This window comes from Megascapheus bottae, unplaced genomic scaffold, assembly GCF_031878675.1.
Source record: "Megascapheus bottae isolate mThoBot1 unplaced genomic scaffold, mThoBot2.hap1 HAP1_SCAFFOLD_162, whole genome shotgun sequence".
Lineage (NCBI taxonomy): Eukaryota > Metazoa > Chordata > Mammalia > Rodentia > Geomyidae > Megascapheus > Megascapheus bottae.
In genome coordinates this window covers 186324-258412 of record NW_028327429.1, presented here as the reverse complement: position 1 = coordinate 258412, position 72089 = coordinate 186324, and the positions used below count along the sequence as shown (strand labels likewise).

The 72089-nt window shown below is 41.0% G+C and overlaps 1 protein-coding gene and 1 pseudogene across 1 annotated transcript; one reads left to right on the top strand and one right to left on the bottom strand.

Annotated features, from left to right (window-relative positions):
* Window positions 1–22137: 22137 nt before the first annotated feature.
* LOC150039873 (uncharacterized) lies at window positions 22138–25086 on the top strand. Its single transcript, XM_090327547.1, has 4 exons — window positions 22138–22468; window positions 23290–23416; window positions 23614–23671; window positions 23961–25086. Exons 1-4 carry the CDS (start codon window positions 22409–22411, stop codon window positions 25084–25086), a joined length of 1371 nt encoding a protein of 456 aa, XP_090183673.1. The 5' UTR covers window positions 22138–22408.
* A 12220-nt stretch (window positions 25087–37306) lies between these two features.
* Window positions 37307–39366, bottom strand: LOC150039872 (stromal interaction molecule 2 pseudogene; annotated as a pseudogene).
* Between the last annotated feature and the right edge of the window lie 32723 nt (window positions 39367–72089).

Below are 72089 nucleotides of genomic sequence, written 5' to 3'. Positions count from 1 at the left end.
TGAGGAGATGGATTCTTCTTCTACTGAGCAGAGAACTAGAACTCTTAAAAAAATCCTCATCAAACTACCTGTGTATGAAACCCAATTCAAAGAGATTGTACGCATTTTCTAAAGTACAAGAACAAATAATCATCAAGTAAGAGCCTCTGCACTAACAATTTACATGACAGCACTGGGAGATAGAGGTCTCAAAGGAGTAATGTCCTCAGTGCCTGTCTGGACCTAAGCACCTGCTGAGTCCATGTCCTTGTCATCTGAATGCTTTAGAATATTGAGACAATACCAGTATACAAGACAGAGTATTGGTATCACTATGTCCTCGTGTTGGGTTTTGAAACTAAATTGGAAAGTTCAAGGCTCTGAGTTCATATCTCACCACCGGAGAGAAGTGGCAGAGGGAAAACCTAAGCTGGAGATGTCGCTCAACTGGCAAACCACATGCCTAGCATGCACAAGGCCATGCTTTCAATACCTATCACTGTAGATAAAAAGTATGATTTCTCTGATATTGTCCAAATTAACATTTTGTGTACTTGCAATGTTGAAAATGATGACAATATACTAACAAATATTATCATACTTGAACTTCCTAGCCAAATACCTGGCATATACATGTACTAGTCCTCTGACTGTTAAGCCATTCTGGAGTATAACAATACATAGTATACTCGAAAGCCTGTCCATATCTTGCTCAGGGATGCAATTATGTTCAATTTTGAAATGAAACAGAAAGAGTAGACAAAGTCAAAGACATTTTCCGTTGTGAGGTCAAGTACTTGCAACCACAATGCTTAGTCAGATGATCTCAGTCTGTGTATGCTGCTCACAATAAGTCCCAGGGTATGACAGAGATTTTAGATAAGGAAGAGCTTTTGACCTTGCATCAGTCCCTCATAACCCAGGACTCTGCAGCTTGAAATGCTAAGCATCACTTTGGATGGAGTCCTGCGTTCCACCTGCAGATGCTTTTATCCATCAGAGCGGCAGGACAGACAGCCAACACTAGAGCAAAGAAGAAATAGTGAAGACATAGAAGTAGAAAGTTAGATGTTATATCATATTGAACTCCTATTAGCACATGAAATGCAAAATACATAAAGCAACAAAAGCACAATGGACACTGAGTTAGGTTAACTAGGAAAGTAATATGTCTCAATCTTGCATAAAAGCTTTGTTTTGGAGAGTTTACATTTTAACTTTTGCTAGAAGAAGCTTCATTTCTAGACAAAAGCAGGAAATACCCTTTGCATTTACAGTATGTAAAGTTGGTATTAGGTGAACTATTGCTAACATCAATGAAAAACTAAGTCTATGAATTCACATGGTCCTTGACTGTGTATAGTTTAATCATTTAGCACAGACGAAAATGAACAGCCGGGCACTGATGGCTCATGACTGCACTCCTATCTACTCAGGAGCCTAAGCTCTGAGGATCAGAGTTCAAAGCAACCCAGGCAAGAAATCTGAGAGACTCTTTTCTCCATTAAACCATCAGAAAACTTAAAATGATGCTGAGGTTCAAAGCAATAGAGTACTATCCTTGAGCTGATGAACTAAGACAACACCCAGGCCATGAGTTCAAGGCCCATGACTAAATCAAAATAAAAAAAGTCTTCCATCAAAGTCTAGATATCTGCATATAAATACACGTGTATAAAGATATGTAGAGACCAAGGAACTATTTTCAAAGTCATCGCAGTGTAGCTGTTGTCTGTACCATTCCTTTCTTTTCCAAATTAGGTGAATGAATGAGAAACAGTGAGCAGACACTCCTCAGAGGAAGAGGTAAGAATGACAAAAACACAGAGGATGTGCAATCCACCATCCCTAGCCATAAGAAAATGCAAATCAAAATGGCTCTGAGATTCCATCTTATTCCAGTTACATTGCCCAACATTAGGAGTTAGAACAACAAATGCTGGTGGGGATTTGAGGGAAAAGGAATCCTATTTCACTCTAAACTAATACAACCACTTTGCACAGCAGTCTAGAGGTTCCTCAAAAAATCCCTTAACTGTGAACTAGCCATAACATTCCAGGACTTCTAAACAGACAAACACAAGCCAGAACACTGTAAATACAGTTGTGCCTCTATGTTCATTTCTGTAATATTCAAAATAGCCCAGTCTTGGGAACAGTCCAGGTGTCCTACAATGGTGAGTGGATTCAAATAATATATGATACTGATACACAATGTAGTTTTACACTGCCATTAAAAATTATGTAATTTGGGGTCGGGGGTTTGGCCTAGTGGTAGAATGCTTGTCCAGGATGCACAAAGACCTGGGTTCAATTTCTTGATACTACATACATACAAAAGCGGGAAGTGGTGCTGTGGCTCAAGTGGTAGACCACTATCTTTGAGGAAAATCCAAAGGACAATGCTCAGGCCCTGAGTTCAAACCCAGGACTGACCAAAAAATAAAATAAAATAAAATTATGTAATTTGGGAGCCTGGAGTGTGGCCTAGTGGTAGAGTGTTCACCTACCATGTAAGAAGCCCTGAGTTCAATTCCTTAGTACCTTATATAGACAAAAGCTGGAAGTGGTACTGTGGCTCTAGTGGTAGAGTACTAGCCTCAGAAATCACTGCCCAGGCTCTGAACTAAAGCTCCAGGAATGGCAAAAAAAATCTGTCTTTTGGGGGTTAATGAATGGGCCCAGAACAAATCATATTAAGTGAAGATAAGTCAAATTCAGAAAGACAAATGACACATAGGCAGAGAGTAAATCTAAAATACATGGTGACAGGAAAAGTCATAGAGGACTGTGGTCATTCATATATAGTGAGACCAAAGCAGGTACTCTTAGAGGAGGAATTAAGAGGTATAATGCCTCTCTGCTTCTGTCTATGGGGAGGATGAGGGAGGTACACAAAAGTGGAAGGACAGAGAGTGAACAAATAAAGTAGTGATACTCAGTAGAAATCATGTTGAAAATGAACTATATAACTTGTGGAAGGAACAGAGGTGAAAAATGGGAGAGTATAAAGGAGGGAATGTCATTATCTAAAGACAAATATATTCATTACCTGACTTGTGATATGGTAACCCATCTGTATATCACCTATGTAATAACAAGAAAAGTACAAAAGAAGCAAGAAAGCACAACACAAAAAGCTGCCACTCTAAACACTTAAACAGAAAGGTTCCATTGTTGAACTGATGTTGCAAAACTTTTGGGGGAAGGATAGCAGTGGGGAGTGAGGACATGACATGAGAAGGTATGGCACAAGTATAAAATGCTCTTCAATATATTATCTGATCAACATTAATAAAGTCAGAGCAACTGTTGAAATTATTCCGAGAGTGGGGAGCACATGTATGGAGGATACTGGAAGCACCACTGTAAACAAAAAAGGTATTCCAATAAAAAAAACCCAAATATGTAGAGATTCAGAATGAGAGCTTGAAGTTTAAAAAAAATACCCAGATATTCAATTCTTCTATGAACACTGAATAATAGCAATATTAACTGAACAAAAGGCAGTCAAACAAGTCAGGACGTCAAAACTGAAGCGTAATCATTCAAACTTTGCAAACCAGTGGAACATATTGAAATGCAACTGACCCTGCTCAGGTACTGGTCCAGGCTCTTAACTAAAGTGTATGCATTAGACGAAGAAGTCACATGGTTTTCTCTAGGAGGGAAACTTTCCTTCAATTCTGCATCATGTGGAAGTCTTTTCATAGAAGAGCCCTTGATGCTAGGCCTTGTGACAGGAGTATGTGCAAGAGACTAAGAGTGTGCAATCACCAAGGAAATTCCTTCAATGGCCTCCTTCATTCTGTCCACAGTCCTGTGAAGTTTGCCAAGGACAAATACCAGCATTTCATTAGTCAATAAAGAATGCCTAAGGAACTTGAATTTCTGAGGACCAGGACAAAAGAATAAATGAAAAACGCCTTTGCATGCATTTACTGTCAGCAATAATGGAAAAGTATGACAACATGGCTGAATGCTGAGGAATTGTGAACAAATTTTTATGAGTATTTTGCAGGTATTGATCAAAAAATTTGTTAACTACGCATGGTAAATTTTATAATACTTTACACAGAAGTAGTTATTGAAAGTAAGTGAATAGGAATATATAAAATTATCAAATACAAAATATTATTCCTGGCAGCATCAACAAATACTATATTCAAAAATTTTGCCTTGCAATAAGATCTCAGTATATTGTAATTTTAGGAAGTCATTATAATTGTGATTTACGAAATTTGCCTTTAATTATTACATGTAACATTGGTGAAATAACTTATCCCAAACTGTGAACACTACAAAAACACACCTTTAAGCACCTGAGAGGGGAGTCAGAAAGCTACGAAGTTGTATGCATAGATCTAAATGCTGTTCAAGAATTTCCATATAGACTGGCACATACCTCAAAATGACAAAATTCTCCTTCTAGCTCTTCACACTGTAATTGTGATAATACATTCTTTGCTTTTTTCTTGTTCCTTTTCTTGGCATTTGCACGTATTTTCCAAATATATTCTCATATGTATTTTACATTGTCTTTTTTTAAAGTTGTGAAGATCATTACATAAATGAAGTGCATTCTGGGTGAAATAGACAACCTGAAAAAAAAACAGTAAAAAGGCTATCTCAGTTTTTTAACCATAAAGGAACACATGTATCCATATTTTCTCATTCACTCATCTGTCAAAGTGCATAAAAAGACTCTACTCCATGAATCCACTGCATGAAGCTTTGCAGATAAATGAGTTACATCCCTGTTCTGGGTTAGCTTAGAGCCTAGGGCAGTGGAAAGGCAGAAAAATGACCACTGTCGCTTCAGTAGATATTGAGATAAGATGCATTTTCTCCTTGCACTAGGAATTGACCTTCACTAGGCACAGAAGTACTTTCCAGAAGAAACTAGCTTTCCTAAAAAGGAAACAGGAAGAGAGACTATGAGCTGATATGTATCCAATCAATCTACAACATTCACTGATGTTTCATAGCAGTCTGTTTCTACCTAAGGTGCAGTAAGCTGTACTGAGCTGTGGTTCTCTATGAAGCCAATCCAAAAGTATTCAAGCAAACCACACTAAAGCACTTTGAAGACAACATATTTGAGAGAATGAAGTCAGTGAATGCACTGCTAAACTATTACAGATGGTGTCTTAAAGAGACAGTGAAGAAAATGTTCCCAGTACCCAGGCCCTTCTGTGAGAGGGGTACAGACCAAGGCACAAAAAGAAGAAAGCTAGGTGGTGCATACTCCAAGTTCCCAAGATGCAATGGTGAGGAAAATAGGCTGAAGGAAGCTAGGAGCTTGACTGTCACATGACAGCGCACTGGAGAGTACAGAGAGGTATGAGGGAAATCCAGGAGAGCTACACAGGACCCCCTTGCATATGTAACAGAGCAATGGATCACGTGTGTTCAGAAAGGGGCCTGACATTGAGGAATAAAACACATGAAGAGATGACAGGAAACTACCTATTGTTCACACTCTGCCAGGAATTGATGTCATTACAGAGCAGAGGACATCAGAAATGCCTTCCTTCAGCAGCGTAAAATTAACCCTCAATAAATCCTGTCCTGAAATATCCTACAATTTATAAAACCAAGAGAGAAGAACCAACTTTTTTGTAAGTGACCTAATTATTGCCAAAACAGGGCTCAAGAAATCTAATTGCTCATTACAGATATAAAAGATTGAAATCATACAGAAGGTTGATGAGCAAAGCGAATGTTAACCCATGTGTTAAACATCAGTGATTTATCAGAGTAATCCTAATGATGTCATTTGATTTCCTCTGACATTTCTTATAAGTGAATAAAGATCAAAGTCATATGCCAATAGATATGGATGCCAGTAGTTGATCTCTAATAATCCTATTTACTCAGAAGGCTCAGAGGATGTTGGTTTATAGCTACCAGGGGCAGGCAAATATAGGAGACCTTTACCTTCAATGGGCCATCCAAAACCCAGAAAGTGGAGGCTCAAGTGGAACAGAGCCTGCCATAAGTAAAAAACAAGCAAGATTTGTGTATTGGATTTCAAGCCTTACTACACACATCTACACACACACACACACACACACACACACACACACACACACACACACACACACACACACACTGATCATATTAATGCCAGAAAATATCCACTCTAAAAAGAAAGTTATTAGATTTATGGTAATCTGAACTCTTGTAGATGGAAAGTATGGAAAGGCAGATCTCCAAAGAATGTACACAATCACAAATCACCCCTTGAAGGACAGCAAACATCAGCAGTCTTCAGTTATATAGTAAAAGGACACCAATGTGCACTCAAGGCATGGACAGACTAGAATGCTAAAACACACAACAAATCTTACCCTACAGTGTGCTTGTGAAAACAGAAAGGAAGCTTCAGTTAATGGCTAAAGGCAATGAGAAGTTACAAAGCTTTTTGAACTTCCCTTCTTTGTACCTTTCCTTTCTTCCACTCCTGCCCACGCCTGCTAATTTTTGACAGAGGTTCCCACTATGTAGTCCCAGCTGGTCTGGAACTTCAAATCTGGTCCTAGCCACAGACACACTGAGATAACAGATATGGGTTACCATGCCTGGCTTTTGCAAAGTTCACAAGAAAGCCACATAAATGAGCAGTAAGAGACTTTTTTGACTGATGTGTGTTCACGTGTTTAGCAGCCATGATTAAACATACACAGAATTCAGAGGTGAAAGCATTAAATTATAAATTTCACGCCAATTATAGTTCATCATGCATTAGTAACACCTAAAAAACCTTGAGAATACTGAAAGCTCTGCTACAAGAATCCCCCTGTGAGGATATGAGAAGATGTATGAGAAATCTAGAGAAGTGAGAGCTATAACATTGTGGCCATGTTGCTTGAAAAGATCTGGTGTACCCTAAATATGGGATTAGCATTTACAAAACTGACCATGGTCTCTGGAGTTGTCGCGAATGTGAAAGGCACCTATGGTTCTTGCGGTATTGTAGGTGGAAGCGGTATGATTCTCAGTGAGAATGGGAGAGCACAGAGGAGAAGGGTGCTGCTGCAGGAAGGTCCATAAGACTCTCATATCCTGTAAAATACTCAGAGAAAGACAGCTATGGGCTGTGCCTCAAGGGGTAGATCCCTATCTTTGAGCAAAGAAGGCTCAGGGTCACAGTTTGAGTCTCAGTTCAAGCCCCAGAACTGGGGGAAGACAAAAAGAACTTAGAGGTATTCAGTGGTATTTTACATGGAGAAATGCTCATAATGAGGCAAGGCAGACTCTTCTGAGACCAATGCAGACAACTGAGAGAAGACTTTAGAATCATCTGCTCCATTTATTTGGTGTGTGATCTATAAATTAAATAACAGTATTTGAAAATGTATATGTATTTCAGAAAATACATTCAATCCTATATATCAAATATACAAATGAGATAATTATTCATTACCACACCTGGAGTTCTTTCTTCTTCTTAAAGGTTAGAGGAAAAATTAAAAAGCATAAGATAAAGATGTAAAGATCCTATTTCATCTATAATTCATGGCTACCATTCCTTAATTGGTATTCAAAATTAATTAAGTAAAAATGTTTGAATTCATAAAAAATTAACTTTGTTGTTTTCAGTGTCTTTATCACTGAGCTCTTTTCTTCTGATTTTCATGTGAAACCACTGTTGTTGCAGCCATGGTTGTTGTCAGGTCATTGTTCATGTCATTCAAGCATGTGACTATAGAAAAACCTTACAGATATACAGAAGTATGGCTGGTGGGAATATTTCAGCAAGCAATTAACTCAAGAACACAGAAAGCAACCTTGCACATCCCATAAGCTATGGAGGATGGGGAATCAAATACATATTTTTAAAGTACTAATATTTTCACTAGAATAGTAATAGAATACAGAAACACTTTCCAGGAGAGAATTTGCTTATGTATCAAAAGATGATATTTGTATGATAAGAAGGATCCTAATACTGAATTAAGCAAAAGAAAAGGTAATGGTCAGCTGGGCTCTACTAGCTTGCATCTGTAATCTTAACTTCTCAGGTGGCTGAGATCTCAGAATCCATATTTGAAATCTGCTTAGGAATCAAAGTCTAACAGACTTAACTTTAATAAACCTTCAAATATTCACTAGTAGAGCTGTGGCTCAAATGGGTGAGTTGTAACCAAGAGTAAAAACACCTCAGTGGGCCGGAAGCATGGCCTAGTGGTAGAGTGTTTGCCTAGCATGCACGAAACTCTGGGTTCAATTCCTAGGTACCATATACATAGAAAAAGCTGAAAGTGGTGCTGTGCCTTAAGTGGTAGAGCACTAGCCTGTGAAAACGCAGGGACAATGCCTCTTTCTTTTGTTCTTTCTTTTGTTCTTTCTTTCTTTTTTTTTTTGTAAGTCCTGGGGGCTGAGCTCGGGGCCCCAGTTATGAGTACAAGCCTTGGAACTGGCACAGAAAAAAGAAAGAAGAAAAAAAAGAAAAACATCTCAGTGCCCAGGCCCTCAATTAAAGGCCTAGGATCAACAGCAATAGAAAAAGAAAGAGTATTTTCTTAGATGCACAAGGACACAAGAGCATATTGATCTATGCATTAAGAAGAAGCTTTCACTGACAAGAAAACTCAATGGAATTTTATTCAGTGTGTTAGTTTTAAATACTGAAAGTTTTACCACAATGTAAACTTTCCCTTAGGACGAAAAAAGGTATAATAAGCTTAAAGAAATTAAAAGGACAATTTCTTACTGCTTGTGCGCTCCCCCACCACTCTCTCTCTCTCTCTCTCTCTCTCTCTCTCTCTCTCTCTCTCTCTCTCTCTCTCTCTCTCTCTCTCTCTCTCTCCCCCTCTCTCTCTCGATTTCAGATTCTGACCATGTCAACTTTTAAACTTAGGGCTTCTCTTAACTCTTGCTCAACTTTCTACACCATGTCTGGCTTCGACCTCATCTCATAAGGCACACTGCCTGCCTCCTTTGATGCTATTTATTATGAACAGGGAGTCTCCCAGACTTTCGTGATGGGTTGGATTTAACATGGACCTACCAAATCCCAGGTTCTTGATTATCTAAAGGAGAAGTATCTGGTAAGAAGAGCTATTTCTTTTTTTCATATATTTTTATTGTAATTATTAGAAATGTTACATTATATTCACCAGATAGAAGGTGCATTACTTCACAAACATTGATACCCTTTCTTATGTCTTGGTCCCCATTTCCCTCCCTCCGCTCCGCCCCTCATCTTGTTTTTCCCCCTTCCCTACCCTATTTCAAATAACTAAATAAGCATATGTACAATATATCAGACAACAAGCTGAAAAACCATAACAATATGAGATAAGCCTGGAACAGCATAAGAGATGAGAGATAACATAGCACGTTAAGGATATCAATCACTCATTATATGGCTTTTGTTTCTATATCCAGGAGGTCCTTTCATTTAGTATCATACCATATGGCCTTATGTATCTCGGTTTGTTCTGTTGTAAATCTCTGCTAGGGGAGCCCAAGGTTTCTACTGATTATAACAAATGAGGAAAACCTTGAGCCTATGTTCCTTTGAGTCTGACTTAAGAACAGTTATTTGTTAAGTGTGAAAAATGAGTCTTGGACTTTTGCCAAAATTTCTTTCCAATTGATTACAATGTAAACACCAGGATAATGGGTATCTTTCTAGCTGACAACTGCTCAACCCCTGACTGTCAGGGTAAAATGATGAACCTAGGCATGCTCTGCTCGTCCCCCCGGACAATGATCCTCCTAGAGATTCACTTCTCTCTCAGCTTTCTTTCCATGGAGGATCAAGGTCTCATTAGGAAATCCGTTGTCTGAATAGGGACTTTTCCTCCTTCTGGCTTCCATCTCAGGAACAAAGGAAATTTAAATCTTTCTCAACATCTTCATTGGAAGGGGTGCTAGAGCTAAAATTCTTTGCTGACAGATACCTTGTCCATTATGTCAATACAATGCAAACATGCGTAGTTTGTTCACCGATGGTGTCTCCATAGGTTAATATTCAGAAAGGGAAACTGATTCAGTTTTGAATATATAACACAAGTTTAACATGGCATGAAGCCATGATTCCTAAGTTCCTATTGTATATATGGGTTCCTGGGCTTTCTTCCATTTGGTTATCATGCATATTGGTTCTTTAATCTGTGTGTATTCACAACAAAATATCCAATGTGAATCTATGCTGAGCTATATTTAAATTAGCCAATAAACATTTGATTTTATTTTCTGATCCAATTCATTAAAATGAAATATTCTGTTTTTTGTGATATTAAACACCCTTATCAAACACCTCTCAGACACAACTAGTTAGATTATGTCAGATTCTTCACTCACTCAATGCACATACTGAAGTTCACAGCACAGTACACGATATATTTCTGTCCAAATCTTTGGCACTAATGATTTTAATATGAAATTATGAATTTGAAACCTCTGAGAATTATCGAATTCAAAGAAGCTAAGAGTTAGTAACAAAATAAGATTCACAATTCAGAATGCTTAGTCTTCGATTGGGATTTAAACTTTTATCACATGAGGCATATTTACTTATTTTTTTTATTTTTCTTGAATGTAGGACCTGAATTCTGGGCCTGGGTATTTCCTTGAGCTCCTCAGCCCAAGGCTACTTCCCTACCCCTTGAACCACAGCACCACCTCCATTTTTCTGGTGGTTAATTGGATATAAGTGTTTTATGGACATTAGGGCCAGGGCTGGCTTTGAATCCTGATCCTCAGATCTCAGCCTCCTGACTGGGTACAATTATAGGCATGAGACACCGTGCCCATCTACATGAGGCATATTTATTATCAGAAGCACAAATCATAATCATCCATTTTGAGTGTAACTCTAAGTATCATATTGAATGTAAGATATTGACATTTCTAAGGAGTGTCCCAATATTCATACTTATGAAATGAATTATAGAGCACTTAATGCTTTGTCCCACTGATTGTTTAGAGTAACCTGGGATATAAATTCCTTTGGCTATATTATTGAAAATACAAAGACCCCTTATAGGAGAAGATAGAATGTAAATAATGAACATACCAAAGGTTATGTTCTCTCATACATGTCTTGCCCTTCTGCTGCATTAGACTGAGTCATGTCCTGCCGAGAAAACCATTATCTTTTATCAGTCTCACCTACTAAAATCAGATAAATCATGGTATTTAGAGCAAAAGAAAATTTGATCCTTAAAGAAGCAAAAGTGCAAATCCTCAAGTATTCAAAGTAACCAAGAGCAAATTTTTTTTTGCCAGTCCTGGGACTTGAATTCAGGGCCTGAACACTGACCTTTGGCTTTCTCAAGGCTAGAGCAATACCACTTGTGCCACAGCACCACTTCCAGCATTTTTTGTGTATGGGGTCCTGAGGAATCGAACCCAAGACCTCATGCAAGCAAGGCAAGAGGCTACCACTAGGCCATGCTCCCGGGCCTAGGAGGAATTACTTCAGTGACCCAGATCTTCATCACTTGAATATATACAGAAGCTTACCCAAGATAAGTGCATGGAACCATTTTGGTGGCTAATTTATTGGGTGCAATTGAAGCAACAGGATAAAAACAAACAGTAGGGGTTGCAGGAGTTTGGCATAGTGGTAGAGTGCTTGCCTAGCTTGCGCAAAGACCCTGGTTCGATTCCTCAGTAACACATACATAGATCAAAGCCAGAAATGGTGCTGAGACTCAAGTGGTAGAGTTCTAGCCTTGAGAAAATCCAAGGATAGTGCTTAGGCCCTGAGCTCAAGCCCAGCACTGGCAAAAAAAAAAGTAAACAGTAGGGCCAGGAGCAGGAGTGGATAGTGAAACTCATTACGAAGCCCCATTCTGTGGCTTGCTCCACTGATCCTATTCAGAGAGCTTGATGACTTAAAAAATTATCAATTCACAAGGTCACTTTTGACCTGTAATGAAAAAGGCAAATGCAGTGTACTACTTTAATTATTCTGTGGATCTACTTCTAAGCTTACCTTTATTAGCTATCATTTTGATTGACCATTTAACATAACAGTAAATCTGTTGAGAAAATTTCCGTTAAATGACTTTTTAGAAGTAAATTGAACTACTTACCTTGCCCTCGTGCCTTCACTGGAGTTTGCATCCTTAGCTCTTCAGCCTCAGAGGACTGAGCAGCACACGTCTTCAAAAGAACTAAGCAAGGAGTCTGCAGAATAATGGGATGAACAATGAGCCAGTGGGAGATGTGGAGATCACATTCTGACAAGATGCTTGAACTTCCTCTCTTAGCAGGAATGGGACAGGAAAATGTGAGAAACATGTCTATGACACAAAAGATCATGATACACGACTTGTATGACCAGTATGTCTTTTTAGGATGTAGAGCCATTTATCAGGAATCCAAACACCTATGTCCAGTCACAACTTCCTGACACACAGAGTGATAGTTAGGGTGCATAGTTCAACCAGGAATTTATTGGAAATAAAAGCAAAACAGGAGGATAAGTCATGAGTTCAAGCCCCAATTCCAATACCAGGAAGTACATAAATGACAGATAGAAAAGACAGACTTATAGATGATAGATTGTATAATCATATCTGCACATAGGTACTTGTATTCAGGGAGGAATTATCTGAACATATTAATATTCAAAGACATCAGCAATCTAACTTGTTATGGAAGTCTAGGAGATAATTTTGAAACTTTTTTTATGGTGACAGTTTCTATGACTCGTTTTTATCTTTATATTCATCACTATTCATTGCTTCAGAATTTTTCTGTGAAATGCTGTGTAACAATTAAAAGAAAAAATAAATACTTGACCTTTCTGACCCAGAGTCTATAAAACTAGCCTCAGGTATCTTCAGCTAATCACAGTCCTTTACTTATGATATTCAAATATCTATTGCTGAAGAAAGCACATAACCCTACATTCCTATACATGTTCTTTCTCATGATCTTTTCTTTTGTTCCAATTAATAGCAATGCTGAGAATTAGTCTCTTCACTAATAACACTTTTCCATGTTTTTAAATCTGCTTACTTAAGAAAGGTGAAAAAGCAGATTACATTGAAATGCAAACTTGCCTTCTCTTGTTTTCTAACACAGTAAGCTTAAACATAGGGCCTAAATGTTATCCTTTCCCTTTTTACAATCAAGGCTACCGTTCTACCACTTGAGTCATAGCTCCACTTCTGATTCTTTGCTGCCACTACTGGCTTCAATCTGATCCTCAGATCTCAGCTTCCTGAGTAGCTAGGATTCCAGGCATGAGTCCCTGGTGCCTAGCTCAAAGAAAATCTTTTTTCATATGTCTTGCCACTGAGCAAAAGATCAACACAGAAAAAAAAGCCATATAGTATGACGCTAAATGAAAGGACCTCCAGGATGTAGACACAAAAGCCATATAATGAGTGATTGTTGTCCTTGATGTACTATGTTATCTCTTATCTGTTTTACTGTCCCTTGGTTATCTCATATTGTTATAATACTTCACCTTATTATCTGATATATTTTATATATGCTTAATTGGTTATTTGAAATAGGAGAGGGAAAGGGGGAAATTAAGTTGTGAGAGGGGAGGGGGGAGGGAAATGGGAAACAGGACATGAGAAAGGTTATCAATATTTGTGAAGTAATGCACCTTCTATCTTATGAATATAATGTAACCCTACTATTAATTACAATAAAAATATATGGAAAAAAAGAATTGTGCTTGAGAGACAGCAAGGGAAGAGATGACATTGTCCACAAAGGAATGTACTTTTTACTTGATGAATATAACTAACCCCTCTGTACATCACCTTTATAATGACAATAATACAAAATAACTAAATTAAAAGAACCATAGAAGGAATCTGTAGAATAATGATATAAACAAAATGAGCTGTGGGGAGTTGTGAAGATCACATTCTGACAAGATGAATTTCCTCTTTCAAGAGCAATGGAATATTAAATGTGAGAAGCCTGTATGTGAAATGAAAGATCATATATACATGGGGCTCCGATAAGCCCTGTATGGCCAGTATGTCTTTTTTAGGATGCAGAGGCCACTGACCAGTTATCCAAACATGTATGTGCAGATACAACTTCCTCAGACACAGAATCATAGCTAGGGTGCCTATTTTGCCTAGTATTTCAGTTAGGAAAAAGCCAAAACAGGAGAGCAAGTCCTTGAGTGTAAGCCCCAATGCCAGTACTAGGAGATAGTATCTGCACATATGTGTATTTATATCCAGAAAGGAATCATCTGAACATATTAAAATTCAAAAGCATCAGCAAACTATCTGGTTATAGGACTAAGTTAGTGGTTAATTTTTCTGGATGATGGCGGTTTCTATGGTTTTAGTGTTTCTTTTTCTCTATACTCATCTCCTAAATTGTTTTATGAAAAACTTTTTGCCAGTCTTTGGACTTGAACTCAGGGCCTGGGCACTGTCCTTGGACATTTTTTGCTCAACACTCGCACTCTGCCACTTGAGCCACAGCACTACATCTGGCTTTTTCTATGTAGGTGGTACTGAGGAATTGAACCCAGGGCTTCATGCATGCTAGGCAAGAACTCTACCACTAGGCTATGCTCCTGGCCCATTCTCCAATCTTTTAATTAAAACAGATTATTTTCTTTGGGCTCACCTACAACAATCCCCTGTGGTTTGGTTCCTAGTTAACATTTCTACTAAAATAAAACCTACTTCCACCCATCACACCGTGCCCTTAAATCTCCCCTTATATCCCTCTGTGCCATGCCATACAACTTTTATTTCCTCAGATGTCCTGTCCAATCCCAACGTGTGCCAAGTCCCTGCATTGTCAAGTCCCTGGCCAGTCCCAATGATGCTGCTTTGGGTGCAGCTCCTCCTTGACCAGATGTATGGACCCAGGCTTTTCCTCCCCCTGTAAACTGGTCTTTTCAATTCCACAGTACACGCTGTACTCCCACACTTAGTTCAAAACCGTAAACACCCAAGCCCTAAACCCTCATCCAGGCCAATAGAAATGGGCCATTTTTCTCCCAGTTCTTGAGGGAGTAAACTTGGTGTCAACTATGGCATCCTTAGGGCTCTCTGGTGGGAGTCCCCACCAATAACTCGGTGAACACTTACTCTCCTCTGTTGAGGGTTCTCCAACGCCCTGTGCCTTTTACAAACTCAAATAAACATAAAAAAAGCTGAAGTGGTAGAGAGCTAACCTTGAGTTAAAAAAAAGCTTAGAAACAGCACCCAGGCCGACTGAGGTCAAGCCTTTAGTGTGCAGACAGACATACACACACACACACACAAACTACAAATGGATACATAGAGCAAAGTCTGCTGTACAAATAACTGGCTCAGGGACTAAAGCTTGAGCTAACAGGAGATGGTTTTTACTGGATTCCTTCCTTCAACTCCACTCAGTCAGGTAAATGAACCCAGTAGGGTGACTCAGGCCTGGGGGTGGGATGGGCCAAGGTAAGCCAATCACCACAGGTTGCTTCTGATTGGCTAATTGTAGGAGCGTCTTCATGAATCGTCCAATGAGAAGCGTCCCTAGCAAGAGGCACGTGCTGCCCTCTTGAGTGGGGCTGTCTCCTCCTGAACTTTAATTCAGTCCCTGGGGCAGAGTCGCTGCTCAGTAACAACTCCCGCCATCCCAGTTGGGGAAGCTGAGCTGCAGTCCTGAGCTAGGCCTCTCGGGCTCTTCCCTGGACGCCAGTGCCCTCCACCCCAGGCCTCGGCCCTGCTGCTGATGTTTCTCCGGGTTAGACTCCCACAGACATCAGGGCCCGGGCTGGTTTCAGAGCCGCCTGCGGGGGTGTGGGGTGCAGTGCCTGTGGATCTCAGGTAGGACAGCTGGGTGCCCGGGGAGCCGGAAGTGGTGAGTGCAGAAGCCTGTCTGCGGTCAGGATCCTGGGCGGGGTGGGGGGCTGATCTGGAAGGCAGAGCCTCAGCTGGGTCTGGTAGGCCCTAGGGGGCCGGGTAGTGAAGAGCTCCTCCAGGTAGTGAAGGGCTCCTCAGCCCTCCAAGGCCTGCAAGAAGGGCTGGGGCGGGGCAGAGCTGGCAGCGGGCACCTGAGTCCTAGGAGTCCTGCCACCCGGTCCTGGCCATCCTGTCTGCTCCAGAGGAGGTGAAGTCACCACAGGCTGTGTGGGGTGGAGGAATTTATTATTTGTAAGAAGGAGCAGGGGGAATGTGGTGTCCCCAGTCATCTGTCCTTTCTCCTGGTTTTCCTAAGAGACTTTTCAGGGCCAAGGGAAGCAGGGTTTAAATCCCCGGACCATTCTGAGTGCTCCCAAGATAAATAATGTGAATTTTCACCTGTCTCCTAAATTACAAAACACATTGGAGATGGAGATCCATATGCACATCTGGTGGTCGTGGATGTTGGAGAGATCTGTTGTCCTCTCTGACATGTGACTGATTTCAGGTTTGTTTTATGATGTCGATGTGTTTGTGTTCATGTATGAGTCTGGGCGCTAAATTCAGGGCCTGAGCTTTTTCACTCAGGCTGGTGCTCTACCACTTGTGCCACAGCTGCCCTTCCTGCTTTCTGGTGGATAATTGGAGATAAGAGTCTCACAGATGTTCCTGCCCAGTGTAGCTTTCAAATCTCATCCTCCTGAGTAGCCAGGATTATACAGGGTACTTCTGCCCCTGGCAACAGGATGAATGTTGACTTTTAATGGTTACTTTTTTGGGGGAAGGGGGGTCATGGGTCTTGAACTCGGCCTGGGTCCTGTCCCTGAGCTCTTCAGCTCAAGGTGACTGCCCTACCCCCGAGCCACAACCTCACTTCTCATTTTTTAGTGATTAATTGGAGATAAGAGCCTCACAGCTTTTTACTGCCCAAGCTGGCTTTGAACCCTGTTCCTCAGATCTCAGCCTCCTGAGTAGCTAGGATTACAGACATGAGCTTCTGTGCCAGGCTTTGTGCCTCCATTTCTGTGTCTTCCCATTAGCCCCTGGAATTCATTTAGATAAATATAATATAGGATCAGAGTAGATGTTGATTTTCCTTCTTTGAACCTTGAGTCATAATTAATTGTTCTTTCAACAAGAGGTGAACTGTTTAAAATTAAAAAATCACAGTTCTGTGTTACTTTTAACACTATTTAAATATTTCAATTAAGAGATACAATGCATTAAAACCAATATCAAAGTGTGTGTCTACAGGAAAACTCTTTAACTATTGTAAATATAATGAATTTTAGAGTAGAAGAGATGGAGTTGACAAAGTCAAAGTATTAAAATTTTCAGTACTATTCCAACACTGGTGGCTCACATCTGTAATCCATGCTACTGGAGTGTGAGATTTAAGGATCACAATTCCAAGCCTGTTTGGAAGAAAAGTCCATGAGATTCTTATTTCCAATTAACTACTGAAAAGTAAGAACTAGAGTCTTAGCTTAAGTGGTAGAATGCCAGACCTGAGCAGATAAACCCAGGGATGTTGTTCAGGACTGAGTTCAAATCCCAGGACCTGCACCAAAAAACAAAAAAACAAAAAAGGTGGGGGGAGCGGGCAAAATACTTTCAAAATAACATGCTGAGTTGATGTGTTGAGTTGAAAACTCACTCTTTAAATTAAAAATGTGTGTGTGTGTGTGTGTGTGCGTGTGCATGCATGCACGCGAGCATATGCATGCACATGCACATGGATGCATTCTCAGGCACACACGCGCTTGGGTTCCTGCATTCGTGAGTGTTTATGCCTAATAGCTAGGATAATGGTAGCCGAGGCTATGTGCCCAGCTTGAAGAGCTTCTTTTTTCCTTTTCTTTTTTTGTAGGTCATGGGGCTTGAACTCCAGGCCTGTCCCTGAGCTCTTCAGCTCAAGTCTATTGCCTTGCCCCTTGAGCCACAGCCCCACTTCCAGTTTTCTAGAGATTAATTGGAGATAAGAGTCTCAGACTCTTCAAACTTAATAGCTTCTTTCTGGAAGATAGGCTCCCAAACTGTACATCAGGGATTAATAATACCCCTGGATAACCCCGTGGTGCTATGAGGCCTGAATGTGTTAATTAGTATAAAAAGTGCTTAGAACAATGCCTGGCAGATAGAAAGCCCTCAATAACTCATATTACTTTGATCTTGAAATCACAGGGATCTTGTTTGTGATAGGACAGCCTGGCTGACTTTGTGGTGACCGAGTATCTCTCACCATGGAGGATCAGAGAGATGAGCCAAGAATTGCCTGTCAACCTGGCTTCTTCTGCAGTACGTTTGCTTGTGGCTAATGGAGGTATTCTCTTAAAAAAAAATCCTTGAGGATTTCAAATTGCTGGCTCACACATTGGTCCTAAAAGTTGATTGAGTTGTGAATAGGTATAAAAAATGAAAACAACTCAGAGGGCTCATATTCTCTTTACTATGCTGAAGTTAGATCTAAAATGCAGTGGGATATGACAAATGATAAAGGAATTCTAGCTACTCACATACAGGGAGACCAGAAGAGAATTCTCTTGAAAGAATCACAAAGGTGCAATACCTGAATACCTTTTCATATTTATATAAAATAATATATGTACTGAAATTAACTCCAAGATATAAAAACAATGGACTTTTTTTTCCTTTTTTGCCAGTCCTGGGGCTTGCCCTCAGGGCCTGAGCACTGTCCTTGGGTTTTTTCCGCAAGGGCTAGCACTCTGCCACTTGAGCCATGGTACCATTTCTGGCTTTTTCTATGTATGTGGTACTGAGGAATTGAACTCGGGTCTTTGTGCATGCTAGGCAAGCACTCACTACAGCCAGGTTCCTAGCCTGGTCTATTTTTGTCTGAAAACTTGACACTACTGTCAGCATTAACGTCACCACCTAGTGCAGGAATAGGGTCAAATACTGACTGCATGTAAGTTAATGTTGCACGATCTGTTCACAGGGCAATGACAGGAGGTATAGCTTCTTCATCCCCATCTTCTCTGTTGTTGCTGATGTTTCTGATCCTTTGGAATTCAGTGCTTAGTGTACTGGAAAGGAAGTCATTTTTCTCAGGAGGAATCAAACATATATGTTTCTGCTTCACAGTGTTAAGAGTTTTAGAACTAGAAGACATTCAGCACAACCTACAGATTCTTCTACTACTCTAGTTTTGTGATATTTTGAGGTCTGAATTGGCCAAGCCCACTGTTGTTGTGGCCTGCCAGTAAATTCTTCATTACCATCATCAAAGCCAACATGAATGTTGTGCTCAAAATCAGATGAAGGAGAAATCTTTTTACCTTTTTTTGTTTGTTTTGGTCATGGGACTTGAACTCTGGGCATGACTGCTGCCCCTTAGCTCTTCAGCTCAAGGCTACCCCCCTACCCATTTAGTTACAGCACCATTTCTGGGTTTTTGGTGGTTAAGTGGAGATAAGAGTCTCATGGACTTTAGTGCCCAGGCTGGCTTTGAACCAAGATCCTCAAATCTCAGCTTCCTGAGTAGCTAGAATTTCAAGTGTGAGCCATCGAGCCCAGGTTTTTACTTTCTTTTTCAGTGCTGGAGAAATGTGAACATAGTTATTCCTGGTTTTTACAAAGAATGGAAGGTAGGGCAGATGTTTCAAATTGATTCACTGATAAAGGATTTTGGATTCACTGATGAAGGATTTTTGCCTCTAGTGCCAAATATAACTGCTCCTCAGGAGGTGTGGTGGTGCTGGAGGCTGGTCTCCCAATTTTCTATTATCAGACATGATTCAGAATTTTGAAAAGATCATAAAAGCCAGCTATCATACTGCTTGATATTTATTTAAATAGGCTGAAGACACTGCATATAAAATTGTTTACAAGAGTCTGTCATCCCAGCCACTTGGGACTCCGATGTGGAAGAATCTCTTGTGCCTAGGACTTTGATGCCATTTTGGGCATTATTAGGACAAGCAGGTGGCAGAGGAGGAAATATCTCTAGTTCCAGCCCTGTTGAAGAGCTCCAGAGGGCCTGGGAAGCTGCCAGAAGAGGAGCAGCATTGGAGCATGGCTGGGACAGCAGCTATACCCCAAGGACCAGATAGGACAGGTCTGGGCCAGAGTGGAAGTAAGACAGCCACTACTGCAAGTGGTCACAACTGTGAGAGCAGTGACCAGATGTTAATTATTCTTCCTCCTCCCCTCCCCCTCTCCCTGTCCCTCCCTATCTCCCTCCTCTTCCTCCTCCCTCGCTTCCTCCTCCTCCTTCTTCTTTTGTCAGCCATGGGGCTTGGACTATGGGCCTGGACATTGTCCCTGAGCTCTTCAGCTCAAGGCTACCACCCTACCTCTTGAGCCACAGCTAGTGGTTAACTGGAGATAAGAGTTTTACAGACTTTAGTGCCTGGGCTGGCTTTGAACCGTGATTCTCATATGTCAGCCTTGTGAGTAGCTATGATTACAAGTGTGAGCTTCCAGGGCCTGGCCAGATGTTGATTCTTAAGTGAAAGGCTGATTAACATCTGACCATGATGGGTCAGATGTTTTCCGGTTTCTGGGTTTATTGATAGAAGGAAACCCAGAAACATAACATTTACATGGATAGGGAGAAAAGAGCTTTGCTTTCTAAAGAAGGCAAAAATAGAATAGAATTGTAGAGAAGGAATGAGAAAAGACAGCAAAATTGGTTCTTACTCTAGAAATCCTTTGTGTATTTTGGATACCGAGGCCAGGACTTGGATTTAGGCATTGTCTCTTAGTTTTTCATTAAAGGTCAGCACTGTACCACTTGAGCTACACCTGTATATCCAACTATTTTTTACTACTTTATTGGGAAATAAGAGTCTTACAGTTGGGGATGGTAGTTTGGCCTAGTGGTAGAGTGTTTGCTTAGCATGCATGAAGACCTGGATTCAATCCCTTGGTACCACATACATAGAAAAAGCTGGAAGTGGTGCTGTGGCTCAAGTGGTAGAGCTCTAGCCTTGAGAAAGCCCAATGATAGTGTTCAGGCCCTGAATTCAAGCCCCAGAACTGGCCAAAAAAAAAAGAAAAGAAAAAAAAATGTAACAGTGGCCCACACTGGCTTTGAAACTTGATCTTGAGATTTGGACTGATTCCAAATTTTTTTAGATTGTGCAAAGCCTGAGCGGTATGAAAAGTGAACTGGACATCTAGTTGGGGTTGGATAACCAACTCATTGGTGTTGTAAACAACAGATAATAGTTATCAAAAGTCATGACAAACTCCTATAGTACAGGTTATTGCCTTCAAAGAACAAACACAAGTGGTGTAACAAAAGCCATAAAAAACCTAAAGGACAGCATCTAGGCCCTGAGTTCAAAGCCCCCAAAGAAGTTGAGAATATACAAAGTTATTCCTGGTACAGAGATCCTAAAATATCTTGAAATCTGATAACCAATTGGAGTGTCTTTGATTCTTTTCATAAGCTGTTTTCAAATATTGTCTGAATGCATGGGAACATGAACTCTGCCAGAGTGCTGCCTCTCTGTAGCATTGGCAGGCTGGGGACTGGCAGCCTGGCACCCCTGACTCATCCCTCTGAAACTGTCAATACTCAGGAAGCTCAGTTTGAAGCTCTCTTTGGCATGAAAGTCCATATCTCCAATTAATCACCAAAAAGGCAGAAGTGGAGTCATGACTCAAGTAGTAGAATGCCAGGCCTGCACAAAACAACTTAAGGAGCCGGCCGAGGTGGCTCACACCTGTAATCCTAGCTACTCAGGAGGCTGAGATCTGAGGATCACAGTTGAAAGCCAGCCCTGGCACTAAAGACCATGAGACTCTTATCGCCAATTAACCACTAGAAAAGTGGAAGTGGTGCTATGGCTCAAGGGGTAGGGTGGTAGCCTTGAGCTGAAGAGCTCAGGAACAGGGCTCAGGCCCAGAGTCCAAGCCCTACAATGACAAAACAAAAACAAAAACAGCTTAAAAGGGATAACACTAGGCTGAGTTCAAGACCCACAGAACTGGCTATCTGGTAGGGAAAACATGTTATAGATTGGCCCCTTTAGTGGATAGTGACTATATAGTGAGATGGATTGGGATAAGCCTGAATGCTGTTACAACTGAATTGTCAGCTGCTGGATAATTAAATCATGTTCCCAAACCACAACATATTAGTTGTCACAAGTGATAACAGATAAGTAGAACACAAGTCACAGCCTTCCCAGGTTGTAGGGAGTGTTTCATGACTGGTTGATTTTAGGCCTCTGGAAAAATCTTTCATGGTGGTAAGAGTGGAATAGAAGGCGGTGTAGAGGAACCAGAGTTCCATATCCTGGCTGCTAAAGTTTTCCTCAGTGTCCCATAGAATGACCTGTGCTGTGTTGTACCAGCCCAGTGCTAGTGGTCTCTAAGGCCTTGAAGCATTGCCGTGTTGGTTTCCATCAAACCATGAGCCACTGAGGCAGCTTCTCCCAGCCCCTTTTCTTTGTCTTTTTAGTATTTTGTTTTTGTCAGTGTATATGTGTGTATACTAGTCCCGAGGCTTAAACTCAAGACCTGGGCACTGTCTCTTACCTTTTTTGCTCTAGACTAGTGTTCTACCACTCAGCCATAGCTTCAACTTTTTTTTGATGATTGAGATATAAGCCTTAATGGACTTTTGTATCTTGTCTAGACTGGTTTCAGATCTCACACCTCAGCCTCTTGACCAGGTAGGATTATAGGCATGAGCCACTGGAACTCAACTGAAATGCTCTTTTGCATCTCCATTTCAGTAGGTTCTATTATGATGTGAGTGGAAGATGGAAAATTTCTTATTCAGGACTTGAGAGTATAGGATGAAATAGATTTCTTCAAATAAATTAGTTGTTTATTTCAGGCTAAATTTACATAATAGAAACAAGTGTGGATTTACTGTGTAGGTGAATACTAGTCCATGCTCACTCTGGTGTGTCTTTCTAATCTTTTTCTGTATCCACACTTGCCAAAAGATGAATTACGTAGACATTCTTTATATATATAAATAGTTCTGTTCTGTTTTTGTGGTATCTTTGTTCAGTTTGGCTATCAGACTAATACTGGCTTCACAGAATGTGTGGCAAAGTTCTTTCCTTTTCCATTTTATGGAACATTCTTGATTCTTCTTTAAAGGACTGGGAGAATTCAGTAGTGAGCACATTTATTCTTGGGCTTTTCATTACAGTGAGACTATTACTGTTGGAACTATTATGACCAGCACTAAGGGGCTCAGGTGCTTTCCCTGCAGGTTTCACTTCTTTCAGATCTCACCCATACAGAGGGGAAGCTAGGATTATAGGCATGAGTTACTGGCCCCAGGAGATGGGAAATGCTCATTTCCAGCCAGAACTGGCCAAAAAAAAAAAGATGGCTGGATGGCTGGTGAATGTTAAATTGTTGACTAGGCAACACAATATATGTGTTTCTTTTGTTGTTGTTGTTAATAAGTTGAATCTCATTTCCAGTTCTGTGGCTTTTAACTCTTGCTTTTGGAATTATTTGTGGAATATTTTAGGAGACTGTGAACTTTGAGGATGTGGCCATCAATTTTACCTTGGAAGAATGGGCTTTACTAAGTCTTTCTCAAAGGAAGCTCTACCAAGATGTGATGGGGGAAACATTTAAGAACCTGGCCTCCATAGGTAAATATTCCCTTACTTAACTGTGAGCTGTTCCTGCCCTTGGTAATGCTGCATGATTTAGAATGAAAAATGGAACATGTAGATGAATATATGACTGTAAATATACCATGATCTCATTATGCCATGAAAAGTGATGTAGTCTTAATATTGTTTCTGTAATGTTGAAGGAATCAATGGTTTCTGTGTTTGTATTTTAGAAAAGAAGCAGGGACAAGAAAATAGTGAAGTGAACCAAAACTCCAGGGAAGAAAAAAGGTAATTGCACTAAGCAGAAACACTACTGTTCTTTCAAATATTGTAGGGTGGCAGGAAATTTTTAAACTAAACAGATAATGCAAATACATAAGGATAGAAATTGACTTAATCTTAGGACATTTTTCTTTTAACATGTATACAAGTGGAGTTCCAAAATTTGTAAATTCAGAAGTCTAAAATATGACACTGTGGAGACCATTTGGAGAAGACCATGCAGGCACAGGAGATACTTTTTAATGGTTTAGTGCTTTAAAAAAAGTTCTTAGTTTGTCTGCCTTTTGTTTTTCAGAACTATATTTTTAGAGAGGCTCTATGGATCTGAAGAAGAGAGTCAGTTTAATGAAGCCTTCCAACAGAATGTAGAACATACCATGAATAAGAAAACTCTACCCAGACTTGCATCTTTCAAAAACTATATGTTTGGAGAAACCATCCTTGCTCCTTCACCCATGGGTATGCCTTTCAGAGCTCACACAGGACAAATATCTTTTCAGTATCAGGACATATCAGTATATGTGGACAGCCACAACACTCATAAAGAATATGGGAGAGCTTACAGGAAATTCCATCAGGGGAAAATCAGCTGTGGAATGCACAATGAGGAAAATCCATTTGCAGCTAAACAATGTGAAAAGTCCTTTAGCAGTTTTTTTCACAGACAAGAAAAAATTGACACTGAAGTTAAACACTGCTGTGAAAGTATGCATTGTAGAAGATCTTGCCCTCATTCTGGTATTCTTCAAGGGCATGAAAGAATCCACCCTGGTGAGAAACCCTTGGCATATGAGCAATGTGGGAAATCCTCTTTTTCTAGTTCTCTTAAAGCACATGAAAGAATTGACACTGTCAAGAAACCCTATAGATGTAAGCAATGTGGAAAAACATTCGCTTTTTCTGGTGCCCTTCGAAGACATGAAAAAGTCACACTGGAGAAAACCCCTATGAATGTATGCAATGTGGGAAAACCTTCCCTTTCTCTAGTTACCTTAAAGAACATGAAAGGATTCACACTGGAGAGAAACCCTATGGGTGTAAGCAATGTGGGAAAACATACGTTTTTCGCAGTTCCCTTGGCAGACATGAAAGAAGTCACACTGGCCACAAACCCTACACATGTAAGCAATGTGGGAAAACATTCATTCTTCTCCATTTCCTTCAAAGACATGAAAGAATTCACACTGGAGAGAAACCCTATGGATGTAAGCAGTGTGGGAAAACATTTGTGTTTCCCTGTTCCCTTCGAAGACATGAAAGAATTCACACTGGAGAGAAACCCTATAAATGTAAGCAATGTGGGAAAGCATTTGTTCTTCCCTACCATCTTCACAGACATGAAAGAATACACTAAAGAGAAACCGTACAGATTTAAGCAGTATGGGAAAATATTTGTTCTTATTATAACTCTGATTACCTAGAGTTATAGGATGAGCCCCTGGCTCCTGGCTGTTTTTGCTCTTTTGAAACAGGATCTCACTCTGAGTGTAACCCTGGCTAGCTTAGGGCTAGTGATTTTCCTTCAAGAGGAGAAGCTGTTTCCTCTGTATCCTTACAGTTATCATTGCTATTTGGTATCCTGGGATGAAGAGAGTTCTTGGCATAGACTGCTCTTTTTCTGCAATAATAAACCAATCTAGGAACAGAGCCCCGTGATCCTCTGTACCCTGAGCTTTGGGAGAGTGTAAGTAGCTGTTTATTTAGATACAGGCATCTCCCAAGGTCCCCAGCTGGGGATGGGATCCCTGAGATTTCCAGAAGGAAGTGGGCAGATACCAGCAGCCTGCCTGGAAGATAGCAGTAGCTGAGTGAAGGATGGGTGGGTGAGGAGGCATGCCTCAATCTTTTCACTCACTGTAGATCTCACTGTCCCGGGCTGATATGAAACAACAGCATAAAAATATTGCATGCATTTTGTAATACTGAACATGTAACTTTTCTGTGCACACACACACATACACACACACACACACACACACACACAGATATGTGTGGCACCAGTAGTACTGAGGATTGAACTCAGGACTGGACATTGTCCCTTAGCTTTTGAACTCAAGACTATAGCTCTACCACTTGAGCCACATCTCCAGTTCTGGCTTTTTTACTGATTAAATGATGATGACTCACAGACTTTCCTGTGCGTCCCTAACCCCTCCCTGCTTTGATACTTAATCTTCTGATCTCAATCTCCTGAGTAGCTGGAATTCCATGTGTGAGCCTCCAGCACCCAGGTTTACTTTGTTTGGATATACTATACCCAAAACTGTAATAGGAACAGCACTGTTTGCATCAAAACAGGCTGGGAGCTGGTGCCTCATATCTGTAATCCTAGTTATTCAGGAGGACTCAAGATCTGAGGATGGCGGTTGGAAGCCTGCCCTGGAAAGAACTTTCATTGAGACTCTTATCTCTAATTGACCAAAATGAGGAGGGAGGAGAGAGAGGTAAAAAGGAGGAAGAAGAACAGACAAAAGAAACATAGAAAAAACGCAAGTGCCATAAGATGAGTTAAGGCTTGAGTGGTAGAGCAGTACCCACCCCAGCGCCAGGCCCAAGGGGACCCATGCGGGGTTCTGTGCCTCCTGTGCTACACGGAAGGTTGTGGGTCTTGAGGGGCCCTGAGGAACTGGACTCGGCCTGATCCTCCCAGGTGCTGAAGGGAGCAGCATGGCAGAAAGTTGCTGCATCCTCCTGAAGTTCCCAAGTACATCCACTACCCAGAGAGCAGAGCAAGGCGGTTTCCAGTCTAGGAACCCAGGCCTCCTCTCCCACTGTCCCCTATGCAGAGTGGGTGTGCCTGAGAGCGTGGGGGCTGAGCCCAGAGGAAGGGAGTGGGGACAGCACAGCCCCAATGCTAGGGCCTCCAGCCAGTCTGCTAGGGTATAGGGGCGTCCTCACTGAGGACCAAGCGTAGGACGGGTGAGCTAGATCCTGTCAATCACTGGATGCCATTGGGAAGAGAGGAGACAAGTTGAGCTGCTTCCTATAAATTACTCCCAAAGCTGCAGAACTCAATCTGCCAAACTCCATTTTTATCTTTTTCTTTGGTGGTCTTCGGGCTTGAACACAAAGCAAGGGCTCTGTCCTTGAGTTTGTTGTTTTGTTCAATGCTCTCACTTTACCACGTGAGCCACAGCACTACTTGCAGCATTTTCTAAATAGTTTGCTAGATATTAGTCTCATGGCCTTTCCTGCCCTGGCTGGATTTGAACCACTGTCCTTAGATTAGTCTCCCGAGTAGCTCTGATTAGAGGCATGGGCCACCATTGCCCATTTTTAGGGTCTGTTGTGTATGTGCACACACATGGACGTATGTAATCACTGAAAATTGTTCCTGGTCATGGATGATCATTATCTGGGTGGTCGTGACCCACGCCCTCGTTTGCACTGTGTTCCCACAGGACCCTGTGGACATCTCTGATGTAACATTTAATGCCCACGTGCCTGGTTTCTCCTCCAGTGACAGGGACATATCATCCCAAACATCTAGAATAGGATCAGAATGAAGATAAGTGAACACAAAATTAAAATCATAAGTGTATTCTGAGTGAATTAAACTCAAGTATTTAATGAGTAAGTAAAGTGCATATGCATTTGATTAATATAGCCATACTATTCAGAGGACTTGTATGAAACTGGAACCTGGTAAAATGAGGTAAGTAGGGTTGGGAGAGATGGGAAAGGAGACATTTATCAAGGTGCAGTGTACTCATTAACTGATTTGGTTGAATAAAAACTTCTTTGCACAACTACTTGGAAATAATCACAGAAGAGGGAGCATCAGCTCCTCTCAATCTCACTCTCACTCATCTTGGGATTCCCCTGAGATGGAAAGGTGGTCAGATGTTAGAACTCTCACAGTGACAAGGGGCATGACACTTGCTTGTTGTCTACTTCCTGACCTTCCCTGCATGATGCCTTGAGGCCTTCTCCCTTGTGGTCCCACTCTCGTTCTCCCTCACCTGGACTGTAGTCCTCTTACCCTGGCCAAGCCTTTCTTCATGCCATCCTTCCACATCCCTGGGATATTAGTTTTCCAACTCTGCCATTAAATGCTACCACAAGGAAATCCAAACAGCAGAAATGTATTTCCTCAGACTTCTAGAAGCTATATGGGAAGCTGAGGTTGAGACTATTGTAATTCTTGGTTAGCACAGGCACAGCTAACAGAGGAAGTGGAAAATAGGATCACTGTGGAGCCACACTAGAGGCAAAAATCAAAATACCTCAAAATATCCATGTGGAAAAAGAGCTTCCTGTATGACTTATCAGTTGAACTGGTAAAAGAAAACTTGAGGCCCTGAATTCAAACTCCATTGATCATTTCCCCTCCCCACCCCATACACATAGATGAGAACTTGGCTGAGTGTTTCAATGGAGGGTTGTTGGAAAATCTGTCTGTGTGCCCAGCCATCTATCTATCCAGTGATCTACTGATTGGTCTGTCTCCCTGTTTTGGATGTGGACGTATTTCAGATTAATGAGATTTGCTATGTGCCAGTAGCTCACACCTGTAAACCTAGTATTCAGGAGGCTGGGATGTGGGGATTCAGTTTGAAGCCATCTCAGTCAGAAAACTCTAATACTCTTACCCTTAGTTAAGCAGCAAAATTCCAGCGGTGGCACGATGGATCATACAAGCACACTGCTGATTAGAATAATGAGACATGGGAAAGGGAGGGAGAAATGCTAGTATTGAAATTAGTATGCACCTAATTCCATAGGGCATTTCCTTTTTGTTTGTTTTTGGGTTTTCAGAGATCAAGTTTTTGGTCTGAGTGGGAGATGTAACCAGACTCTATATAGTAGCCATGTTTACCACACAGCTATGTCCTCCTCCCAAAGCACTGTTTCTTGTCATCAAATACCTTTGTAAAATATCTCCTTGCATTTGAACAATTTGATTTGGGGTGCTGAACAAAGAAGCTTACATTGGATTGGGAAAGACATATCCATTTCTTTCCAAAACACGTTCCAGCCTTCACTGGTTCTCTTCCAAGTTTGAAAATGAAACTCATCTGTCATTCTAAAACTGATTTAATTCCTGGCTTAAACAGTCATGGAAAACAGATGTGTTAAGAGAGGACTTCTTATAAGCAGGCTCTTCTGAAAGCAAAAACTGAGAGGCATAGGCGTGGAATTTGACATAGTCCACATCCTGCATAGATTGTTTTCCTAGAAAGCACTTCAGGCTGCATGTGCACCTGGCTGCAGCGACTTGACCATCATTTAACCTTGTATTTCTACTACTTAACTTCCAAAGAGAAGAGGAATTGTCAGGGTTTTTAGTCCTCGGTCCCTCCTGACCCGCAGGAGGGATAGGGAGAACACGTCCTGACCAGGACGAGCCGAGAAAGGAGTGGGCCGACTGACTGCGCGCACCCGGCCCTCCCTCACCGGAAGACAATCAGACACGTCAGGGAGACCCGTCAAGGCAGGAACTCGTTTAATGAGGAAGTACATTCAGATAATATAGGTTGCAGGGGCCTATCAACACAAAGGTGGGCAGCGTGGAGGAGGTCCACATGTTTACTCTCACTCTAGGTCTCAGCAGAGAGTGATTCACAATACTGACGGTATAGCTCAAAGTTAGGCATGGTGTTCATACATGACAGCTCATTTCTTTGGGTGGTTATCTGACTCAGTGATGCAGATTCATGGGTCAGCCTGACCCTGCACTCTGCTCCCAACAAGGAACAATTATCTTTTGACCTGTATCTTGTTGCCTATTTAGTTTCAGAACTGAAAACAAGGACATACTGATACCGGCAGCCTGTCATGTGTATTCTTTATTGTTACACTACTCTAAATTATTTAACACTCAGATGACAAGTACATGGACTCTGCAGATCTTTACATCAGCACATAAGTGAACAACATCACTCATTTAGATGGTACCTGTGAAGAAATTAAACAATACACAGAAATTTAGTATGAGTAGTGTAGAAACATCATTCTATCGACAGGGCTGAGTATTGAAACCATGGCACGTGCATGCTAGGCACACAGATCTGCTATTTGAGCCACACCTCTACCTCTGCTATCTGTGCCAGGCCTCTCTGCAGTACTGAGGTTCAACTTTAGAAGCTTGTGCTAGAGGAAGCCTGAAAAAGCTTTTGGCAATGCTGCTTCATCATGTGAATCTCTATTGTACCCTCATCATGGCCAGGAGTGGACTGGTGACCCACTGGCTCAACTGGATGATATTATTACCAGGAGGATGCACACACACATACACAGTCCTGGGACCTGAAATCAGAGCCTGAGCATTGTCCTTGGGCTTTCTCAAGGCCAGAGCTCTATCACTTGAGCCATAGCACCATTCCCAGCTTTTTCTATGTATGTGGTACCAAGGAATCAAACCCAGGTCCCTTGTGCATGCTAGGCAAGCACTCTACCACTAGAGCAAACTCCTGTCTCAACTCCCTAAATTTTGACTGAGGATGTAATTTCATTAGAAAACCATCACTGCTCATTTAGCAGTTATAATCATGCCTGATGCCAAGATTTTAACACTTTACCCTCAGTAAATGATGTCTATGCACAATTAATTCAGTCAGAATCCTTGGATTCAGATTGATAAAAAAAAGTTTCCATGCTAGATGTGGTGGCTCACACCTTTAATCCTAGCTACTCAGGAGCGCCTAGGCCCCAGAGTTCAAGCCCTGCAATCGATGTGACTGACCAAAAAAAAAAAAGTTATCATTAAGTGTATAGAAAGGCAGTCAAGTAGCTGGGCACTAGTGGCTCATGACTGTAACCCTAGCTACTCAGAAGGCTGAGATCTAAGGATTGAGGTTCAAAGCCAGCCAAGGCATGAAAGTCCATGAGACTTTTTTCTTCTAATTAACCACCAGAAAACCAGAAGTGGCACTGTGGCTCAATGTTGGAGAGCACTAACCTTGAGGTGAAGAGCTCAGGACAGCGCCCAGGCCCAGAGTTCAAGCCCTATGACTACCACCACCAAAAGACAGATGGCTCAGAGTTCAGGCCCCATGACCAACCAAAAACAAAAAGTCTTGGCCAGGAGCATAGCCTAGTGGTAGAATGCTCACCTAGCATGGATGAAGCCCTGGGTTCTATTCGTTACTACCACATACATAGAAAAGGCCAGAAGTGGAGCTGTGGCTTAAGTGGTAGAGTGCTACCCTTGAGCAAAACGTGTCCCAGGACCGTGCCCCAGCCCTGAATTTAATGCCTAGGTCCGCCCCTACCCCACCTCACCCACCCCCCAAAAAAAGGAAGGAAAGAATATCATGTGCAAAATAAGGCAGAAATCCTGAGAGTAAGTCCACTGGCAATTGTCAACAACCCAGAAAATAGGAAAAAGTGGACTTCATGGATAGATTCTTTTCTACCACCCCGAGCAAAAACCAAATGTTAGCAGGCACTTCAATATGAAACCTGTGTTCCCCAGTGTCGTGATGTAAGTTGGTAGTACAGAAGCTACTTTCTCTGATCCTTTGTAACTGCAATCCTGGAAAATGTGAACCCATTGGAATAGGGTCTCATACACAAGGGATCCTATCAGGGTTTTCTAAGAGTTCTCTTCACTGGTAACTAGAACAGCAAGAACTCCATCTCCACACTGGTGTCTTGGTCATTTACTCAACTTGCAAAAGGACAGAATGGCACAGACAAAAGCTGCACTGCTGTGACATTCAAAATAGTTCCCATAAACTTGTTGCCTTGTCTCTGTACATCTTTTATATACATCCCTATCTATATTTGGATATCTGACCTTTTTAAGCAAACCTCTCCCATCATCACTGTGTTCTGGTTCTCTTGAGAACACGGAAGGATTAAATGATTCATAGAAAAATACCATGTGAATTCATACACTTACTTTTTCATCCAAATTAGCTATAATTCACTAACAACTTAATATACTGTACATGCATGGGAATATTTCCTGCTTTTTCCATGAAATGAGGCCTCTTACTAAATTACATGATGACCTCTGCAAAACAAAGTTTTTTATGCATGATCAACCAAGAGTTCTTTCCTTATGAACCTATATAATGTTTACTGTGCTTTTGCTGCTTTCCTTATTTTCCATTTCATTAGCTATGTAGGAACTCAAGCTGACATACCACATGTATTTCTGCTTCCAGGACTCCTCTGCTCCCTTCTTGCTGGTGCGACTCTTGGCTGCCTCTGATTTTTTCCCCCAGACCTGGGGCTTGAACGCAGGGCCCGTGCACTGTCCCTGAGCTTCTTTTACTCAAGGCTAGCCCTCTACCACTTGAGGCAAAGTGTCACCTCTGCTTCTGTTTATTTGGTGATGAGGACTCCAACCTAGGGCTTTCATGCATGCCAGGCAAGCATTCTACCACTAAGCCACATTCCCAGCCCCTGCCTCTCTGATTGATAAAAGGATCTGCAGTACTCCCATCCAGTGTGATGGTGGGTCTTTCAAAGTAACTTGAGTTGTGTGGTGCAAAGAACGGATTCAGACTCCATTAAGCTACGTTGTACATAAAATCTGTTTCCATTCCCTCCAATAAGTGTTTATTGCATATAAATCCTGTGACCATCTTCATTTAGTCTTGTAGTTCCTAGGACTTGACTTCCAAAGAGAACAGGAGCAATTATCTGATCTGATAATCTGATTATCAGGACCTGATCTGTTGTTGCCTATTTACTTTCAAAACTGAAAACAAGGATGTACTGATACCCATAGCCTGTCCTGTATACTGTATGGTTACAATACTCTCAATTGTTCCACACTAAAATGAGCAGCATATGGACTCACCAGGTGTTTGGTTCCAGACAAGATCAGAAGTTATCGTCCTTTGGGTGCTGGTGTCTTCACTATGAAGAAATTAAACACATACACAAGAATTCAGTTTGCAGCTAGGTAAGTGCTGGTGTCTCACACATGTAATCCTAGCTACTAGGAGGCTGAGATCTGAACATTGTGGTTCAAAGCCAGCCTGGGCACAAAAAGTCTGTAAGACTCTTATTCCAATTAACAGACAGAAAACCAGAAGTGGCACTATGGCTCAAGTGGTAGAGCCCTAGCGTTGAGCTGAAGAGCTTAGGGACAATGCCCAGGCCCAGAATTCAAGCCCCACGACCACCCCCCCTCCAAAGAAAAGTCTGTACAGTGTAGAAGAAAATCATATTTTCCATCTACAGTGCTGAGTATTGAAACCATGATTTTCTGCATGCTAGGCACACGATCTTCTATTTCAGCTATACCTCCACCTCTTCTGTCCCTGCCAGGCCTTTCTTCAATACTGAGGTTTGATTTCAGAAACCTGTGCTAGATGAAGCTGCATAGGAATGAGTCTAGCTTTTGGCAATGCTGCCTCATCACATGAACCCCTTGTGTGCCCTCAGCATGGCCAGGATTGGATTGATGAGCCGCTGGCTCAACTAGATAATATTTACTGGGAGGGTTGAGGCCAGATGATAGTAATTGGAAGGCACTCACAGTAGGAGTGGTTTTGAAAGGCCATTTCCAATTCACCCGCCCAATACAGTTCAAGGGTTAAAGCATCAGCCAGCAGCCCAAGAGAAGAAGCACAATGCCATACTACTAGTGCATGGGCACACACATGTGTGCAAACACACAAGTTCATGGAAGTAGTTTTGGCTGTGAGTTTAAGGACTTGACACTCAAGTTGCAATCAAAAAATGCAAATTATATGAGACTGTAAAAAATGGTACTAAAGAGTACAATCAACAAGATGAGGGAAAAAAGGGAAGAAAATAATACAAACCTTCATGGTCCACTTATGTGAAGCACAGAGCTCACCAAACTCACAGGATGAGAAAGTTGAATACTGAGTTGCAAGCTTACAGAAAAGGAGGAAGACAGGGTGGCTTCTGAGCATGGAGGTTCAGATTAAACAAAATGACCCAAAGTTGTCTCACAGCATAGGCAATGCACCTAACACTACCCAGCTGTACAAAAACAGATATGCTGGCACATCGTGTGCTGTGGTTTTTATCCTAATTTTTTAAAAAAATCTTAATTCTGGGAGGTCTTCTTTTATGACTAGTTCTCACTCCTTGCTGCAAACCTGTATCATTCTCCAATTCCTAAAACACAAGGGAACTTTTAACATTCACATAAGAATTTGATTTTAAAAACAGTTAAATTTGTTCCGTTTGGTATTGAAGATGCTTTGTAAATCATTCACCTGAGGCCAAACAGGTATGGCTGAAGGGCTTCAAGTCTCTCCAGTAAGAGCTGGTGGAAAACTTTAAGGTTAGTATAATGAACCGCATCAAAGGACATGGCCTTTCCTCTCTTGTTTGCTTTCAAGCAGCTCCTTCTTTACTCTCTTTCTTCCTAGAGCAGTATCAAATGTCTTTCTCAACTGTCTCTCATTGTTCCCTTTCTCCATTTTCTTCCTATACACTGGAATAGGCTATTATTCCTCTTTCAAAAAGCTGTGGAATAGAAAGACTATATTCTCTACAGGTAAGGAGACTATTGCTTTCTCCTGCTCCAATCTTGTGTGTCCAAGTGAATGAACAAACTTTTCCACCTCACTAAAGGTAAAAGATGAAAGCCACCGTGGAGCTCCACTAGGCAAATAGATGATTTCAGCAAGGGAAGTTCTGGGGCTTGACTTCAGGGACTGGGCACTGATCCTGAGCCTCTCTATGCTCAAGGCTGGCACTCTTAAAATTTTAGCCACAGCATTACTTCTGTTCTCCTGCTGGTTACATTTCTACCCAGGCATGCCTCACACTGTGATCCTCAGATCTCAGCCTTCTGAGGAGCTGCAAATACAGGAGTAAGCCGCCAGTGCCTGGCTCAAATCTAGTCTTAACCAGCTTATCTAAGCAAAAGACCAACATTTAGAAATAAAAACTGGATTAATTTTTTCATCTTGGTGTTCTAGATTGGGCTGTAATCACTAAAATCAGAACACAGAGTCTGGTCATTTTCTGTCTCTTGGACCTAATGCATGTTTCACATCATTTGTGCCAATAAGGTAGTCATCAGCGTAACTGTGCTCTTGGTATAAAAAAACTCATTCTTCCTTATTTTTCTTGGTCAGCCACAGGGCTTGAACTCAAGAGAATGGATGCTGTCCATAAGCTTTTTTTTTCTCAAGACTAGCATTCTATGAGGTAACTGACAGCTTCATTTCTGGCCATTTGGTGGTTAACTGGAAATAAGAGTGTCATGAACTTTCGTGGCTTTGAGCCATGGAGGGGGGAGAGAGAAGAGAAACAGAAGAGAACAAGGAGGGGGAGAGGAAGAGAAAAAGTGGAGAAAGATAGAAGGAAAGGAAGGAAGGAAAGAAGGGAGGGAGGGAGAAAGAAAGCAAGAGGAAGCAAGCAAGCCAGCCAGAAAGAGAGAGGGAGGGAGGGTGGGAGGGATGAAGAGAGAGAGAGAGGGAGAGAGAGAGAGAGACAGAGAGAGAGAGGGAGAGAGAGAGAGAGAGAGAGAGAAGAAGAAGAAGAAGAAGAAGGAGAAGAAGAAGAAGAAGAAGAAGAAGAAGAAGAAGAAGAAGAAGAAGAAGAAAAGAAAAAGAAGAAAAAGAAAGAAAGAAGAGGAGAGAAGGAAAGCAAGAAAACAATCACGGAAGCCATGAACAGCCCCGGAGGAACTGGAATCAGCCTGATCCTATCTTGCAGTGAGAGGAGAAGTGTCCTCCTAAAGCTACCAAGAGCATCCATTTAGCTGCCAGCTTGGAGGTTACCAGTCTAGGAACCCAAGGCCTTGTCTCCCACTGTTCCCTGCGCAGAGTGGGCGTGTCCGAGAGCGTGGGGGCGGAGCCCAGAGGAATGGGGCGGGGACAGCACAGCCCCAGTGCCAGGGCCTCTGGCCAGTCTGCTAAGGTCTAGGGGCCTCTTCACTGAGGGAACAGCATAGGATGGGTGAACTAGATCCTGCCAACCACTGGGTGTCATGGGGAAGAGAGGAGACAAGATGAGCTGCTTCCTGTAAATGAGCCCCTGAACTGTAGCACTCCTCTCCTAAAGTACACTTTTGTTTTTGTGTGTTGGTCCTGAGGCTTGAGCTCAGGGCCAAGGCTCTGTCCTTGAGCTTGTTGTTTTGCTCAAGGCTCCCAACCACTTGAACCACAGCTCGACTTCCAGATTTTCTTAGTAGTTTGGTGGAGATACAAGTCTCATGGCCTTTCTTGCCCTGGCTGGATTTGAGCCGAGGTCCTCAGATCTCAGCATCTTGAGTAGCTAGCAGTAAATATGTGAACCACTGGCCTCCATCTGGAAGTCTGATTGTGTGTGTGTGTGTAACCATCTAATGTGTTATTCACTGATGATTATTTTCAGGGTGGTGGTGACCCATGCCCTCATTTGCACTGTGTTCCACAGGACCCTGAGGACACCTCTGTTATAACATTTATTATTTTTTTTATTGTTGGAGTGATGTACAGAGGGCTTACAGTGACATTCATCAGGTAGTGGGTACATTGCTTCTTTTTGTTTGTGGGGGGGGGGTCATGGGTTTTGAGCTCGGCCTGGGCACTGTCCCTGAGCTCTTCAGTTCAAGGCTACCTCCCTACCCTTGAGCTAAGGCCCACTTCACGTTTTCTAGAAGTTAATTGGAAACAAGAGTCTTAGGTCCTTTTGTGCCCGCACTGGCTTTGAACCTTGATCCTCAGATCTCAGCCTCCTGAGTAGCTAGAATTATAGGCGTGAGTCCCCACTCCCCCTCTCCCCCCAGTGTACCTTGCTTCTTTTTTTTTCAATATGGTCTCCAATTTATTATCTTTTCCACAGTACAAATTTTTCACAAACCATAAGTCCTTTGCAGTTATTCAAAGTCTGTAAACAAGGGTCTGAATCCCCACACTCCCCACCTCAGTTTCAGCTTGTGAATGTTTTAAGTCCTTCAATCAAGCTTTAGCTCTTCCATTCACATAAGGAATCAAGAGGTTTCTCTCCTTAAATTATTTATATTTTTATCATACAGTCTGAAATGCAGTAAATCCCAGTGAAAGCCCTGGGGAAAACAAAACATGATCTTTACAGCAGGACTCGAACCTTTATATTAAATGCATTTTGAAGAAGCGTCCCATAATAAAAGCATGGGTTTTCGTTTCCAGAAATCAAGTCAATTACAAACCTTATTTTCTACTTAAAAACCCATTTTGATCTGAAAGTGAAAACAGTCCCCTATCCACAGTCATTTTACAAACTATACAGTTTAACTTGCAGAGATTTTTTTTTCCAGTCTGGAAAACAGTAGTGCAATTAGTTTTACTTCTTTTCAGTTATATAGTCCATCATGTAAATAGCTCTGTGGAAAGATAAGAAGATGCTCTGGTAAACAAGAAATTTTTGCAAGCCCATGCTGCCTTACTAGTCCATTAAAGCTTGTAAGTCCATAGTGGCTTTCAACAAAATATTGTATATACATCACCATCAAAAATGCAGAAATAAATAGGCAGGAAATGACTCTAAACTGTCTCATCTCTTAATGATTTTTCAGTAATTGGCTTGATGAATTGGCTATGTAGTCACTTAAATAAGCAGACAGTAGGCAGTTGCCTTGCAGGACATTCCACTATGGCATCCAGTTTCGAAAGCCCCAATGGAGTTAATTGCAGTCCTAAAATTAAAACAAAAATAGGGAGTAGAAGATGGATGGAAAAAAACGTGTACAGGTGCTACTGAAATGGAATCCCAACAAAACAGCTAGGTAGGTCACTTAGACTTCTTCTTAAAAAGGCTTTTGATTTTTGATGGCTTTTTGCTTTTCTCTCCATTATGACAAAGGTCATGGGGGATGCTGCTTATCCTGCTAACACTTGGGGCTTCCTGAACTGGTTTGCTTTCGTTGCCAGTGGAGGAACATGATGTGTGATGAGGTTTAGGCACCGGGATGCCACTAGAGAGCTGGTTCATGCTAAAGGACTTCTCCAAGATGCCATTGTACACTTTGCTTGCAGGACTGAAGATCATACTCTTCGTTTCTGTCAGACCTACACAATCAGGAGAGCCCAGGGAGAGATCTGCCGTCACGGGTGAATCTCCTCTGGAAGAATCCTCTAGGGAGAGCTCATCTCTGGATATCTTCCGAGGAGACACTGGTTGGTATATCTCGAGGCTGGGGGGAGGAGACTGCTTCCTTCCAATGGAAGAGTTCAAGGAGTCACATTCTGAAGCTGTGTCTGGCACTTCCCATTGCTTTTCGGCAGTGAAATAAATGGCCTCCTCCTCTTCTTCATTCCGATAGAGTGCAGGGCAACTTGACACTGAGAGGATGTCTGGATCCGGGGAAGGCAATGAGTGCTGGGGATGCTGAGGCAGGTGAGGATGACGAGGATGGGCTGGATGAGGAGCATGTGGAGGAAGCTGGGCTCGCTGGGACTGTGATGAAGAGGGCACAATGCTAGGGCGAGAGCGACACAAGCTGCTGCTTCGGGCTAAAGATCCAGCAGGTTTAGCCACAGTCCCAGGAAATGGAGACAGGATTGGGGGTGTGTCTTCATCTAAGTCATCAACCCCTCCAGCAATTGGGTAGGGTGGAATGGAAACTCGGGGCAGCACTACCCAGCTGTGATCTGAATAAAGGGAAGACGTCAGGCTGGGGAGTCCCAAGTTATGGGCTATCTGAAAGCCACAGATCTTCTCAATCTGTTGCCAGCAAAAAAGTCGTTCTCGTAAACAAGTTGTCAACTCTGAGAGAGCTTTCTTTGCTTCCAGAATCTTGTGATCTACTTCATCTAGGGAGGAGCTATGAGCAACGTGCAGCGTCCCAAAGACGGTGCTTCTCTTCTTTTTAATTTTTTCTGCCTCATCCTTAGCGATACCTAACTGCATTTCAGCATTCTGTCTTTTGATGTTGTAGTACTGTACTTCTACTTCATGGGTTAACTGAAGCCATTTTTGAAGAGCATCTGGAACAGACCAGCTGCTTCGCAGTTCAAATTCTTTTTCAGCCTTTTTTAGAGCCATGCGAACCTGCTCCAATTCCTGCTCTGCGTACTGACATCTGCTCAGTTCACACTCAGCTCCTTCCCTGAGCTCTCGCAGCCAACAGGCCTCCTCCTTGGCATAATTGATTTCATCCATCATTTTGCGCTCTAGATTTTGCTTCTCAACAGCAACATTTCTGTTTTCTTCCTGTGCCTTTTCAAGCCTCTCTTGTAAGTCCGTAAGACTTTGTTCTGCAGTTTGTAGACTCTAAGTCTTTCATCATTTTTGCAACATGTTCTTTTGATGTCTTATTCTGTGTATAAGCAAACCAGCATCCTCCAACACCAATTAGAATAGAAACTGTGAGAATAAAATCCTTCATCCAGTTATGGGGTGGACGCGTTAGAGGTCCAAATAAAACCACATCCAGGGCCTTGAGCTGTAGTTTCTGTCTGTGACTCCGGTCGTTGATTTTCAACTGAGAAATCATAAATGAAAGCTCATGTACTGCGATCCTGGGAAGTGTTGTTCCTTTGACATTATTGTCTCTAAAATTCTTCTCATATTGTGGGAGTTCCACAAATTCTATCAACCACTGAAGGGGATCTTCAAGGGTCCAGTTATGAACTTCCGATGCTTTCCATCGCTTCCACAAATCCTCAACAGTAATAGGCTTGTCTTCTCTGTGCAGATGGCTATGCGTATTACTCGCATCTTTATACTTCCTATCTTCTCTGATAAATTCATGGCTTTCCTCTACTTCAATCCCACCATCTTTGTCATCATCCATTTGTTTATGGATCGTCTGAAGAGCTTCCAGACTAAATCTGTCTTCTTCTGTGAAGCATGGTGGACTCAGTGACCTGCAGGGATCTGTCAGCAGCGCCGGGCGATCGCCCACCACTGGCGCTAGAGAAGTGGCCGCCCCAGCCTAGCCAGTAGACCTTCGCCGGCGGAGGTGTCTGGGCACCAGGTCGCATCTGTCCATGGCTCCAGCCACCAGGAGCCCGAACACCAGCAGCGCAGCCCAGCGCCGCCCAGGCAGTCAGCCCGAGGCCAGGGCTGGCTTTGCGGAGGGATGCGGGGCGAGGGGACCGCGAGGCGGCGGCGCCCTGGCCTCCGGCCACTCGCTGGCCCTGTGAGGCGCCAGACTCAAAGGAACTTAGGCTCAATGGTTTCCCTCATTCGTCATAATCAGTAGAAACCTTGGGCTCTACTAGCAGAGATCTGCAATAGAGCAAAATTTTGATACGTAAGGCCATATAGTATGAAGCTAATTGAAAGGACCTCCAGGATATTGAAACAAAAGCCATATAACGAATGATTGTTGTCCTTAATGTACTATGTTGTCTCTCATCTCCTTTGCTGTCCCTTGGGTACCTCATATTGTTACAGTCTCTCACTTTGTTATCTGATATATTGAATTTATTTGTATTTGGTTATTTGAAATTTGATAGGGAAGGGGGGAAAACCAAGACGGATGGGGGGTGTGGGGGGGAGGGTAATGGGTACCAAGACATGTGAAAGGGTATCAATGTATGTGAATTAATGCACCTTCTCTCTGGCAAATATCATGTAACCCTTTTATTAATTACAATAAAAAATTTAAAAAAAGAAAAAAAATAAAGCTAATGTACAGAAGAAAATTTCCATTGAACTCTCTCACATGATTTACTGCTTTCTTGCCAGAGAAAGCTTTTCCTTAATAGATTAATACCCTCTTGGGTCCTTTTGTATCTAGGAGAATACTTGTTTTTCTTCTTGTTGGTGTTGCTTCTTGGTGATGATCCTATGGCTTTAACTCAGAGTTGGGCACCTATATGTTTTTGCTCTTGGTTAGCACTCTCCCATTTGAGCCACAGCTCCACTTCTAGTTTTTTGGAGGTTTGTTGGAGATAAGTCCCATAGACTTTGATTCCTAAGCTGATTTCAAGCAGGGATTCTGAGACCTCAGCCTCCTGAGTAGTTAAGATTACAGTTGTGAGCCACTAGAGCCCAGCTGATGATACTTTTTCTTTTGCTTAATTCAGTATTAGGATCCCTCTGATCATATCAATATCATCTTTTGAGACATAAGCAATTTTTCTTCTAGAAAGTGTTTTCATATTTTATTTCTAGCCCAGTGAAGATATTAGTACTTAAAATATGTATTTGATACTCAACTATAGTAGTTTAAGTTAAATAAAGAATAAACACAAATATAAAAGCTCTGATTTTCTCTGTATGATGACTTCAGTGTGCAAGATGGAGTTTTAATACCTGTGAAAACTACTTTTAAAATATTTCCTCTGGCATCTGTTAAACCACATCTTGTAATTTTTGGGGGGTGGGTCATGGGTCTTGAACTTGGCCTGGGCACTGTCCCTGAGCTCTTCAGCTCAAGTTTACCACCCTACCCTAGGTGTTGTCCTTGAGTTCTTCAGCTTCCCTAGGTGTTGTCCTTGAGTTCTTCAGCTTCCCTACTCTTGAGCCAAGCCCCACTTCCCGCTTTCTAGAGATTAATTGAAGATAAAGTGTCTCAAGTCCTTTTGTGCTGGGGCTAGCTTTGAACCTTGATCCTCACAGTTCAGCCTCCTGAGTAGCTAGGATCTGATGTAAACACCTGAGAGTCTTTTATTGCAAGCTTGAGCCTGGGCTCCTAATCATCAGCCACACAGCAGGTTAGAATTGAGAGCCCCGATCCTTCAGTTAGCAGGGTTTTTTGTTTTTTAGTAATTTGACCATAAGGCACAAGCTGGCCATATGCAAGAGGCCAATAAAAATGTAACATTTCCACCTGGTTTCTTGCCTTTGTTCTTCTGTCAGGAATTTACAGCCCACAGCTTACTCAGGAAATTAGGGGGAAATCTAGAGAGGAGTGTCTTCAGTCTACTAGATTCCTTCTTAGAGAGGATACTTTCTGGCACTAATTTGATCACTGTGTGTGTGTGTGTGTGTGTGTGTGTGTGTGTGTGTGTGTGTGTCTGTGTGTAGTAAGGCTTGAAATCCAATCCTCAAAAACTTGCTTGGTTGTTTACTTATGGCTGGCTCTGTACCACTTGATCCTCTACTTTCTAGTTTTTTGATGACTAACTGAAGGTAAAGTTCTTCTATATTTACCTACCCCTGGTAGCTATGAACCAAGATCCTCTGAGCCTCTTGAGCAAATAGGATTATAAGAGATGAACTACTGGCATGCATATCTATTGGCATGGGGTTTCTTTCTTTTATTCACTTGTAAGAAATGTCAGAGGAAAACAAATGACTTATAATTAGGACTACTCAGATAAAACACTGATGTTTAACACATGGGTTAACATTTGCAATGCTCATCAACCTTCTGTATGATTTCAATCTTTTATATCTGTAATGTGCAATTAGATTTCTTCAGCCCTATTTTTGGCAATAATTAGGTCACTTACAAGAAAGTTGGTTCTTCCTCTCTTGGTTTTATAAATTTTTGGATATTTCAGGGCAGGATTTATGGAGTGTTAATTTTGCCCTGCTGTAGCAAGGCATCTCTGATGTCCTCTGTTCTGTAAAGACATCACTTCCTGGCAGTGTGTGAACAATAGGTAGTTTCCTGTCATCTCTTCATGTGTTTTATTCCTCAATGTCAGGCTCCTTTCTGAACACACGTGATCCACTGCTCTGTTACATATGCAAGGGGGTCCTGTGTAGCTCTCCTGGATTTCCCTCATACCACTCTGAACTCTCCAGTGCGCTGTCATGTGACACTCATCCTCCTCGCTTCCATCAGCCTGTTTCACTCACAATTGCATCTTGGGAACTTGGAGTATGCACCACCTAGCTCCCTAATTTCTTTGCCTTGGTCTGTGCATTCACTGACTTCATTCTCTTAAATAGGTTGTCTTCAAAGTGCTTTAATGTGGTTTGCTTGAATATTTTTGGATTGGCTTCATACAGAAACAGAGCTCAGTGCAGCTTACTCCACCTTAGGTAGAAACAGACTGCCATGAAGCATCAGTAAATATTGTAGACTGGATAAATGCCAGTTCATAGTCTCTCTTCCTGCTTCCTTTTTAGTGTTTAGCTATCAATGTAGCTATTTTCTTCTGGAAAGTACTCCTGTGCCTAAAGAAGGTCAATTCCTAGGAGAAAATGCATTTTATTCCAGCATCTAGTGAATCGATAGTGGCCATTTTTCTACCTTTCCATTGCCCTAGTCTCTAAGCTAACCCAGAACAAGGATGTAACTCATCTACCTACAGATCTTCATGTAGTTGTTTCATGAAGTAGAACCTCTTTATGCACTTGGACAGAGAGTGGATGAGAAAATATGTGTTCCTTTATAATAAAAAAATAACCCAACCTGACATAGCTTTTTCCCTTGTTTTCTTTCAGGTTGGTTATTTCAGCCAGAATGCACTTCATTCATATGTAAAATACGTATGAGAATATGCTTGGGAAATATGTTGAGATGCCAAGACAAGGAGCAAAAAAAAAGCAAAGAATATGTTATCACAGTTACAGTGTGAAGAACAGGAAGGAGAATTTTGCCATTTTGAGGTAAATGCCTATCTATATGTAGTGTTTGACAGTTTGGGACAAGTTAGTTTACCACTGATATATGTAATGATCAAAGGCATATTTCTTAAATCATAATTTTAATGACTTCCTAAAAGGAGAATATACTGAGATCTCATTGTAAAGCAAAGCATTTTGAATATGCTATTTGTTGATGCTGCCAGAAAGAATATTCTGTATATAAATAATTTTATATGTTCCTATTTAATTACTTTCAATAAATATTTTTATGTATAGGATTATAAAATTAAAACATGAGTTTGATCAATATCTCAAAAATACTCATAGAAAGAATCTTCATTCACAGCTCCTCAGCACTCAGCCGTGTTATGACATATTTCCAATATTAATAACACTATGGATGCAAAGGAATTTTTCATTTATTCTTTTGATCTGGTTCTCAGAAATGCAAGTTCCTTAGGAGTTCTTTATTGACTAATGAAATGCTGGTATTTGTCCTTGGCAAACCTCACAGGACTGTGGACAGCATGAAGGAGGCCATTGAAGGAATTTCCTTGGTGATTGCACACACTCAGTCTCTTGCCCATACTCCTGTCACAAGGCCTAGCAGTGAGGGCTATTCTACAGAAAAACTTCCACGTGATGCAGAACTGAAGGGAAGTTTCTCTCCTGGAGAAAACCATGTGACTTCTTCCTCAATGCATACACTTCAGTTGAGAGCCTGGACCAGTACCTGAGCAGGGTCAGTTGCGTCAATGTTTTCCACTGGCTTGCGGTATTTGAATGATTATTCTTCAGTTTTTGACATCCTGACTTGTTTGACTGCCTTGTATGTATTGAGTTAAGATTGCTACCATTCAGTGTTCATAAAAGAATTGGAGATCTTGGCATTTTTTAAAACCTCTAGGTCTCATTCTGAATTGCTACAGGTTTTTTTTTTTTTTTGGTCATGGGACTGGGTGTTGTCCCTGAGCCCTTTCAGCTCAAAGCTAAAGCTCTTGCCCTACCCTGGAGCCCCAGCGCCACTTCTGATTTTGTAGTCGTTAATTTGAGATAAGAGTCTCATTGACTTTAGAGCCTGAGCTGGATTTGAACCGTGATCCTCAGATCTCAACTTCCTGAGTAGCTAAGATTACAGGCACGAGCCATGGTGCCTGGCCAGCTGTTTATGTTTGTTTGTTATTGTTATGTCTTTTTTGTTCACAGTGGGGCTTCCAGTATCCTCCATACTTGTGTTCTCTATTCGTGGGATAATTTCAACAGTTGCTCTGAGTTTATTAATGTTTATCAGATAGTATACTGAAGAGCATTTTATACATGTCCTATACCTTCTCTTGTCATGTCCTCACTCCCCACTGCTGCCCTTACTGCAAAAGGTCCTCTTGTACATTCCTATTATTCATCTTTAAAGTCTAGATTCACAAAATGGAGAGAAAATGTGACATTTGGCTCTCAGTGTGATGTATTTGGCTTAACATGATGAGTTCTCCTGTCCATTGTCCTCATAATGATTTCACTCCATTTTTAGAGCAGACTCATTCCTCATTTTGTCCACATATAGCAGTTTTGTATATACTCATTGATGAGTAGGCAATAGTTTTGATTCCTGTGTTTCAACATTTTTGTTGTTGTTGTTGTGAGACCTGAACTCTGGGCCTGGGCTCTTTCCCTGAGCTCTTCAGCTCAGTGGCTTCAATGCCACTTCCGTTTTTCTGGTGATTAATTGGAGAGTACTGTGCCATGTATTTCCTGCCTATGCTACTTTGAACTGTGATCCTCAGATCTCATCTCCTGACTAGTGAAGATTGCAGGCGAGAGCCACTGGTGTCCAGCTTCAACTCTTTTGAATAGTGCTAAAATAGGCACAAAGGTACGATGAGAAAAGTTATGTTTTGTGTAACTTGACTCCATAAGGATATGGAAATTAGCATATTTTAAGTTTCTGTGGAAGCAGCATCTGAACTGGTTTGGAAATGAACACTGCTGTCTAGACATATCACTGGCCATGCTCACCACCTTCGTGATTTCACCTCACAAAACCTGATTGTCCTGCACCATCTCAAGCTTACCCTCCATGCTGGAGCTCATATGCTTACAATTGAATGTCAGCAGATAATTTTATGGACCTGTAAACTTTAAAAATGAACTCTGTTTCATGAATAAAATTGTGTCCTTTGTTCAAACACAAAATCTTTTTCTATGTGGTTTTGTTATTTTAATATATAGTGGGTTTACAGTTATATTTGCCAGATAGTAGGCACATGACTTCTCACACACTGATACTCCTCATGTGTTGTCCTCATTCCCCTTCCCCACCCGATCATCTTGTTTTATCCCCTTCCATTTCTTATTTTAAATAAACAAATAAACGTATGTACATTATACCTGACAACAAAGTCAGATATTGTAACGATATGAGATTAACCAAAGGGCAACAAAAGAGAAGAGAAATAACATAGTACATTAAGAACAATAATCACACAAGATAAAGCTCTTGTTTCCATATTCTGGAGATCCTTTCATTTAGCCTCATCCTATATGGCCTTATGTATCTAGGTTTTATGCGATTGTAATCCTCTACCAGGAGAATCCTAGGTGCAAACACAAAATCTCTAAATTGTAATTTTCTTGACAACACTTTCACATTAATTTTTTTAAATAACATTTATTGCTGTAAGTCTTTTGGGTGTGATGGTAGATTTCATTTAAGTTCTAAGCAAATAATTGGATTTTACTATGCTACAGGTCAAACTTCCTGTGCCACACTTGTGAGCTCTATACCTTTGTCTTTAAATTCTCACTGTCTTGCCATCACTAGAATGCCTGCTGGATAAGTGAATATTAATAACTTCTATGTTAGGTATTGTGGGAAACCAATATGAGTCTGGGGTCTAACAGAGTTATACTCGAAAGGCCTATATTGAGGACAAAGGGTGAAGAGTACAATCTGCCTGCCTTCATGCAAGGGTGGAGTGACCTTTTTGCCTAAATTCTCACGGGTCATGACAGTGTGCTTTGATAGTATTCCCAGACTTGTTTGGTTACCCTCTCCCTCCAGGAGATAGATTTGCTGAAAATAACTTGATAGTTGAGACTGGATGATTCTTTATACAAACAATAAGTCTTCTGAGAATTCTTGTTATTATTCAAGTATGGAACTGTAGCTTGATTGCCAACATAAGCAATTGCTTTCTGTTCACTTGTACTAAGGTATAAAATAGACAAGCTGTTTAATAAAGTTGTCAGATGCAGCAATTGCTCTGGCCCTCCCAAACCCCTCTGTCTCTGTCTTATTTTCCTTTTAACCTCTCAGCCCTACTCTTCGAGGACCCTTGACTGGCTGGCTCCGGCAAAGTATGGGGAGTGTAAGTTATCAATGTGTTTCTCCTATTTGGATTCTGTGCTTACTGTTCTTCTCTCATCTATAGATGTCATGTAACCATTTCATCCCACCTTATGATACAAACCCGGTAAGTTTCCGTGTATGCACACCTGGAAATGCGCAGACTGTGACACATGCCAGCCACTGCTGGGTGTGTGAGAGTACACTGATGATGGTTTTGCTGTTTATCCAGTGTTTGAATATTTCTACACCAAGATTAAAAATTACAGAAGCAAAATATTTATTGGAACACATAGAGAAATATGTTATCTGTCCCAGTTGTTAAAGTAGCCATTTCCACCAGTGAGCCTTGGCTCAGAACTCTGATGGGATTCTCTAGATGTTTGAACATACAGAGAAGTCACACAGGCCTGTGTTAAAAATGAGATTCAACCATGTCTTCCTACTCAGCTCATTTCCACACTGGTGCCCAAAGCATGATTTGATATATAATTCATGAGATCCGGCTAGGGAACACGATGTTTAGAAATCAACAGGGAAATTTGAACTTTCTTCAAGTTAATGAAGAACATAATACTGAGCAGCACACTCACTTCAATATGGAAGTTACAAGTTGTTTTCCAAGAGGTACAAGACATGGGAGTATGGGCAGTATGCCTGAGAGACAGGAGTGGAGTGGGGGTTGGTTAATGCTATCGAGATGAGGTTGGTCAGATGCAATAGCCCTTAATATTTTAAAGCAGCTTCCACAAAATAATGAAGTAGAAGTAAGGCAACTTATTTGAACTAATCAGATAATTTTGAAACAAAAAGTTGGAGTAATTCTGAATCTTTCCTTAGCAGCAATCAGTGACATGTGGCTAAGGTCACATAGAAATGCCAATGATATCCAAATACAAATAAATTCAATAAACCAGATAACAAAGTGAGATACTATACCAATATGCTACAGTATCTCACTTTGTTATCTGATATATTGAATTTATTTGTATTTGGATATTTGAAATTTGATAGGGAAGGGGGGAAAACCAAGACGGGTGGCAGGTGTGGGGGGGAGGGATACGGGTACCAAGACATGTGAAAGGGTATCAATGTATGTGAATTAATGCACCTTCTATCTGGCAAATATCATGTAACCCTTTTACTAATTACAATAAAAAAAATTAAAATTAAAATTAAAAAAGGAAGAAATGCCAATGATACAATCAGATCACTACCTTAATTTGCAACAGTCAAAAAGCATAATATAGCTAAAAAACTAGAAGAAAGGTTGATGAACAGTTCTTTCCTTATGACTATACACTAATGTTTCCTGTGGTTTTGTGGCTTATTTTCTAGTTCACTTGCTATGTGGGATACAAAGCTCATTTATCATCTGCATCTGTGCTTCCATGATGCTTCTGTTCCTCCCTGCTGGCACCACTGTTGGCTCTCTGTCCAGCCTATCTGATTGATAAAGGATCTGCAGAACTCCCATCCAATATGGTGGTGGGCCTTTCAATATAACAGAGTTGTGGGGTACAGAAAACTGATTCAGGCTCCATTAGCTACTCTGTATGTGAAGTTTGTTTCCATTCCCTCCAGTAAGTTTGAGCTGCATACATGTACTGTGGCCATCTGCATTTGACCTTGTAGCTCCTCCTACTTGACTTCCAAAGAGAACAGGAGCAATTGTCTTTCCACATAGTCTACTGTTGCTAATTTTCAATATTGACTATAAGGCTTTACTGTTATTGATAGCCATTTCCAACTCACCAGCATAATGCTGAACGGGAAAAGCACAGTTCAAGACTTCAAGCACTAGCAAGGAATACAGAGTCATGGGGCATAATGCCATAAAAGCAATGTGCATGCATGCACACACACGCACACAACACACACCCATTATAATTTCTTTGAGAATGTGATTTCACTAGAATACCCAGTCACAAAACTATAATCAACGATTTTTCTTGACATAGTTGTTGTTCACATAATTGTCCTCATTATCCATGCTAAAGAATGAAATTATAGTCAAATACCATGTAAATTCATTCGACTTACTTTTTTCACACACTTTTACTTCAATTTATCTAAGCACCATTTTAAATGATGCTTATGAAGAAGGATATTTCCTGTTTTTTTCATAGACATGAGACTCTACAAAAGCAAAGTTTTATGCTACATTGATGAAAATTTCTTTCCTGGTTAACCAACCCAATGTTAAATGTCCTCTTGTTTAAGCCATTTTAAAGCTAACATACTTTGTAGGAACTTATGTCCTTACTCCACATCTAAAATTCTGCTTCCATGTTCCCTCTTCTCACTCCTTGCTGTACTAATGCTTCCTGTCTGACCTGCCTATCTGATAGGGAAAAGGAACTGAAGGATAGAAGCAGGACCCTCATCAAATGGGGCAGTCAGAGTAGGAGAATTCTTTGGTATTAAGTGTTGAGCCTGGGTTTGTTTGCTCCTTTGTTTCTTAGGGCCTTCTCACTTCAGTGGCTTGTGACTTCCATATATCCATTGTGGCAATCTTACTAAGCATTGTGTTTGTTAGTAGTTGATTTCACAACAGACCATAAGCAATTATCTTTTGTCCTTTTCAATTGTTTTCCATTTATTTTTGTTGTATGAGAACTCAGTCAGTGAAAAACAGAGAAGCCAGATTTTGAGAGGCAGAACTGGGAGTCTTTATTGGAGAGCCAGTGACTGCAGGGAGACTTCTGTTCAAAGACCTGCAGCGTAGCGTAGAGCTTGCACAAAGCTTTTAAAGACAAAAAAACACATGATTTGGGTGAGGAGCAGTCATTCTCTGGAGCCAATCTTCCCTAAAGCCAAACAGCATGACATCTCCATATTCTCTGAAGACAAGCTCTCCTAAAAATGGCTTGTTTCACTTTGAAGGTTTTGTAGCTGGATGAAAAGCCCTTATCACCCAGCTTGGTGCCAGGATGGATGAGAGAACAAGGTGATGGTGTGCAGACCCAGTCTCCTTATTTCATTTTGACATCTGAAAAAATTTCATGCAGATATTTATGGGCTGTTATGCATCCTGTATATTCTTATCATATTCCAAAATGATTAAACACAAATGACAAGTTAACTCAACAATGATCATGTCTAGTTGAGGAAGTGACAGTGGCTGCAAACAAGCTGTTTTCACCATTAACAAATTCAACACATACATGAAAAAAGAATCTGGAAGTAATTATGGAAGAAATCATACATCTGTCCATAGTGTATTGTCCACAGTAGTGTACCCATGGCCTTGAGCGTGTTTGGTATGTGCACTGTCACTTGAGATCCATCTGTAGCTCCTCCTCCCCACCACTGTTTTTGTTGGGTACTCAGATGGCAATTCAGGGGCCTGTAATAGACAAGGCTCTCAAGATAGAGTCACTATTTCACACGTGCTTGTTTCTTCAATGATACCTTTGTGCTTTCTCCATACTTTTGATCTTGAGCATCCTGCTGTCTGACATGTAAAATGGTTTCTACTCTTATGCCTGAGGCCAGGGGAAACAATTTTGAAGGAAACTCAGGGTAGACATGTGTCAGCATACAAATCTAATTCTTCAGCAAAATGGTGCCTGGAAGCATGGTGCCTGATTTAGTGCTTCAGTCATGAGGTAGAAGGTAGGATATCTGCAATGCCCTAGGTCAGAATTTATAGTGGAAGAATACAGACACATGTGCACACACAGAAATACCTCAGGACTCTAGCCTTTCCCATGTTGGCCATGCATGCACCACATCATCTCCTGTTTATCTCGCTGGTGTGTAACTCCTATGAGCCCTCTGTTCATCTGTCTCTGTTTTTGAGGTGGTGCCATACCCAAGGGAAACTGTAGACCTTCTGGCTAGTCTCTTCCCCTTCTGAAGATCTAGGAATCGGAATTTGACAGTCAGCTGGAGAGAGCTGGGGCACACTGGGATGCCTTCCATCCACTTCCTTGTTCCCTTTTTGACCTCAAGAATCATATGTCCTTGTTTGGTATGTACACTGTCACTTGAGATCCATCTGTAGCTCCTCCTCCCCACCACTGTTTTTGTTGGGTACTCAGATGGCAATTCAGGGGCCTGTAATAGACAAAGCTCTCAAGATAGAGTCATTATTTCACACGTGCTTGTTTCTTCAATGATACCTTTGTGCTTTCTCCATACTTTTGATCTTGAGCATCCTGCTATCTGACATGTAAAATAGTTTCTACTCTTATGCCTGAGGCCAGGGGAAACAATTTTGAAGGAAACTCAGGGTAGACATGTGTCAGCATACAAATCCAATTCTTCAGCAAAATGGTGCCTGGAAGCATGGTGCCTGATTTAGTGCTTCAGCCATGAGGTAGAAGGTAGGATATCTGCAATGCCCTAGGCCAGAAGTTATAGTGGAAGAGTACAGACACATGTGCACACACAGAAATACCTCAGGGCTCTAGCCTTTCCCATGTTGGCCATGCATGCACCACATCATCTCCTGTTTATCTCGCTGGTGTGTAACTCCTATGAGCCCTCTGTTCATCTGTCTCTGTTTTTGAGGTGGTGCCACACCCAAGGGAAACTGTAGACCTTCTGGCTAGTCTCTTCCCCTTCTGAAGATGTAGGAATCGGAATTTGACAGTCAGCTGGAGAGAGCTGGGGCACACTGGGATGCCTTCCATCCACTTCCTTGTTCCCTCTTTGACCTCAAGAACCATATGTCCTTTTAGACTCTTTCTGTGTCCTTACTGAATTCCATGCACATCCTCACCACACTCATTTCCCTTAGCCTCACCCTGTATGGCCGTAGGTTCATTACTTTTGAGCTAATGTGATTCTCTGCTAGGAAAATCCTAGACATATACTAATGATTACAAATGAAGGAAACCTTGGAGCATAGGTTTCTTTGGGTCTGGCTTACTTCACTCAATATGATTTTTTCCAAGTATTTCCATTTCCTTAAAAAACGGGGTGATGTCATTCTTCCTGATGGCAGCATTGAATTCCATTGTGTATACATACCACAATGTCTTGATCCAATCTTCAACTGAGGGACATCTAGATTGGTTCCATATCTTAGGTATGGTAAATAATGCTGCAATGAATATGGTGGTGGTACTAGGTTTAATATGTCCTTTTTTATGGACATTTGGGAAAATGCCCAGGAGCGGGATTGCTAGGTGATAATGGAACTGTACATTAAGTCTTTTGAGGAATTGCCACACTGTTTTCCAGAGTGGTTGAACAAGTTTACACTCCCACTCACAATGCAGTAGACATCACTTCTGGCCACATCCATACTGGCAACTGTTGCTATTTGATTTCTTGATACTGGCCATTCTAACAGGAGTGAGGTGGAATCTCAAAGTTGTTTGAATTTACATTTCCTTTTTTTTTTCCTACTCCTGGGCTTGAGCTCAGGGCAAAGAACTGTCCTTTGGACTCTCTCAAGTCTAGCGCTCTACTACTTGAGGCTCAGCACCACTTCCGGCTTTTTTTTTCTATGTATGTGGTACCAAGGAATCAAACCAAGATCTTCATGCATGCTAGGCAGGCACTCTACCACTAGGCCAATCTCCTGAGCCCTACATTAAGGACAACAGTCACTCATTATATGGCTTTGGCTTCCTTATTCTGGAGGTCCTTACATTTAGTGTCATACTATTTGACCTAATGTCTCTGGATTTTATTCTATTGTAAATCTCTGCTAGGAGAGCCCAAGGTTTTTACTGATTATGACAAATGATTAGGACAATGTCTACTGCCCCTGAATGCGCTCAATCTCCTCTACTGGCCATTCTTATTTCCTCCTCAGAGAAGTTTCTCTTTAAGTCTTTAGCCCACCTTTAAATGGGATCGTTGTGGGGTTTTTTTGAGGATTTGTTTTTAAGAAAGTCAATATTTTGAGCCATTACTTTATTTTTGATATGAGGTCCTTGTCTATTGTATGGCTCGTGAAGTTTTCCCACTCTCTGGGCTTTCTATTTAACTTGCTAGCTATATGCTTTGCATACAGAACCTCCCCAATTATTGCAATCCCATTTGTCCAAACTTTATTATGTTGTGTTTCTGTGCCTTTATTAACCTGTGCTAAGGAGCCCTAGTGTGTCTCTTATTTATTCCTGTAAAGTTTCCAGGGTGTCGGCCCTTACCTCAAGGTCTTTGATCCATTTGGAATTAATTCTGGTGCAGGGTGATATATAAGGATCCAATTTTAGCTTTGCACAGGTGCTTAATCAATTCTGCCAGCACCATTTGTTGACCAGGCTATCTTTCTTCCATTCATATTTTTGCTCCCTTATCACAGATTAGGTGGCCATGGGTGTGTGCGTTAATTTGTGGGTCTTCAGTCCTATTCCATTGGTCCTCTGGCTGGTTCTGGTACCAATACCATGTTGTTTTGATTAGTATAGCTCTGTAATGGAGTCTGAAGTTTGGTATTAATATTCCTCTAGCACCAAACATTCAGTCTTTCAGCTCTGTGTACCTTCATGCTGCAGGAAAAGAAATAAAATGTAATCTAATAGAATGTAAGAGAAGGGCTACCTCCTTTCCTTGAAAATCTGTTCAGGGCACTTTCCCCAATTCTCCTTGCAGGTCCTGGAGACTGCTACCCACCTAGGAAAAGAGAAAGGTCATGTGGTGGGTATCCTTGTGACCAACATTCTTCTTCCCATCTTTCTCCTTCTCCACCAACCAAGGTGTTCAAAAGTCATTGTAAAGAAGACAGGAAGGAGAGTAGTAATGTAAAGAAATGGAGGGAAGTTAATAAAGGATGCCTTGGGAAAGGAAGCAAGGAAGAAAGGATTTGGGAAGTAAGAATTGTCTTAAATGGTTGTTTCCAGGTGAAGAAAGGAGGAAATGAAGACTATTGCTGGATTGAGTAAGGAGCAGCTGGTATGAGTATGTCTTGGTTTGAGAAGCTAAAGCTTCTTGGTAAAGTTAGTGAAGATGGTATGCAAGAAGAGGAAAAAGGGAGTTCCCACACACCCCTCCACAGAACTACTGCTGCCACAAGTTTCCCCCAAAGGAAGCTGGGGAGAACTGGTCAGATAAGAGGGGATGTTACATCCCATACAGAGTCAGTTAGTGCTTCCCCTTTCAAAATTAACCAGAGCCCAGATATCAAAAGTACACACTTCATAAGCATGCCTATCTAATACTCATTCCTATCTGTCTTTTAACTGGGAAGGAACACATATCTACCACCTATTAGTTCTATTTATACTGAGTCTACCATCCATATTCTTTACTCCAGAAAATGACCAAGGCCTCCCACCGGGCCCTTACCATTCTAATCCAGTCACAGATTCTGACTGATTATTCTTAACAAGTCCACCATGATGTCCTCTAGCCAGTGGCCACATGTCAGTCAGGAGTAGTTAGGGACATACCTACCAATGCAGAACCACCTACAACATAGGAGACACGTACCAACCACATCATTCAATACTTTCTTTTCTAGCCTGAACAGATGGCTCTCCTTTCTTCTGCCATTTATGGGTGCTCTATGTTTGGTCTTTTGTTTTTATCTGTACAGCTCCTGCCTTTTAAGTCCTTTAGATTTCATCCAGAGACAAGTAGGTGCATTCACCACAGAGGAACTGTTACTACTGTCTTTTCCTGGATGGGATAACATTTCTGCCTTCTACCCCTGAGATGGATGCCCCTTGTTAGTAGGAAGTAGCCAGAGGGAGTCTGTGCTCCTTTATAATGTTCAAAAGGCTGGGATGATAGTTTGGCCTGGGAAAATGGCCCCTTCCCTGATTCTTCTCTCCTTGACAAACTGCACCAAGACTCCTTCCCCTTAGTTCTCTCTCCTAGCAAAAGTGCACCTGGCCCTCCCTAGAAGTTCTGTTACTCAAGTTAAGTTTGGAGGACTAGATTGCCCTCTTAAGTTGGTGATGGTATTGAGAGTGTCTCCAAACCTCCAGAGAGCCACAACTGAGTTAATGATCAGACAGCCCATTGGCCTGATCAGGGTTTATGTTTTCTCAAATACATATATCCTAGTACTTTACCTTCCTTTTGTAGAAACATAAGTAGTTCATGTCAGCTTCTGGAAGATTTATTTGGGGTCATTTTATCTCATTTTCTCAATGAGATCATGCCAAATGGCTGTATGTCCTTTCTCTGTCTATACCTCATGACTCTTTAGTAGATGTAATGGTTTGGGTAGCTCTGCCCAGTCTGTTGGACTCTCATAGAAGAAATTTTGCCAAAAATCATCACAATTGGGTAGCTGAGTTGAAATGGGAAACCAAATAGCCAGCAAGTACGTAGTAAATAGTCGACACTGAGGAGGTGGTGTGGGGAAGGGTAAAAAGAAAGAAATGCATCATTTAGTCATGGCTAAAATGTTATTATTGCTTAAGAAAATACTCTGGGGTTGGTAGTGTTGCCTAGTGGTAGAGTATTTGCCTAAAATACAGATAGGCCATATTCAGTCCCTCTGTACCACATACACGTAAAAAAGTCAGAAATGGTACTGTAGCTCAATGGCAGAGCAGTAGACATGAGCAAAATGTGTCCAAGGACGGTGCCTAGATCTTGAGTTCAAGCTACAGGACTTTCAAAAAGAATAAAAATAATAAAGTACTCGGTCATGGGTCCCAGTAAATTCCTCAGTAGCCACAGTAGGCCATAATTGCTAAAACATTTCAGGCTCCCCTGAAATTACCTTACATAGCCACCAGAAGGTGATGTGCCCATGAACTATTTTTTTTTTTGCCAGTCCTGGCCTTGAGCTCAGGGCCCAAGCCCTTGTTCTAAGACTTTCTCAAGGCTAGAGCTCTACCACTTGAGCCTTAGCACCGCTTCCAGCTTTTTACTATGTATGCGGTACCGAGGAATTGAATCCAGGTCTTCGTGCATGCTAGGCAAGCACTCTACCACTAGGCCAAATTCCTGGTTCAGCCCATGAACTATTGTGCACGCTCCTTCCAGCCTGCTCAAGGACTCAGAAAAGTCTCTCTTTGTGTGTGTATGTGTGTGTGTGTGTCTGTGTGTGTGTGTGTGTGTGTGTTTATGTGTGCATGTACTTGTGTTGGAGGGGTTGAACTCACAGCCTAGGCATGCCCCCTGAGTATTTTTTTGGTCTAGTACTCTGCAACTTTAACTATAGCTCAAGGATTGTTTCTTTGGGGGGTGGGCAGGAGAGATGATTAATTGGAAATAACAGTCTTGTAATCCTCTTTCTAGGATGGGCTTCATTCAATAATCCTAAATTTCAGCTTCCTGAGTAACTAGAGTTACAGGTGTGAGTCACTAGCAACCACTGAACTGTGGGTTTACAGATGTAATCATGAGGCAGGGGTGAGGCAGGTGGGAGGGCTGTTGTGTGACTTCCTATTAGAATCCTTGTCTACCATGCCAAAGGGTGGAGGGTTAAAAATTAGGAATACAAGTGGTTTAGAGGCATAAGCTGGGACTCACAGGAGTAGCCTGTAGCCAACTATTAACCAAAGGAAGGAACCTGAAGAACTGTATGTGAGCCCTAACCATCAAGAACAGAAGAACAAGAACAACAGGGTTGGGGAGGCCATATACTGCTGTGGAGCCTGGGTGGGCATCAAAGCTACGTAGCGTGGAAGATGAACAGACTGTGATCATAGCTAGTTACCTGATTGATGGACTGATTCTTCATCAATGGACAGGGCCATCGAGGTCACAGAGGAGGGGATGCCTTGGGGCAACAACAGGAAGATCCTGGGAGTTCCCAAGCAAGACAGTGAGTGAAGAAAACTCTGCTTTGGGGAAATGAACCTAGCCTTGAACCAGTAGCTTCTAAGCCTGATTTGGGGAAGGAGAAGCATGATTGACCTCATCTTAGTAAAGTGGACAACCTGACTCATACACCGTCGGGCACTTTCCAGAGCTACCATAAACCCTCTGCATGCAGTTGTTTCCAGGAAGTATCTGCCTGGAGACTCCATCTCCCCATATCCTCACTCTGCAGACAGAGGAGTCAGGTAAGTGAGAGTGAGCTGCCCAGCATGGGCCAGCATGACTAGTCTGACCCCTCTTCACACCTCCTGCTCACACTTTCTTCCCTCAGCAGGGCCTGGATACACTGAGCAAGACTACAAACATGGTTAATCAAAAGACAGCCCACAGATTACACAATGAGATCAAGAATCTAAACCCCCTTCAAACCAACTCAAGAAATGGGCAAATGTGATACACATATTAACACTGGCCAATAAACACACGAGTAAATGCTAAACATCTCCAGTCATAAAGGAAATGAAAATCAATCCAACACTAACATTGCATTTCACTCCAGTAAGATTGGCCAAATTCAAGAATATGAGTGGCAACAAATACTAAGGAATGGAAGGGAAATGGAACTTAGTACACTGTTAGTTGTTATTGTTAAATTATTAATTCATATTATGATTAAATGTTACTAATATTGGTTGTAAATAATTTATTGTTAGCATTAAGGCATCTTTAAATTTACAACATGTATTAAGCACCATAACAGAGGTAAAGAAAATTTTGGTAGTTCCTAAATGTTCAATTCCAATGTGTGTAAAGAAGACTGTGACAAAGAAAAGTAAGAACCACTCATTGTTTCCCTTTCCTTCCTCCTTCCCTCTCTCTCTTCCTTCCTTCCTTTCTTCTTTCCTTCCCTGATTTCTGCATTTTATCCACTAGTTTAATTTAGCTTTAATATTCTGTTCTTCCACATAGTAAATAAAAAAAAGGGAAATAAAGTAGAAGATGGAAAGGGAATGAAGTATCCAAGGCAGTTTTGCTCTTGTCTTTGTATATGCAACAGATGATGATTAAATGTTGCAAGAAGAGAGTAGAGTCTGGCACCAGAGTTTTACACCTGTAATCCTAAATATTCAGGAGGCTGAGATATGAGAATCATGCTTTGAAGCGAGCTGGAGGAATGATATTAGAAATACTTCTCTGGAATAAGCACTGAAATTTACAAGATGAGGTGTGATTCTAGAGGTAGATCACCAGATAAGAGAAAAAGAAAGAGAAAGAAAAAGTACAAGTTCTGGTGTATAGGAGGGGGTAAGAGAGCTAGGGGGAGGAGCAGGACAGAAGGGGGGAGGGGAGGAGTAGAAGCAGGGGGTGGAAAGAAGAGATGAAGAAATTGAAAACACAAAAAAGGGAGAGAAATAGTAGAAAACAGAACAACTTTACCTAGAATTGAATTACTCTGAGCATCTGAGTCCACCCAGCAACACACCCTAGAGTGAATTTACAAATATTATTCCCATGGGAATCAGAGCCATCGGTAGGGATGACTCCAGGCCTACACCCTGTTGAATACAAAGCCTTGCTTACTTGTGGTGCTAGTAAAACCCAGATGTGTTCAGGAAAGGATGAATATTTCAGGAGACTCAAATCCAAATGGAGAGGGAAACACTGATAGGCAGAGGGGAGGATGGGGGAAGTGGGTCACAAGACCATCTGAGGGAGACATGTCTGGGGGGAGGAGGTGCTGCTCCACCTTGAAACCCGGCACTCCCAGCATTGGCTGCGTGTCCTGGGGAGGGCTGATGGCAAGCTCTTCAGCACCCAGGGAGGAACCAGGATCATCTAGGGTTGCAAATTCCCTATGCAGTGACAGAAAAATCACCTGTGGCCAAAACTCACCACAGGAAGCTGCCAGTCATTCCTGGGGTCCCAGGTGTCACCAGTGAGGAACCCCTGAGGTAGCCAGTCAAAGCCATCTGGCCAGCAGTCCAGAAGATGCACCAATAAGGGACCAGGCATGGGACGAAGCGATGCTCCTGAGCCGCTCAGGCTCTTGTCAGGAGGAGAGTTACACCAGCCAGAACTTAGGAAAGAAAGTTACCCTCCTGGGCCTTCAGTTGTCCTGTGGACCACCAGGCCTTGCTGCTCACACGCTGGGGGCTGGGGGTCTGTGAGAAAGGCAGGACGCATAAGTGGGCATGGGCTTCTGCTGGGGCCTAGGGGGGAGCTACCGGGAGACAGGACCTGGATTGGACATGGACTTGCTCTGGGGGGATGGGGGCTACAGGAAGACAGGCCCTGTAAAGGACGTGGACATGCTCTGGGGGCGGGTCTACCTGAAGACAGGACCTATACTGGACGTGGACTTGCTCTGGGGCGGGTCTACCTGAAGACAGGACCTGGACTGGACGTGGACTTGCTCTGGGGCGGGTCTACCTGAACACAGGACCTGGACTGGACGTGGACTTGCTCTGAGGTGGGTCTACCTGAAGACAGGACCTGCACTGGATGTGGACTTGCTCTGGGGCGGGTCTACCTGAAGACAGGACCTGTACTGGACGTGGACTTGCTCTGGGGCGGGTCTACAGGAAGACAGGACCTGTACTGGACATGGACTTGTTCTGGAGGCGGGTCTACCTGAAGACAGGATCTGGACTGGACGTGGACTTGCATGCATCACTTGCATCAGATGGGAACTAGTTACCACCCTTAGAATCGACAGGGAAAGTGGATTTTTCTTCATGTTCACTTCAAGCTAATTCATCTACCCTGCGTTTCACTTTTTTTAACATTGATTTTTACATCCTATTTCAAATGTCATGTTTAACAAAGGGAATCTCAATATACTGTCACTGGCTCATAGATTTTAGAATATAAATAAAATTAAGCTGAGTCTTTGTATGGCATAGATAATATTAATCTACATAATAAAACATTATGTCTATAGAGTATATTGCCCATCATAGATTTTTTATGTCTATGTAGTTACGTTTATATATGCAGGTTAATGTACTTTCTTTACATTGTCAGAGTGAGGAAACTATCACTCCATATCACCCAGAGTGAAATCCCATACCTAATAGCAGTCATATTTCCTGTTGTTTTCCTGACTCTCCATCAGAGCTATAAACAACTACCAATGTATCTGTGTATTTGCTTTTTCAGACTTTTCATGGATTGTTTTTCTTTTTTTTGGGGGGGGGGAATGTGAAAACATTTACTATCAAATTAAGAACAGGCGGCAAAGGCAACCTATTCTGCATTTCTCAAAAGATAGATGAGAGGCCAGGAAGCACAGATCTCGCCCCATAGTAAAGAATTACAGAGTCAAATGTGCATAACAGTACTCTAGCAGGCTGTGAATTTATACAGGAGTTTACATGACTACTGCTAACAATACAACTTATACATCTGAGAAAGAAATACATGTTTCTGAAACAAATATCCCCATGGTAAGCCACATGTGCACGGTGGGGCCACCCAGGTGGCAGGAGTGAAGGCTGGTGCCCACCGCCATCCTCACCCCCAACCTCAATGGCAGAGGCACACCTGCACACCACCACAGGTGCTCTTACTGCGTCTTTTGTTCACATGAGAGCGGCACAGTCCCGGAAGGGATGCCTGCCCCTTTATGTCCCGGATGCCAGTGCCAGCGTCAGCAAGTGAGTCAAGGTTCCTCTCAGCACTGCTGCCTCCACTCTCCAAACCAGCTGCACACAGGAAGAAGACAATAAGGACATCACACTGCTTGACAAAGGCTGTCTTCATTCCCCGACAGCAACAGGGACCTGCTTGTTGATTCTGCACACACAAGGTCAACAGCTCTCAGCTATGTACCAACACAGACTTTGGTCTCAAACGTTAGTCCCAGCCAACTCCTGCCTTTTCCAGAACCTACAATTAATTCAAGTGGCAAACAGATTAGTTCCCCACATAATCTCTAGGCTTCAGAATGTTCCAAACTGGGATTTATTCCACATACAACGTCATGATATGAAATAAAGTACAAAAAATTCTCAAGTTTCATTTATTTCAAGGCACTTTCCACCAGAAGGAATAAAAATGAAAAGAAAAAGCTAATCTGTACAATACAACCATGTTTCAATAGTCACCAGAGTGACATCCCAAGGAGGCAAAGAAGGAAGCCATACTGAAACTGACTAACTCGGTTTGCTTGCTGCAGTCGAAGACTACAGCCCAGGAAGGGCAGGCGGAGCAGCCCCCGGCAGGGACTCACGCCCAGTCCACTGGCGATCCCGGGAAGAGACCCCAGTGTCTGAAACCGTCCAGGCATTCTGACTTTGGCGGATCCCAGCACTGACTGAATTGTAAATAAAATAGCAACACTTTGTCATATAACCACTCACCAATACTTCATGAGAGCCCCATTCATGACCCCACTGTCTGTGGATAATCCTGTTACTCTGTCTCCCACACCTCTGAGTGTGAGAACAAGTCAAACTGATTATATAGTTAGTACCTATGTAAACAATCTTATATACACTAATAAGATAATGTCAGTTATCTGGTACTTTACTTTATCTCTCCCCAATGTCTGCTATATTTAAACTATTAACTACTTGAAGATTAAAACTCCCCTATCAACTACCTTAATTTTATCCTCAAATCTAAGGAAGGAAAGAATCCCTCTAAAAAAAGATCACAGCTAGAGATGGCTGCTGAGACCTACCCTGCCTGGAGCCAAGGGTAGACTACCAACACCATCCTGTGGCCTGCAGGGCAGCAAAGGGTCCCTCTGGGGACTGGGTTGGTTACAGAATGCCCATAACAGCTGCAGCTCCACATCTTTTATATTCACTCTAGCTAAGCATGAGTACGGCCAAACCTCCTGAAGCCAAGAGCCGAGGATACCTCACTCAGTTCCAAGGAGGTGGGAAGTAAGTCCTCTGGGAGAACAGCTGACAAGATACTGAAGGAACATGCTCAAGAAGGCAGGGCACATTGGGTACAGTGGTTCCACCGGGACCCTAGTCGCTGGAGAGCAGACTGGGAGGCCATAGTTTGAGACCAGACAAGGCAAAGCTAGTGAGACTCCCTCTTAACCAAGAAAAGCTGAGTGTGACTGGTGCCTGTCACCCTAGCTATATGGAAAGGGTACACAGGAGGACTGAGGCCAGCCTGGCATAAACAGGAAATACTATTTAAAAAAATGACAAAACCTAAAAGGATAGCTGAATGCCTGTGGCTCACACCTGTAATCCTAGCTACTCAGGAATCTGAGATCTGAGGATTGCCATGCAGCGCCAATCCAGGCAGGAAAGCATGTTATCTCCAATTAGCCATCATAAAGCCGCAAGTGGATCTGTGGCTCAAGTGGTAGAGTCTTCAACAATAAAGCTAAGGAAGAGCATCCAGGTCCTGAGTTCAAGCCTTAGTACTGGCACACAAAACAAGCATGAAGGGCTATAGCCATGGATCAAGTAGTAGAGCACTTGCCTAGTTAGCTAGCACAAGGCCCCAAGTTCTGACCCCAGCACTGCCTAGAAACAGAAAGCCAGCACATACAAAGGAGTGTGCTAAGAGGCCAATCAGCTGTCAACTAAGCAGTTCGGTATTAGCCAATGAGCAATCATAGCCCGCTCTAACCTAGCTCGTTGGTATGCCTCAAGCTGCCCAACAAGGCAAGCAGTCCCCTAGTTCCAGTGTCTGGGAGGCTGAGGCCAGGCGGGGGAGGGGGGAAAGATGGCATCTGCACTGCTTACATTCCCACCAGGCTTACTGAAGGGGGTCCCTGCTCCAGCAAGGTCTCCACACACATCTCTGCCCTGATCTACATATGTACACACCATCGCCCAGCAGAGACTAGTGCCATGCCACACCTCACAGCCATACCTCCCACCAAGTGAGGAGCAAGTAACTGAAAAAAGCAGGACATCTGCAGCGTTGCTGACAACTGGAGTTGAGAACTACTCTGCCAAGCTCAGGAGCAGACGAGAAAGGCTGACAGGCCTTGTGTGACAGCCTCAGTCCTGGTCCCCACAGCACCCAGGTAATGCATGTTCAACTATTACTGTGAAGTGCGTGTCTTTGGAAAGCTTACAGTCCACTGCAGTGAAATGATATCTATGATATCTATAAAGCTGTCAACTAATGATGAAAGCATGAACTTGGATCATTATTTCACATCACAAACAAAAACCACAAAATGGAACAATGGCCAGGCCGGACTCAGTGCTCACACTTGTAATCCTAGCTATTCAGGAGGCTGAGATCTGAGGATCAAGGTTCAAAGCCAGCCTGGGCACAACAGGACCTGAGACTCACCCCCAATTAACATCTAGAAGTGGGGCATGGCTCAAGGGTAGGGGTGGTAGACTTGAGCTGAAGAGGTTAGGGACAAAGCCTAGGCCCAGGGGTAGGGTGGTAGCCATGAGCTGAAGAACTCAGGGACAGTGCCCAAGCCAAGTTCAAGCCCCATGACCCAAAAAATAAACAAATAAACAAACAAACAAAACAAAACAATGGCCTTAATATTAAAAGGAAAAAACAACATAAAATTCTTAGAAGAAAACATAAGGGCAAAGGGCAAATCTTCATGACTTTTGTACTTGGCATTGAATTTTCAGGACATGAAATCTGGATTATAAATAATAAAGGAAATAATAAATAGGATTTCATTAAAACTTTTTGTGTACTTTCTTGAAATTACAAGGAAAATTAAGACAGCTAACAGAATCACAGAAAAATCTGTGCATCATATATCGGATGAAACCAGTATCCACAAATTCAACTATGAAATTCTTACAATTCAACCATGAAAACGAGCCAAAACTAGGCAGAGGAACTGATATTTCTCTGAGGATATGCAAACAGCTAACAGGACATCATTTGAGAAATGCAACCAAAAACACCACTAAATACAATTTACCACCCAGAAAAATAGCTATTTAAAAAGTAGGAGCAAAGAATGTGGGCAGATATGTGGGAAAATATGAACTTTCATATATTGTTAATAGAAAAGTAAAATAACTCAGCTGTTAGGAGAGTTTGGCAGTTCTTCCAAAAGTTAAACATAGAATTAACTGCCATATGACTCAGAAATTTTATATGTACATATAAAACCCCTCAAATTTAAAACAGGTGCTCAAAAACAGACTGTATTACTCAGCTTTATAAGAGTGATTGCTGATACATACTACAACATGGATGAATTTTAAACCATTCTACTATTCTATCTTTATGTAAATTATGTACATCCATTGAGGCAGAAAGCACATTAGTAGTCTCCAGAGGTAGAGGGGTTTAGGGTGGGTAGAAATAACTACTTAATATGGTTAAAGTTCACTTTGGGATGTTGGAAGTGTTTTAGAACTGCCAGAGATGGTAGAGTTCCTACCTTGCAAGGACAAAGCTGCCTTCCACATCCAAAACATAAAAAAAGTTTTCAAACTACATAGAGATTGTTGGTATGAAGTATTTCAATGAGCTAAATGCCACTAAAATATTTTTATGTTATGTAAAGTTCATCCAACTTAAAAGAAAACTTTTTAAACTTAAATTAGTGCTCAGGTAACTTATGAAATCACTTGAAAATATACCTTTGGTTAACACTGCAATTCTATATACATCTGTTATCAAAATAGAAAAATGACACAGCCAATTACTGAATTATCTGTAATGGCATAATATATTTCTACACGCATATGGAAGGTAAATATATTCATATTTGTCTCCTGTTTCTAAAAAATGGCATAATTATTTCAGTTTAAATTAAACATTCATATCCCTTCTTTTACTAAGTCCTTATACTATGCTACTCTTAGGTCGTATGACTATTATTTAGATGTTTGGGTTGTTTCCAATTTTCCAAAATTACAACTAATGCTTCAAAGAATCACCCTAAAAATAAAAAATAAAACAATATACATAAACTTAAGTATTTCTAGTTAATGACATAATCCTTCTGAAAGAAAGTAATCTGTTAGGGAAAAGAGGAACTAGCCTCCACACTGTTTTCTGTAATCATAAATATTGTTGATGGAGGCATTATTATTCTGAGACTTCATACATAATAATTCCATCAACTTTTATATTTACAGTAGTTTTCTGTACCCCTTCAACAAGTTTTGATTGGGAAAGTATTTCCTAGTTCGACATAATATCCATTTAGGTAAAAGAAAAAAAAAGCAACCACTTTACATAAGTAAACTTGCTTAAAAAAATCAATTTTCATCCCCATCTTTCATCTTCAAATGTCATAAAATTAAATTTCATCAAATCAATCTATATATTTCTATACTCTCAGTATTTATCACTACCCCAATTGAGATTTCACCTAAAGTGCATGGGGCCTTCGGTCCAAGAGTTTCAGAAATGTCTCTTCTGTAGCCCATGACCATGTTAGCCACTCAAGTACATGATATTAAGCATTAAATTCAAATAAAGGCCTTTTTTATATAAATCTTTGACTAATCTACTGAAATACCATCCCAGGCTACATCCTATATCAACCCAACCTTTTCTTCCATTGTGTAGGAATCAAAGTCAAAATAAAAATTAGTCAGCTTCATATCATCAGAAAGAACGACATCACCCCATTTCTAAGGAAATGGAAAGACTTGGAAAAAAAATCATATTAAGAGAAGTAAGCCAGACTCAAATGAACATAGGCCCAGTGGTTTCCTTCATTTGTCATAATTAGTATAAACCTTGGACTCTCCTAGCAGAGGTTTACAATAAGCAAAACCTAGATACATAAGGCCACATAGGATGAAGCTAAATGAAAGGACCTTCAAGATATACAAACAAGATTGTTTCTATACCTTGATTGTTGTTCTATTAAGAACTATATTATTTCTTTTTTTTTCTTTGCCAGTCCTGGGCTTGAGCTCCGGGCCTGAGAACTGCCCTTGGACTTTCTCAAGGCTAGAGCTCTACCACTTGAGCCTCAGCACCACTTCCGGCTTTTTGCTATATGTGGTACCGAGGATTCGAACCCGGGTCTTCATGCATGCTAGGCAAGCACTTTAACCACTAGGCCAAACTCCCAGCCAAACTATATTATTTCTCATCTACTGTATTGTCCCTTGGTTATCTCATATTGTTACAGTATCTTATCTTGTTATCTGATATATTGTATATATGTTTATTTGAAAAGGATAGAGAAGGAGGAAAACAAGAAGAGGGGAGGAGGTGGGAGAGGGAAATGGGGACAAAAACATGAGAAAGGGTAGCAATGTTTGTGAAGTAATACACCTTCTATCTGGCAAATATAATATAACCCTTCTATTAATTACAATAAAAAATTAGTCAGCTTCAAAATTAGTCAGCAAAAGATAGTTCAGGATATTGATGAGAATGGGCCATAAAGCGAGGCAACTCTTTTATACTATAACCTCTGATTTCAGCACAGTCTTGATTTGTTCTCTCCACTACCTTTCCTTAAAATCAGAAGCCATGAATAGTACTCTCCAGTGCACTATAACAACCTTTCCCACCATGGGTGGCTTTGAGGCTAGTGGTCATGGTTCAGACTGATTGAAACCTAGTTTGGTTCAACTTCAGGGGCTCCAGCATTCTCTATGACTTTCACTTATTGTTTTTACAGGTAATAATTATCAATGAACTTCTTTTTTTGTTTTTGTTGCTGTTGTTCGTCAGTCATAGGGCTTGAACTCTGGGCCTGGGCTCTTCAGCTCAAGGCTACTGTTCTACCATGGTGAGCCACTTTGCCACTTCTGGTTTTTCGGGGGTTAACAGGAGATAGAAGTCTCATGGACTCCCATGCCCTAGCTGGCTTTGAACCACGATTCTCAGAACTCAGCCTCTTAAATAGCTAGGATAAAGGCATGAGCCAACAGCGCCCAGCCTGAACTTCATATTTAATTGTTTTTTTTTAATTTTACAATTCCTTTTGTATCTAGTTGAGGCGTTTCCTGAAAATCTGGGCCTACTGCCCTTTCCAAATTCCATCCCTTAACTTTTTTTTTTGAAGGAAGAAAATTTCATTTCCATCCCTTAATTTGTATCTTCAGTAACAGATCACAGTCAAACATTTCATGTCACAAGTGATTGGGAAGTTACCCCACAATCACAGGTTCCTCAAGTCTACCTTTCATCAGTTTTTCTTATACCAAACCACAATCCAGTGCCTAGGAGTTGTTCTAACAAAAGCCCAGGATTTCTACAACTATCTAGAATTATACGAAACACATCACAAATTAAAGAAACAGAATGTCTTTACTTCGAATACCAGCTGCAAGTTGAGAAGCTCCCAGGGTACCTGTACTTCTGAACAACTGACTACAAATTCAGAGGTACTTATTTCTCCCTTGGGTGTGATAATTTGCTAGAATAATTCATACAACTCAAAAAAGCAGTACATTAATAGTTTTATTATAGCAAAAAAAGGATATAAATCATGACAACCTGAAAATGTGACAAACAGCACAAGTTCTGAGATGAGTCCAAATATAAACCTTCCATGTCTACACAAAATCAGCCCAGCCCATGTCACCCTTCTGCAGCATGACACATAATTGCACACACACAAGAATATTATTGACCAGGTATAACATGTGCAAGGTTTTTATTAGTCATTCTCCTTACATAGACTGAACTGAATTATTGCCCACATGACAGAACCAATCTCCAGTACCTTTTTCTTCCTTCCCCAAAAGTTAGATTATACCATATGGCTCAAAACCCAGTCCTCCACATATTTGGTCATTCTGACGTAACTTGCCTGCCCCCATGCTGTCACCTGATTAACATAAGCTAGCAGGGCCCACCAAGAACAAAGATACTTCTGTTACTCTACAAATTCTGAAGATGGATAGAGGCTCCCACACAGGAACCAGGGAGAACAACTAACTGAACTCCTTATTGTACATGAGAGGACATACCCCAAGACAAAACAAGACAGGAATCAAAACAGCAAAGGAAAAGATGCACAGATCAGTGAATAGAACACATAGTTCAGAAATAAACCCACACAAATACCGTTAACTGATTACAAGAAAGGCACACAAGTATTCCCTGCAGAAACGTCTTTTCAACAAGTAGTGCTAAAACTCACAACAAAAAACACAAAGAAGTCAACCCAAATACAAAAATTTATTCTAAAAATATATTAAGCATATGCCCTCTATAGCATAAAAAAAATCAGATAGTCACTGACTAACACTTATAATTGTAGCTAATCAGTAGGCTGAGATTTGGAAATATAATCCAAGCCAATCTGGGCATAGGAGTCTGTGAGACTTTTATTTCCAATTAACCAGAAACAAATCCAGAAATGGAGTAGTACAAAACCAGTCCTAAATGAAATGGCCAGGCAAGAGCCAATACAGACATTAAAAAGGTACTATACTAAACTTAATTTCCTGGTTTTGATCACTACCCCATGGCTAACATTAGGAGATGAGAGATGAAAGTTATACTCCAACTCTATTTTTCAATTTTTCTCTGTAAGTCTAAATAGCTAAAACTAATAAGCTGTAAGATGAAACAAAACTTTAAGTCATTCTTACATAGAATATCTGAGTAGCAAAACATTTCCTATTGATTACTTCACACTAACCGGAGTTAGTCAACCCCTGAAAACAAAGGAAATCTCAAAAACAAATAGTAATAATTTAGGAAATTAAAGCTTTTCAAAGAAAGATACTATATTTTCAAAACAAAAGTTATTTCTGCAAGTATTAAAAGCAAGAGGCAAAGAAAACAAGTTACATTACAGGGCAGAGAAAACTTTAAGAGCTTCAGAGCTGGTAAAAATCTCTAGTCACTTAATGCAAATCATAAGGGAAGAACAGTATGTATATATATATATATATATATATATATATATATATATATAGAGAGAGAGAGAGAGAGAGAGAGAGAGAGAGAGAGAGAGAGAAATAAAAAGCACCAATTGTAGAACTAGGGTCAAAATTTTGGGTTCCTTTGTAGTCCATCTAATATTCTCATATTTTCTGCTTCATTAAATCCAGTTAAAGATTAACTTTCCATCTGCCTACATGAAACCAACTTAAGCTCCTAAATCAGCAACAATGACAAATACAGATTACCTGGTTCCTAAACTAGAAAAGAGATGAAAGATTAGGAAAATACCAACTAAAGGACACTAGAAACAGAAGAGTCTGCAGACAGTATGTTCTGGCTTTTGCTTTGTCACAGGACAAATTTTGGTGATGATGATGATGATGATGATGATGATGATAATGATGATGATGATGGTGATGATGACGATGACAACAACAACAATAGCAGCCTGAGTTTAAAATTTGCAATTACTATTCAGACAAAACAGTAACTTCAACTCTTAAATTTTTTCTAGTTTGTGAAAATCATTTAATTTCTCAGCTTCAGTGTACCAGTTAACTACATGCTATCTGATTCAATTCACAGAATTCACAAATTTTTCCATAAATATTATAAATCTACCTTGTGCCTGGTTCTATGCTCCATAAAGGAGATGTGGTGAGAAGAAAATTTACTTTTACATTCACTAATTTTTGTTTTGAACGACAGTCTCTGACTGGGAAGTATAAAGTTTAATTTGTGAAAGTACTCAGAAAAAAATATTCTACTCACCATCTCACATATAGGTACACTAATATTTAACACATCTGTCATATATTTCTAGGATGTGATTTGTATACATCATCTGTCCTTCTGAGATACCCGATTTTCCTTCCTTCCCATATTATTTCTCTAGCTTTTTCCCCCTACTTGTATTTTTTTCTTTACATTCTTAGCAATTCCCCTATTCTTCCCACACATCTCATTTTAGTGGTACTCTCAGGATACATGCTGGTACCTATAACTAAAATGCAAAACTTCTCAATTCCTTGGCCAATAAGCTAACTTTGTACCCATTATTCAAAACTCAATTCAAAATGTTCTTCTTTGAAACTTGATTATTATTTTCCTGCCCTCCTCCATCTATCTCCTTCCTACTCCTATACTTATACATGTATATGAAAAGATAACTTGTTACTTCAAGACATTATATGTACTAATCACATCATATCACTTATAAAATCATCTTGTGATCATGTTTCTATCTGTCATATTAGGATCTGAATTCATTAAAAATAAAACCTTTTCCACATCAGTGTCCTCAGAATTTATGTGTACTTGCATCATCATAGTTCAAAAAAGTACTAAATTAAACTTCATATTATACTTAATTACATTAATATTGGATGAAAAAGTGTTTTAAAGGGTCACAACTATATTTGGCAAATCTGAACTTTCTCCAAATATAAGAGTTATATTAATAGGAAAAAAATGAACCTATGCTGATCAGTATATATGTAAAGCTTTACTACTCGGGGAAAAAAACTTTTGAGAAAGTTTCTTCATCTTACTGTATCCCCTCATCAAATGTGTGGAGAAGTTCACTTCTAATTCTCTGTGATTTGGTGGTCAAGCAAAAGTGGAAGGAACAATAGGAGTTTGAGATTTTGATTTACCTATGTTAAGCCCGTCTCAACTTTCTGTAAGCCATCCCTCCACTAGCCCATCTGTGCTAGCATCATATTTCCAGCAAGCTGCAGCTTGCTATTATGACATGTGATACCTTAGAAACTTACTCTGAAAAGACACTATGTATGTGAAAAAAATCCTAAACAGCAATAAACAGTATCTTTAAGTGTTTCTAGTTTTTTTTAACTAAATGGTAATGGTTATCAGGTCATCAGGCATCCATTTTAACAAGTGTTTATTAAAACATTAAGTATCAGAACCCTAAAGCAGAAATGAGTTACCAAGTATACATTAGTCAGTCAGAGGTAACTCATGCTTATAATCCTACCTACTCAGGCAGCTGAGGATCATAGTTCAAAGTCAGCCTCCACAGGAAAATCCATGAGACTCTTATCTACAATGAACCCCAAGTAACTACCAGAAAACTGGAAATGGAGCTGAAGCTCAAAGAGGTAGAGCACTGGCCTTGAACACAAAAGCTCAGGGACAGCATCAAGGCCCTGAGTTCAAGCCAATGATCCACCAAAAAATTAAAATTAAATAGAAAATTAAAATAAAATCCATACTATATTCAAGGTGTGTAGCAGAAACTGGAGAGCAAAGGTGTTTAGACTAAAAAAATATAGTGAGAACTGAGCAAAGAGAAATTATGAAAATAAAAAAGAAATTAACAAGTTATACTTCCCGTTTCAAATAATCTAGAAGAACAAACAAAAGCAGAAATGTTACTCAACAATTTCTTAAAGTGAGGACATGAGCTTTTTTCCCCCTACAGTCAATCCATTATAGAATTTGGTAAATTCCAATTATCTTAAGAGAAAAAAATATTACAAAACATTAAGGACAAAATGTTTGTAATATCTCAATCAAGTATAGTGGCACAAGTCTACAATCCCTGCACTCAGGAGGCTGAAGTAGGAGAATATTTAACTGTATAGTAGAATATAAACAGGTGCCCTTGAACCTTACTTGAGAGCCATGATGATTGAAGAATGGGGGGAGGGTCTGAAAAATGTTGCAAAAGTAGCTGTGAAAGATTATTTGTGGCTTTACAAAAAGTAGAACATTTAACAATTTCATGTATCTTTTTTGTTGGGGGGGGGATTGTTTTGGGAGGAGATTCTTTTCCCCTAGTCTTTTTGAAGTAATCTCACTTTCTATGTAGTTTAGGTTTGCCTTCAAGTCAGTCTTCTTGCCTCAGCTATCCACTAGGATTGTAGTCATGTGCTATTACATAGGGCCATGCTGTCACTTTTTAAATAAATGCAAAACTGTGTTAGTAGCTACATCCTCTTTTGTGTGTATGCTGGTACTGGGGCGTAGACTCATGGCCTTGTGTTCTCATTCACTCACAGCTGACACTCTACCACTCCAGTTCCTCATTTCTGCTTATTAACTGGAGATGAGAGCCTCATGGATTTTTCTGCCCAGGATGACTTAGAACTTCAATCCTCAGATCTCAGCCTTCCGAGTGGCTAGGGTTATCACTGCACAGCCCCTGAATCATTTTACAGAGATAACAATCATCATTTACCCTATAATTGTTACGAAACATAATGAATCTGAATGAATAGGAGGACTCATATAGAAATATAGCAGACTCATATAGAAAAGGAGGGAACCAATTCACCACACAAAAAAAAAAGAGAGAGACAAACCTGAATAAAATCAAAAGGTCAGCCATGAAAATGACCCTATGGACCACAAGTCTAAACTTGAGATTTCACTGCAAACCACAGGGACAGAAGTTAAATATCAATAACCACCATGAAACTCAGCACTAATATAGACTTCATAGTAAAATCCGGGCTGAAGGAGAACATATATATATATATATATCATAAAAATGATAATTTTACAGAATAAAATAAAAATCTGAATATAATTCATTATCACTAGTACTAACTTCTCTAGGTCCATTTCATGTCAAAGAACCAATAAATCCTACCTGTGTATGCCAAGAAAGAAATACAAAATATAATTTGTTCTTTACCTTCAGACAATGAGGAAATCAGTTTAAAGTGACCCCAAAGGCGAAAGTACTGATACAAGGGAAAGCACTGCAGTTAGAAGCAGAGAAGAAGGAGTGATTAATTCTAATGGAAAAGAGGCATTTACTAAAGACTACAAATACTAAGTCTGTTGGAAATCAGGATAGCAAACATCACTTCATATTGAGCAAAACAAAAAAAAAGAAAGCTAGGATGTGATTTTTTTTTAATGCTAGAAGTGGGATAGAGATATGATTCAAGTGATAGCCATTTGCTGAAGAGCAAGTAAATCACCAAGCAAATGTGCAACACTTAGCTGAAATCCTATTTCCAGTAATAGTAAAAAGGAATAATTAATGCATATATATACACATACATACATATATATTACATGTGTACATACATACAAACATATATACATACATGAATACAGATACAGATACATAAAGTGCTGCCAGGTGCCTCATTAAATAGTAACCCTTAGGGGGCAAGGAGAAAAAAACATTAGAGAACAAGTACACATTTGACCAGCAGAGAAACTAAGGAAGGAAGGCTTCCTAGGCTTAAGAACAACATAGGCAAAAGTAACACTGAAAAAATACAAGTAATC

What these genes read in the sequence shown, in the direction of transcription:
- LOC150039873 (XM_090327547.1), top strand. Translation starts at nt 22,409, where the DNA reads ATGGACTTTTGTATCTTGTCTAGACTGGTTTCAGATCTCACACCTCAG. An exon ending in CACCTCAGCCTCTTGACCAG is followed by an intron (nt 22,469 to 23,289) that starts GTAGGATTATAG and finishes GGAATATTTTAG; the next exon opens with GAGACTGTGAACTTTGAGGA. An exon ending in AACTCCAGGGAAGAAAAAAG is followed by an intron (nt 23,672 to 23,960) that starts GTAATTGCACTA and finishes TTTGTTTTTCAG; the next exon opens with AACTATATTTTTAGAGAGGC.